This window comes from Nicotiana tabacum, chromosome 18 (assembly GCF_000715075.1).
Source record: "Nicotiana tabacum cultivar K326 chromosome 18, ASM71507v2, whole genome shotgun sequence".
In the NCBI taxonomy this organism is placed as follows: domain Eukaryota; kingdom Viridiplantae; phylum Streptophyta; class Magnoliopsida; order Solanales; family Solanaceae; genus Nicotiana; species Nicotiana tabacum.
In genome coordinates this window covers 140,094,830-140,166,918 of record NC_134097.1, presented here as the reverse complement: position 1 = coordinate 140,166,918, position 72,089 = coordinate 140,094,830, and the positions used below count along the sequence as shown (strand labels likewise).

The 72,089-nt window shown below is 38.8% G+C and overlaps 1 protein-coding gene, 1 long non-coding RNA gene and 1 pseudogene across 3 annotated transcripts; 2 read left to right on the top strand and 1 right to left on the bottom strand.

Moving 5' to 3' along the window:
* Positions 1 to 53,195: 53,195 nt before the first annotated feature.
* On the bottom strand, positions 53,196 to 55,300 carry LOC142172841 (uncharacterized). The gene is made up of 3 exons (XR_012701805.1): positions 54,594 to 55,300; positions 54,424 to 54,491; positions 53,196 to 53,951 (listed from the first exon to the last, which is right to left on the bottom strand). It is a non-coding gene; the product is annotated as an uncharacterized LOC142172841 (long non-coding RNA).
* A 761-nt stretch (positions 55,301 to 56,061) lies between these two features.
* Positions 56,062 to 68,926, top strand: LOC142172734 (putative LRR receptor-like serine/threonine-protein kinase At1g51880; annotated as a pseudogene).
* Positions 65,968 to 71,270, top strand: LOC107823095 (uncharacterized). 2 transcript variants are annotated; one of them, XM_075236512.1, is made up of 6 exons: positions 65,968 to 66,205; positions 67,748 to 67,867; positions 68,876 to 68,971; positions 69,493 to 69,573; positions 69,657 to 69,738; positions 70,362 to 71,270. In XM_075236512.1, exons 4-6 carry the CDS (start codon positions 69,536 to 69,538, stop codon positions 70,671 to 70,673), a joined length of 432 nt encoding a protein of 143 aa, XP_075092613.1. In that variant the 5' UTR covers positions 65,968 to 66,205; positions 67,748 to 67,867; positions 68,876 to 68,971; positions 69,493 to 69,535; the 3' UTR covers positions 70,674 to 71,270. The 2 variants fall into 2 exon arrangements, with proteins under 2 accessions (XP_075092613.1, XP_075092614.1); XM_075236513.1 differs by having other exon boundaries at positions 68,876 to 69,573.
* The last annotated feature ends 819 nt before the right edge of the window (positions 71,271 to 72,089 follow it).

The following is a 72,089-nucleotide window of genomic DNA, read 5'->3' as shown; positions in this document are numbered from 1 at the left end:
TGAAAGAAGTATGTCAACAGTTTAAGACTACACACCGTAATTCCACACCATATCGTCCCAAGGCGAATGGAGCAGTTGAAGCAGCCAACAAGAACATCAAGAAGATACTGAGGAAAATGGTAGAAGGATCCAGACAATGGCATGAAAAATTACCATTTGCGTTGTTGGGTTATCGCACTACCGTCCGGACTTCAGTAGGTGCAACCCCTTATTTGTTGGTATATGGAACCGAAGTAGTAATACCTGCGGAAGTTGAAATTCCATCCCTTCGGATTGTCGCTGAGGCTAAGATTGATGATGAAGAGTGGATCAAAACCCGATTGGAGCAGTTGAACCTGATTGATGAAAAAAGATTGGCAGTTGTGTGTCATGGCCAGTTATATCAAAGGAGAATGGCGAGAGCCTACAACAAGAAGGTGCGCCCCAGAAAATTTGAGGTGGGACAGCAGGTGTTGAAACGAATCCTGCCACATCAGGCCGAAGCAAAAGGCAAGTTCGCCCCAAATTGGCAAGGACCGTTCATTATAACCAGAGTATTGTCCAATGGCGCTTTATGTTTAACAGATATCGATGGGAAATGCGTCGACATGGCTATCAATTCCGACGTAGTTAAGAGATATTATGTATGATTTCTTTTGATTGTAATTGTTGTTTGTTTGTGGTTGGCATTTATCGGAGAATGAAATGATGGAGGCAATTCTTTCTTATATCCAAACACTTTATCCTTTACTTCCCTTTTTGAGTCTTATTTATTCTTTCATATCCTTCTTTTGGAATCAGTAATTAAAATGAAAAAAGGGAGAAAAATAATGATAATAAAGACAAGAAAAGTCACAAGAAAAACAAAGGAATTGGGAACTACGTTTGACCTGATTCCTCAAAGAAGGATACGTAGGCGCCTCACGGCTCGGTCATGGTGTAAAAAAAATATATACAAAAATCCCCAAGCAAGAAAATTGGGGTAGAAGTTGTGTTTGTAATTTTGGGAAGAAAGTTCGATTCCAAGAGTTGTAATGTTTTACCCATCAAAATGATTTTGAACCCTTTTGATACCCCTTTTCTTTTAGCCATACACAAAAACCCATATTGATGTCCAAAAAAGACCTCCCGATCAGTATCCGAGAAGTGCCAAGTCATGCAAACGAAAGTCGGGAATAACACTCTGATCCCCAGCAGAGAAGAGGATCATAAACTAGAAATGAATTGATAGCCGAAAGAATCCCCAGCGGAGAAAGTCATATCGGCAGCACTCCAATCCCCGGCTGAAAAATAAAATAAAATGAGAGAGTCTTATCGGTGAAAACCTTCACAGGCACCATAAGGCGACGGGAGTTAAGAGAAATGAGAGAGTCTTATTAATGAAAACCCTTCGAAGGGCACTATGAGGCGACAAGGCAAGATTGGCGGGAAGGATCTGCGGTTGGCAAAGAGTTGAGTGTTTTATTTATCCCTAGCAAGATGAAGCTGTCCGAAAGATTGATTGATATGAACAGACTGGGTTGATTAATCCGGAATGCACGACATGATCGTTGGGATCGGTTATATCATTCAGATAAGTTCTTTTCTTTCTTTTTCTCCAGCATTTGTTCAGAAATACTTATTCTTTTTCTATTTTTTGAAATCATCAATTTTTCATTTCTTGGTTTAAAGACTTTACCTCCTCAACAGTTTGTTTTTGAAAAGGATTTTCAGAGCTTACTACCAGTTGCCAAAATGGTGCAAAGCAAAATGCGAATAGAACATGCCAAAGATAAGGCGACAAAGTAAAGAAGTTTGTCGCAAGACCAAATGACGAATGGGTCTAGATCCCGAGAGGACCAAATTTCCTAGGGGAAGTCAGATAAAAACAGAAGGGACAATAGTTGAAAAGTTATGGATTAAATTCCATGAGGATCCCCAGCAGATTTGCGAGATACAGGAACAACTCTGGCAGATTCTCGACCAAGTTCCGCAATGGTCGGACAACACAGAGCGGGGAAGGAAGAGAAAAGAAAAACCATCCCCAGCAGGAGTATCATCCCCAGCAAGGAATATCATCCCCAACAAGTTTTATAGCAAAGCAGGGAAAAGAAAAAGGGAAAAACCATCCCCAGCAGAAGTGGCACAACCACTCACCACGTTTTAAACTAATAAATTTTTCTTTGATTTAAAGCAGGGAAAGGAAATATTATTGACCATAGGAAGACAAGGTCACAAAAAAGATTATTAAACTGGGGCATAAAATTTTCTCTCATTACGAAAATTTTCTTGAAATCAGATAGCCATTTGGGAAAGAGAGAAGATAATACAAGTTTTGAAGAAAATAAAATCCCCAGCAGTATACAAGAAGGGAGATACAAGTTTTAAAAGAAGAGCAATCTTGGAAGAAGCAAGATAACCCAAAGTTGTAAAAGCAATGACCTTTGAATCAATATCATCCCCACCATTGTTAAAAGGAGGAAGATAATTCCCCAGCAGTGTTATTCCCGGCAGGTTTCAGGGAAGTGGAAGCACTAAGCTTTAAAGGAAATAGTCTTTGAAGAAGGAAAATGACATATTTTGTGAGATAAAATATCGGTGTTATTCCCAGCAGTTTTCAGAGGAACAAAACACCAGTTTGGAAGGAAGCAGTTGAAGAAGTCAGGAGCCCGCCTGGAGAATGGAGGTGTTACATTTAAGTTGTTGTTGAAGTCAGGAGCCCGCCTGGAGAATGAAGGCTGATTTATTTTCAAAATTGCTGATAAAGTCAGGAGCCCGCCTGTAGAACGGAGGTTGTTAAATTTTAAGTTGAAGAAGTCAGGAACCCTAGAACGGAGGTTGTTATATTTTTAAGTTGATAAAGTCAGGAGCCCGCCTGTAGAACGGAGGTTGTTAAATTTTAAGTTGAAGAAGTCAGGAGCCTGCCTGTAGAACGGAGGTTGTTAAATTTTAAGTTGAAGAAGTCAGGAGCCTGCCTGTAGAACGGAGGTTGTTAAATTTTAAGTTGAAGAAGTCAGGAGCCCGCCTGGAGAACTGAGGTGTTATTTTTTGAAGTTGTTATTGAAGTCAGGAGCCCGCCTGGAGAATGAAGGCTGAATTATTTTAAGAAGTTATTGAAGTCAGGAGCCTGCCTGGAGAACGGAGGTTGTTAAATTTTAAGTTGAAGAAGTCAGGAGCCCGCCTGTAGAACGGAGGTTGTTAAATTTTAAGTTGAAGAAGTCAGGAGCCCGCCTGTAGAACGGAGGTTGTTAAATTTTAAGTTGAAGAAGTTAGGAGCCCGCCTGTAGAACGGAGGTTGTTAAATTTTACGTTGTTGTTGAAGTCAGGAGCCCGCCTGGAGAATGGAGGTTGAATTATTTTAAGTTGTTGTTGAAGTTAAGAGCCCGCCTGGAGAATGGAGGCTGAATTTATTTTAAGTTGGAGAAGTCAGGAGCCCGCCTGTAAAATGGAGGTTGTTATATTTTAAGTTGAAGAGGTCAGGACCTCGCTTGGAGAATAGAGGTTGCGTCACCTTTCAAAAATCAAGTTGGTGTCAGGAGCGTCCCCGCCTGCAGAATAGAGAAATACATTTCAAGATCAAATCAGAAGTCAGTAATAAGGAGGGTTACAACAAAAATACCCAGCATAGCAAGCTTTAATGTAGGAAGCAGTGTCCCCAGCAGACAGAGCAGAATAATAAAACTTGTGTTCAGAAAGGCAAAAGGCCAGTGTCATCCCCAGCAGTTTTCGAAAGAAAGGCACCAGAGGAAACACAAGCCGACAAGAGACACAAGAGCATGGCTGAAGATCTAGATAAGATTTTGTAATTCATAGACTATAGTTTAGTCTAGCTTCTTGTTTTCTTTCAGCATGGTGTAATAAGGAGGTCGACAAGCAGTAATAACAGCATGTAACAGTAGTAACATTGCAGTCCCATGGTAGTCCCAGCTACCAAAACTTCCCGAACTACATTAACCTGATTCCCTTCTAGCCAGGGATATGTAGGAAACTTTTGAAGCAAAGGTTCGGTTAAATCTTTTTCAAAAAAATGCTTCATACGGAGTACTCGGATGGGCAAAAATCGCTCACTTTATCTTTGTACGAAAACTCTTCGTGTTTTCGGACAAAGAGGGCAGCTGTAAGCACGTGATTTTTTCCTTATATGAGAATTACTCCCAAAAAATTCAAAATAAAACAATTTTCCTTTTGTGTGCAATTTTGAGAATTTCGTGGCATTTTTGGATAATTATTTGTATTTGTCCATGCATGTTTATTTGTTAAATTAATAAAAAATACAAAAATATGTCGCATTTGCATTTAGGATTTAATTCTACAATTAGGAGCAATTAAGTTTGTTTTTACAAGAACAAAAAATCATAAAAATATTGTACGTTGCATTTTTAGCATTTAATGTCCAAATTGTGTGATTTTATCGTAATTGCTATTTGATTGTGTGTTAATTGTTATTGAGAATTACTTTGCACTTTTATAAATTAATTTAGTTCTATATGATAATTTATGATTTTAGAATTTAGTTTTAGTTTAAGAAAAAATAAAAGAAGAAAAAAAAGAAGCAATAAAAGAGGAAGAAAATCGGATTGGGCCACCTTTTAATTTAAATCAACCAGGCCCAAACCAAATAACCCCCACTGGGTCAACCCGATACGGTCCGCCCCATAACCCAAACGAGTTACCCCCCTCTTCCCAATTTTTCTTCATTTTTTCCCAGACCCTAAAACATCCCCCCCCCCTCTCTTTTTCTCCTTCTCCAAACCAACCCCAAGCTCTCATGGCTGCCCCTTCCCCTCCATCCTCACGTCCAAACAGACCCCTCCAGTCGCTGGAAAAACCACACGACCACCACTCCCTCCCCACATCTCCATCTTCAACTAAGAACCCTAGAACCGAAAGCAGCCACGACTGCCACCTATCGTCTTCTCCACCCTCATTCACCAAGAGAGCCCGCAGCTCTTCTTCTTCATAAAACACCTAACAAAGAACACTAGAGAACCCTAGGGTCAGCAGCCATTTCCATCAGAAGAGAAGTGTCACCTTCTTCATAAACACAAACCCTAGAGAAGCACCTAGCCCACCCACCAGCGAGCCAACCTCCATTCCACCGCCGCTGCCTTCACTACGCCTCCACACGCAGCAGCGCTCTTCACCACCAAACTCACCTGAACCAACGTCCCACTCCTCTCCAAGGCGCTGTTGTTCCTGTCCAAACGACCCTCACCTCGCCGGAAACCACCCAACCAGACCGGCGACCAACCCTAACTCCATCTAGTTCCTCCATTCATGGACTCACCTTCAAAAGAACAACACAACTCCTCCGCCCCTTCTTCCGAAAATTAGTCCAAAACAACACCTGAAAATGGTCTGTCCATTGATAAAATCAGAAAACAGAACAAGGTTTGGGGTCGTAGTTTGTCATTCTGAGTTCGTCGAGTTTAAAAGAGAAGGTGGGTTGTCGTTGAAGTCAAGATCCGTTAGGTCGTTGGCAGTTTTGGTTCGAGTTTGCCATTTCCGTTCGAGTTCGTCGTTGTTCATTTCCGGTTAGTTGGTTTAAGTTTCATTTCTGTCCGTATTTTGTTTGATATTCTCGGATTTGAAATCAGTATATCTTTGATTCTTTTTTTGTTCGTTGTTATCATTTCTTGATTATTTCTTCAGTTTGTTTTATGTTCTTGTTTAGTTTTAATATAGAAGAGTGTTAGTTTAATCGCTTGAATCTGTCATCTTTGTTGCTTAATTTAGATTTAATTCGTGTTCATTTTTTGTTTGAAGTTCGTTTTTAATTCAGTGATTTAATGTGAGCTTATGTTTTGGTTTTTAATTTTTTGATTTAGTTTGAATCATTCATCTTGGTTGTAATGTTGTTGGATTTAGTTTGAAGATTAATTGATTATTGAGTTTAGTAATTTGAATCTGTTTATTTGTTCTGTTTAAGTTTAATTTGAATTTGAGCTCAATGATTTGAATATACTTGTTTGTTATTTTTGTTGAATCTGAAAGTAGGTTTGTTGTTAAAAAAATATTGTTCAGTCAAAATAATTCCAGTTGTTTCTTTGTTGTTCATCATTTAGTTTGAATTTGTTGATTGAATTTGATTATGAATTGGTTATAGCTGCTGTATTTTGGTTAGAATTGATTAGGTGAATTGGTTATACCTGATAGAGTAGAATGGTAAATTGCAGTATTTTCAGGGGTAGAATGGTAATTTCAGTAATTTCAGAGGGCTATTTTTGGAATTGAAAATCTGAACAATTATTTATTTTGAGTGCACTGTCCACTAAGCTAATAATATTAAAATAATGTATAAAATAATATGTAGTGGGGGACAAGACATAATGGTGGGGAATAATGCATTGTTTAATCAATAATGGGGGACAAGACATAATGGTGGGGAATAATGTATTTGTTTAATCAATCATGGGGAACAAGACATAGTAGGATTACGTGGCGCAAGAAAAGTTGATTAAATAAATAATAATTGCATTTTTTTTATGTAGTAGTGGGTTTGGTAAGAAAAAATGGATGGTTTTATTATTTGATTAATTGTTTAAGGGGTCTGTTATGAGACATAAATAGAGCAGACTTGGACAGAATTAGAGAGGGAGAATTGCAGGGGAGAAAAATTCAAAAACAAAAAAGAGAGAAATTTTGGAGAGTTTAAGAGTGAATGAAAGCTGAACTTTGAAGAAAGAGAAAACATTCATAGTTCAAGTAAAAGACCTGCTGGATTTTATCATCAAAATTCAGTAATTTCAGAGTTGAATAGGTTGAATTTTAAACACCTAAAGTTCAGTAATTGGAGAAAGATAAAAGAGAGGGTTGAGAGATAAAATAAAACTGAAAAGTGAAGTCTTTCTTCCACTGTTGAAAAATCAGGACTGTTCCTTGCATCTTTTGCATTTCCGAATACATCCTGGTTCTGTTCTAATTGCTGAATATTTCTGGGGTTTGACTGAGTTTGTAAGTGGTTTCTTGAGCTGTTATTTCCCGGTCTGCACTGTTTTGTATTGGTGCTGTTTCATTGAGTTGTTCCTGGGACTCCACTGTTGGTTTTAAAAGCTGTCACTGGGTTGTTGCTATACTGTTATGTTGCTTTGTATGCTGCTGCTATTTTCTGCACTGACCTTCCTCTTCTTTTCTTTTGCTTCCAATATCAGGTACACAACTGACACGCTGGTTACTGTAAACTGAAACATGAAGCATGAATATGAAATGAAGAGTTGAAGTTCTGAATTATCTTAGTTATATTCTGAATTTTATTTGTATATATACATTATTTAGCTTCCTTTAATCAGAATCATGTAGTTGTTTAATATATATAATGGAACATCTGACAGTAGCTTAGTGGACGAATTGTCTATGTATTGCCTAATAAATAAATAAATAGTGTAGCAACTCTGTCTAGTTAAATCGTTATTGTTGGATGATTATCATGTCTCAAAAATCATGTTAGCTGATTTAGACTATTCTTAAACATTCAACAGTTAGCTCATTAAACGAATAGACCGTTTCGGAACTTGTAGGAATATTGTTTAGCTAAATACTATTGGTTAATTTCAGCATGTAAATGGTTTAGGATTAAAAGTAGATTGCCAAGTTTTTTTAATTTGACAAACTGTGAGCATGCCTAGTATAATGTAACTAGGTAGTAACATGTGAATGAGATGGCCTAGGTCCAGTTTTGTGCCATACACGTTGGGCCTGGGTCCACGTTGGCCAACGGGCTGTCCATATTGTGTTTACATTCTGATTTAACAAATTGCGTTCGGAACCCGACTATAACAACTCGTAAGCATGTAAATAAATTAGGACCTTTTATCTTTCATTTTTAGAGACAAATTTAATAAAAATAATGTAGGTACTTTAAGATTATCCTTTTTAAAAATAAATGAGATGAGCCTCACCCAATAAAACGCACAAGTTGCGGGGCCCTCAATAAATGGTTAATAATTGTATAGACTTCGGGATCGGTCGTTTAGCAAATTTCACGGCCTTACCCAAAATAATGATACGCTAGTCGCTTTAGGCGCGCCTTTAACAATTTATTTTCTTAAACTCGGATGCACATTTATGTGACCCAAATCCAAATCTCAACAGAGTCAAAATATGTCGATAACCACGGGTACATTGATGTGACGTGGTTCGAGATATATTTTCATGATGTTGCAATTCTCTGTTAAAATAATAATGATAAAAGCGGTTGTCACACCTCCTTTTTCTACCTACACCCCCGGAAGAGGGGCGTAAAAGAGTTTTTCCAATTAAAGGACAATCGGAACGGGATTTGATTGTTAATTATTCAGAGTCGCCACTTGGAGATTAATGGTGTCCCAAGTCACCGGTTGAATCCCGAACCGAGGAAAAATATGACTATGTTAACAGTCCGTGTACCAGAAATCCGAATAAGAAATTCTGTTAACCTGAGATAAGGTGTTAGGCATTCCCGGGTTCCGTGGTTCTAGTACGGTCGCTTAACTATTGTATTTGATTTTATCTGATTTTAATACATGCTAACTTATGTGCCTTTTATTCGTAAACCGCTTTTATTGTTATTTATTTTTAAAGAATTGCAACGTTGTGAAAACGCGTTTCGATCCACATCGCAATCAATGCACCCGTGGTTGTCAACACGTTTCGACTTCGTCGAGATTTGGATTTGGGTCGCATCAATGCGCACCCGAGTTTAAGAAGGTACTTTAATTAAAATCGCGCCTAAAGATTCTAACGTAATATTATTTTGGGGAAGACCGTGGAATTTGCTAAATGGCCATCCCAAATTCTAATCATTTTAATAACCAATTGTTGACAGCCCGCATACGTGATTTGTGTTGAGCGAAGTTCATTTCTAACATAAAAAAACCATTTTGAAAGTAACTTATAATTTTCTAATGATCAAATATCCCTAAAAATAGAACTTAATTATATGTAAACTAAATAAAGTTCAGTGGCCCAACTTCTACAATGGACTGGACCACTGATGGGCCTCAGAAATGGCCCAAAATTTGGGTCAGGCAAACGAAAGGGAGGCCCAGGCGACAGACTTCAGCACCTGGGATCGAATCCCTTGATAAGCCCAAACTCATGAAGGCTGTTCGCGTAACAGCCTGAGATGCTTATCGTTGAGCCCAACGAGGCTTTGATTTGCTTACCCCGACAACCCTTTGAAATTATCTCTAAACTATTGCAAGTATTCAATAATCAGCCAAGGGGAAATAGTACATATCTACTTAACTTAGAAGGAAGTTAATCAATTGAATTCCCACTTCATATACAGGCTAATTCATCTAATGACATTCTGGTGAGTTTCTTAGACATCATCAAGGTAAAACCAAGCTATAAACACAATCTCAATAACATAAAGCAAACGAGCTATTTCTGAATCAATTCATGCCAACATTGCTATCAATCTATCATGTAATCAACTAACACTGGTGTTCACTTCATAGTATTCACATGACTCTAAAATATAACAGTTCATATAGTCCATTTAGCACTAAAGCAAGCAAAACTTTAAACAATATCCATGAATTGAACACTGAATACTTAGATCTGGAAGTTAGCTAACTCAGAACTCAGTTCTGCATGTATATTCATTCTTCAAATAATTCATTTCTGCCTATTTGAGCTCACATTCATCAGGGGTACAATTGTGTACCTGGATAAATGAAAATATGAGAAGGAAAGGAGTCAGCTACTTTGAACAGCAACAGCAACAAACTCAACAATATATACCACAGAACATGCCAGGAACTGCTTTTGAAAACCAAAAATACAAACAGCCTCCACAGATCAATTCAACACACACTTCAAATGCACTCCTAGCCCTCACAGCTGAACCTAAGCACCTCTACAATACTGCTAAACCCAAAACCCAACTGAAATCCAAAACTAATAATGAAACTGTAAGATTGTTTTTGATTTCTTCATTTTTTGATGTTTTTTTTTTGAATACTGGAATGGACCTACTAACTGGAATTGAAAGCAGGGAGGAGAGCCTTTTGTAGGGATTTTCGAGCTTAGAGCTGAAGGAAGAAGAAGAAGCCCCTTTCCCAAGGCATTTCATGCCCTTATATAGGCAACCAAAGAGAATAGATCAGATTTTAGGCCTTCTTTTTTAGTCCCTCCCTTATTTCAATTTAGTCCCTCTATTCTTGACTTGCTAAACAAGTAAACACCCCTATTGTGCTGAAATATGCACTAAAATCCTATTCTAGAAGGCCCTAGGGTATTCTTCTACCCATACAATACCTATACTGCCCTTTCATATGCTTTGAAATTACTATTCCTATCAGAACTACCCTTTTCCATACCCAGACTACCCCTGAAGGCTTCTCTAAGTTACTGATCCTACCCTCATCCTTAACAGCTATAACCAATCCCCTAATTTAATCTAAAACTAACTGAAATTGATTAATTAGCACTCAGAAATCAACTAATTAAACTAACCAATCCCAATTGCTCAAATACACCCACTTAATCAAACTAAGACAAACCAGAAACTAGGATCAATCAAAGCAGGGCTTGAGCTAACATGATCAACGTTAAATGAAATTAAACTAATTCTTAACCAATAAACTCACAATCGACCATTCAAATATCAAACTCAGAACTAACAGTAATTGACAGAACTATACTAATACAAATAAATCATAAAATTAACAGAACAATTAATGAAACAAAAACTGTAACTAAAACTTCAACCATGCGAGTGAAAAGAAACATGAGAAACTCACAGAAGCACGAGGAACTCCGGCCAGTCACTAACGTCTGAATCCTTTCAGATTTTTGACGCGTAACATCCCTAACCATGTGTTCTTACAAGAGAACACATGGTTAAGGATACTACGGTTCGAAATCACAAAGATTTTGGTTTAGGGTTTTGGCCAGAAATTCTTAGATCTAAGATTCGAGCCGTTTCACAGAGATTTGAAGGAAAATAATCACGGATTAGTGTTGAGGGAAGACCGGGGATTGTGTGGTATAACTTTGTGCTGGTTTGGATCAACCTGCGATCTGACCGGAAACTTCAGTCGTAGATTCGACGAGCTCCGGCTTATTCAAGGGGAACCAGTGGGTGGAACGGAAAGAGGTAAGTGAGGAGGACGAGTGGTGTAATTTTGGGCTTGAATGGTGCAGGTGACGTTCACCGCCGGCGAGGGGTTTGATGGCGGCGCGGATTAGGGTTCGTTGAGGATAGGTAGGGTGAGGAAGATGAGGCAAATGGGGTAGGGGAGAGTTTTCGGACATTTATATACAAACAACCTAGTTAGATCCGGACCGTTGGATTCATGAGATCCAACGTTCGTGGTTGAATGCTGGGGAAACGACGTCATTTCAACACTTGGGAGGAGGACCGGGTTGGGGACTTGGGCTGGGCTGATTTGGAACGAATTTAAGGCGTTTGGGCCTGAAAAATCCAACAAATTGGCCCAAATTTGGGTCTTCTATTAAGACCAAATTTCTATTCTTATTTTCTTTTCTTACTTTTACAATTTTTTATAATTTTCTAATTTTTATGGAGATGTAAAACTAACATGAAATCCTAGTTATTTCAAAACAAAGACTAATTAATTCCTAAAATTGTTCAAAAGCTATTTCATGACAAATTCACAATAAAAATCATTAAAATGCAAAAGTGAGCTAATTTTGTGATTTTTCATGCTTTGTTCTAAACCAATTATCCCTTAATTGATACTAAATATGAAAATTAAAACCTAAATGCAAATGCATATTCCGTATTTTATAAGAATTAACATGCGCAAATAGAATGCAACAATCATTAGAAAATGACACCAAAATTCACAACAATTGTAAAAATAAAAAAAAAATTATTTTGTTTGGGATTTTGGGAATAACATATTTAGGGCAAAAATCACGTGCTCACAGCTGCCTCTCTTTGCTTGAAAACATGAAATGTTTTCGGGCAAAGATAAGTGAGCGAATACGAGCGATTTTTGCCCGTTTGAAAATTCCGTGTGAAGCATTTTTGAAAAGTTTGACCGCGTCCTGCTTCAGAGGTTGCCTACATATCCTGGGCTAAACAGGAATCAGGTCAGTGTAGTTTGGGAATGTCTGGTAGCTGGGACTACTAGGAACTGTGATTGCACTGCGTTTGCTGTTGTTACTGCTGCTGTTACTGCTTGCTGGCCTCCCTTATTACACCATATCAAAGATAAAAGAAGCTAAACTAACTATGCTCTATGAATTACAAAAATCTTATCTAAATTCTTCAAACTTACTCTTGTACTTCCTTGCTGCCTTGTTGTCTTGTGTCTCCTTGTTGCCTCATTGTCTTGTTCTTTCTCGATAAAATTCCCTGTTGCTATTCCCCTAGGCGGACTCCCAACTTCTGAAACTTGAACTGTATGTATTCCTCTGTTATCCAGGCGGGCTCCTGACTCTATTCTCCAGGCGGACTCTTGACCTCCAAAACTTGAATTGCATGCCTCTATTCTTCAGGCGGGCTCCTGACTTCAAAATAGACAAAGAGATTGATTGAAAACTAAAATTGAATTATATCACCTCTGTTCTCCAGGAGGGCTCCTGGTTTCGACTGCTTAAAATATTTAACACCTCTATTTTCCAGGCGGGCTCCTGACTGTTGAACTTAAAATTGAAACTACTCCTCTATTATCCAGGCGGGCTCCTGATTGCTAAAATTAAATTGTATGTCTCTATTCTCCAGGCGGACTCCTGATTGCTAAAATTAAATTGTATGTCTCTATTCTCCAGGCGAACTCCTGATTGCTAAAATTAAATTGTATGTCTCTATTCTCCAGGCGGACTCCTGATTGCTAAAATTAAATTGTATGTCTCTATTCTCCAGGCGGACTCCTGATTGCTAAAATTAAATTGTATGTCTCTATTCTCTAGGCGGACTCCTGATTTCTGAATTTGAAATTGAATGTATTCCTCTGTTATCCAGGCGGGCTCCTGACTGCTCCAAACAATTATGAACCTAAGGTGTTACTTCTCACCGCACCAAGGTATCTTACCCGGGTATATGAATTACGTCCTATTATCCAGGAAGGTCCTGACAACTTGCACTTATTCCAATCATGCAAACTTTGCAACCAAATTCCATTCCCCTTATGCATTTCAAGATTATCTTGTATTTAATCAAACCGCACTTTGCGATCAAACCTGATTACTGCTTGTTTTTCCTTCTTGGAGAATTCTTTCTCAACGGCTAACTTTCTGCCCCTGTTACAATCAAAGAAAATTTCTTCAGTTTAAAACGGTGGTTAGTTGATGGCCTTCTTGCTGAAAAATCCTTCCACTGCCTTGCTTTGTGTTGACTGCTTTCCACGCACTGTCCCTGAACCGCTTGACTTTCTGACCAACTTTTAAATTTCCCAACATCCGGCGACCTAAATGTTTTACACCCACGCTGTTATTTCATTTTTCTGGCCTTTTTGTTTAAGCTTTTGCCTTTCCCACGACATTCCCCAATCATTTCACCGATGAAACTTCTGTTAATTCCCTGTATTCCACTTGGCATCAAGTTGTTTTTGACATGCTCTGACCACGTTGTGCTTTACAATTCTAGAAACCGGTAGTGAGCTTTGAAGTCCTTTCTGCTTGCATTGACCAAGACTAGTACTGAAACACCTCAGCTAGATAAAACCCTCAAAAGAAAATGAAATGCGATGGTTTTTAGTCAAGGATAAGAAGAATCCAAAACCAGATGGCTGTTTTAAAAAGAGAAGGAAAAGAAACTTATCTGAGCGAGACAGCTGGTACCAATGGTTTATGACATGCATTTTGGATTGATCGGCCCAATTTGTCCAAATAACCAACTTTCGATTGCCATACTTTGTTGCTCAGAACTTCCATCAATGGTTTGAATTACCCAGACCTTAACCTTGTTTTCCTGCAGTACCACGCAATGGTTTCCATCAACAGACCTTTCTCAGTTTGCCATCCCTCAACTCACTTTCGCCTTGAGGTGCCCGTGAAGGTTTTCACCACTAAGACTCTCTCATTTTATTTTCTCTCAACTCCCGTCGCCTTACGGTGCCCGTGAAGGTTTTCACCAATAAGACTCTCTCATTTTTACTTTTGTTCATTCTTGCTTGAACCAGAGTGTTGCCACTGATACGAATTACCGCTACTGCTCGACCTGGCATTTCTTAGAAATTGATCAAAAGGTCTTTCTTTGGACCGTAATGTAGGCTTTTGGATTGGGTTATAAAGAAAGGTATAAAAGGCTCAAAACAATTCGAATGGGTTTAAATTACAACTTTCGGAATTCAATTTTCACAAAAATCACAACTTCTGCCCCAGTTTCTTGCTTGGGGATTTTTGGATTTCTATTTTGATATGACTGAACCTCGAAGTAAGGTTGCCTACGTACCCTTTCGGGATCAAGTCAAACGTAGTTCACTGTTTCGTAATTAACTTTTGTTGTTGTGTTTTTCTTTCTTTCCTTTTCTTTCTCTTTCTTTTTCTTTTCCTTTTCTTTCTTTTCTTTTTCCTTTGTTGTTTTTTTTCTTTCTTTTCTTTTGCTTTTCTTTCTCTTTCTTTTCCTTTGTTTTTCTCTTATTTCTTTTCCTTTTGTTTTTCTTTTTTTTTTAAAATTCTTTTGTTTTTCTCTTTTTTCTTTTATGTTCGGCACCTGTGTTCCTTGATAGTGCCCTTGATTCCGAAAGAGGGGTATGAAAAATAAGTAAGGCTCAAAGGGGATAACAAGGGATAAGAGTGTTTGGATAGCAGGACAAAACGCCTTCATCATTTCAATCTTTAAGATATGCCAAATACAAACAGATACATTCAGAAATAAAGAAATCATACATAATATCTCTTGACCGCATCGGAATTGATGGCCATTTCTATACATTTTTCTTCCACATCTGTCAAATACAATGCCCCGTTAGACAACACTCTGGTTATTACAAATGGTCCCTGCCAGTTTGGGGCAAAATTTCCTTTTGCTTCAGCCCAATGAGGCAAAATCCGCCTCAGTACTAATTGTCCGACTTCGAATTTCCTTGGACGTACTTTCTTGTTGTATGCTCTTGCCATTCTTCGTTGGTACAGTTGGCCATGACACACTGATGCCAATCTCTTCTCGTTAATCAAACCCAACTACTCAAGATGGCTTTTCACACATTCATCATCATCAATCTCAGCCTCTGCAACGATTCGCAGAGACGGGATTTCCACCTCTGCGGGTATTACTGCCTCGGTACCATATACCAATGAGTAAGGAGTTGCCCCCACCGAGGTACGAACGGTGGTGCGATATCCAAACAATGCAAAAGGCAATTTCTCGTGCCACTGTCTGGATCCTTCAACCATCTTCCGGAGTATTTTCTTTATATTCTTATTGGCTGCTTCAACCGCACCATTTGCCTTGGGACGGTATGGAGTAGAATGCCTATGGGTAATCTTAAACTGCTCACACGTCTCCTTCATCAAATGACTATTAAGATTAGCCCCATTATCTGTGATGATTACCTTTGGAATCCCAAACCGACAGATGATATTTGAATGCATGAAGTCGACTACAGCTTTCTTAGTCACAGACTTGAACGTCTTAGCTTCCACCCATTTGGTAAAATAATCTATAGCTACCAAAATAAACCTATGCCCATTTGACGCCGCTGGATCAATCGGCCCAATAACATCCATGCCCCATGCAATAAAAGGCCATGGTGCGGACATCGTATGTAATTCTGATGGTGGAGAGTGAATCAAATCTCCATGTATTTGGCATTGATGACACTTACGCACAAAACTGATACAATCCCGCTCCATCGTGAGCCAATAATAACCTGCTCGGAGAATCTTTTTTGCTAGAACGTACCCACTCATATGCGGTCCACAAACTCCGGAATGTACCTCAGTCATGATAGATGTGGCCTGTCTTGCATCCATGCATCTCAACAACCCGAGGTCTGGAGTTCTTTTGTACAACACTCCTCCACTAAAGAAAAACCCGCTTGCCAATCGCCGAATCATTCTTTTCTGATCACCGGTGGCCTGTATCGGATATACTCCCGCTCTAATGTACTCTTTGATATCATGGAACCACAGCTCGCCATCAATTTCCTCTTCTATCATATTATAGTAAGCCTGCTGATCACGGACCTGAATCTACAACGGATCAACATAAGCCTTATCTGGATGATGCAACATCGACGCCAAAGTAGCCAAAGCGTCAGCAACCTCATTACGAATCCTTGGAATGTGCCTGAATTCTATGGCCTAAAAACGCTGACAAAGCTCATGCAGACACTGCCGATACGGTATAAGCTTCAAATCTCGCGTTTCCCATTCTCCTTGAATCTGGTGTACCAGTAGGTCCGAGTCACCCATGACCAAGACTTCCCGTACACCCATATCCACAGCTAATCTCAATCCCAAAATACACGCTTCATATTCTGCCATGTTGTTCGTACAGTAGAAACGAAGCCGAGCTGTAACAGGGTAATGCTGACCTGTTTCACAAATAAGTACTGCTCCTACTCCCACGCCTTTCATATTTGCAGCCCCATCAAAGAAAAGTTTCCATCCCGACTTCTCAGCTTGTTCCAATTCATCAATGTGCATCATCTCTTCATCAGGGAAATAGGTTTTCAAAGGCTCATAATCTTCATCGACGGGGTTCTCAGCCAAATGATCGGCTAGTGCTTGTGCTTTCATGGCAGTCCGTGTCACATAGATGATGTCGAACTCTGTAAGCAAGATCTGCCACTTTGCAAGCTTCCCTGTGGGCATGGGTTTCTGAAAAATATACTTTAATGGGTCCAAGCGAGATATAAGGTAAGTAGTGTAAGATGACAAATAATGTTTCAACTTCTGTGCCACCCAAGTTAGGGCGCAACATGTCCTTTCCAAATGAGTATACTTAACCTCGTAAGATGTAACTTCTTGCTGAGATAGTAGATAGCCTGCTCTCTTCTGCTCGTAACATCGTGCTGCCCCAGTACACAGCCGAATGAATTATCCACAACTGTCAGATATAGAATCAAAGGCCTCCCTGGTTCTGGTGGGACCAACATGGGTGGGTTCGACAAATACCCCTTTATCTTATTAAAAGCCTCCTGGCATTCATCTGTCCATTTGACCGCGACATCTTTCTTTAACAACATGAAAATTGGTTCACAAGTTGTCGTGAGCTGAGCAATGAACCTGCTGATATAGTTCAATCTTCCCAATAAACTCATCACCTCGGTTTTGTTTCTTGGAGGTGGCAACTCCTGAATGGCTTTGATCTTCGACGGGTCTAATTCAATACCCCGTCGGCTGACTATAAACCCCAACAACTTCCCAGATGGCACCCCGAAAGCACACTTTGCAGGATTGAGCTTAAGATTGTACCTGCGAAGCCTTTGAAAGAACTTTCTCAGATCTCTGACATGGTCGGATTGCTGTCTAGACTTCACGATCACATCATCCACGTATACCTCGATTTCCTTATGTATCATATCGTGGAAGATGGTTGTCATGGCCCTCATATAAGTTGCCCCAGCATTTTTCAAACCAAACGGCATGACCCGATAAAAATATGTTCCCCACGGCGTGATGAATGCCGTCTTTTCTGCATCTCCCTTGTCTATCAGAATCTGGTGATAACCTGCGTAACAATCCACAAAAGAGCCAATATCATGTTTGGCACAATTGTCAATCAGTATATGGATGTTGGGCAATGGGAAATTATCTTTTGGACTCGCCTTGTTAAGGTCTCGATAATCGACGCATACCCTGGTCTTGCCATCTTTCTTCGGCAAAGGCACGACATTAGCTAACCAAGTGGGGTATCGTGTAACCTGAATGACCTTTGCCTCAAACTGCTTGGTAATCTCCTCTTTGATCTTCACACTTATGTCCGTTTTGAACTTTCTCAACTTCTGCTTGACAGGGGGAAGTGCCGGATCAGTGGGTAATTTATGAACCACCAAATCGGTGCTTAGACCTGGCATATCGTCATATGACCATGCAAAAACATCTTTGTACTCATGCAATACTTTAATTATCTCCTCCTTGAGTTGTGGCTCCAGATGAACACTTACTTTAGTTTCCCGCACATTGTCTTGGTCCCCTAGATTAACTGCTTCTGTGTCATTTAGGTTAGGTTTGGGTTTCTCTTCAAAATGACTTAATTCTTTACTAATTTCCTCATAAGCTTCATCGTTGTTACAATCCATCCCATCATCACACTCGATTTCTTGTATTATTACTTCCGAGCTAGATTGGCTTTTAAAACTGGGCCGAAGATTCCTCATGCATGTCATATCATTGATATCAGCATAAAAAGAACTGTACAAAAGAAAAGAAAAGAAAATGGAAAGAGAATTAGGGACGAAAAAAATTGCATTTCATTAAATATAAAGATAACAAGGTTTTAACTCATCCAAACGGACGGAACGTAGCAACTGGATTACAAACCCTGGAATAATCCAGGTGACAAAAGGAAAACAAAAACCCACTACCATGACTCCCTCCGAATTGGAAGAGGAGTAGCTTCCCAATTGTTGATGTTAGCATGTGGTTCGATGTACTGTATATCTGCTCTGCTTGACCCTTCCCCGGCCTCAACCATGTTTACTTTAGCAAATACTCTCTCGAACACCTTATCCAAATTCCCCTATGCCCCAATCAATGAACCTGACATCTTTGTCAATGACTGTTTCTTGATACCCGGCCTGACGAAGGACCTGGACAAATGTGGAATAGGTTTAGGAAGAACCCAAGCCTTCTTTTTCAATTTACGGGCCCTTCTAACATCTGCCGCTGTTGGTTTGAAACCTAATCCGAAGGTGTCCAGATTTTTGGGCAGGGACACAGGTTGAATAATGCCCTGAAGTTCAACCCCCAGACCTTTCCCTGGCACGAACCCGTTATTCAGCATTTCTGATACTACCATAACGGTCGCAGCTGCCACCCTGGGACACGGCATGCTTTTACCTTCGGGCACTCTGCTCACCGGGACCGTGTCGAAGACCTGATAAACCCATGGTCCCTTATCATCTTCAGCTTCTATAAAGGGCACCATGGCATCATTCATGGCGCATGTGGGATCTTCCCCATGTAACACAATTTCTTGTCTATCCCACTCGAATTTGACCATTTGGTGCAGTGTGGAAGGCACGGCTTTGGCCGCGTGAATCCATGGTCGACCAACAAAAGATTATAGGATACTGCAGCATCCAACACCTGAAATTCCATAGTGAACTCGACTGGGCCAATAGTCAATTCGAGTACAATATCCCCTATTGTGTTTGTTCCCCCTCCGTCGAACCCTCGAACACAAATGCTATTTTTGCGTATTCTATCCTCATCGATCCACAATTTGTTCAATGTGGACAACGTGCAAATATTAGCACTCGACCCGTTATCGATCAGTGCCCGAGTAACCATTGAACCTTCACATTTTACCGTCAAATAGAGAGCATTGTTGTGTTCTGTGCCTTCCACAGGCAATTCATCATCAGAAAATGCTACCCTGTTCACTTCAAAGATCTTGTTGGCAATTGTTTCCAAATGGTTTACTAAAATTTTGTCAGGCACATGAGCCTCATTCAATATCTTCATCAAAGCTCGACAATGCTCGTCAGAGTGAATCAATAACGACAACAACGAGATTTGGGTCGGTGTTTTTCTCAGTTGTTCAACAATGGAATAATCTTGCACTTTCATCTTTTTCAGAAACTCTTCTGCCTCTTCTTCCATCACAGCTTTTTTGACTGGCACTGGATTGTCTTTAGCGCCCTTAGCCTTTCTCAACTCTTCGGGGGCAAAACAACGTCCCGACCGAGTTAGTCCTTGTGCTTCACAACTCTCTTCCTCAATTTCCTTTCCTTTGTATGTCACCACTACCTTGTCATATCTCCACGGTACGGCTTTGCTATCAACCATGGGTAACTGGACTACCGGTTTTATGACAACCGGTTCTACGTAGGCCCCTTTCACAACCACCACGGGTGTAGATGATGACCCTGGTACCACTAACTTGACTGGCTCTGGATTTTTTGCAGCCACGAATGGTCCCTTTCCCATTACCAACACTGGCTTATCTTTTATTGCTTTTAACTGAACCACTGGCCTTGCACTCACTGTCTTTTCTTTGGCTTCCGTAGAACGAATCACCATAACCACCTGCGAAGTTTTTTTAGGCTCTGCCCCCTTATGTATTAGTTCGATCATATTGGCCTCATAATGCGCTGGTAACGGATTTTGGTTGATGTTTGGGGCCTCTGGAGCCTGTACTTCAATACGGCGATTATCAATGAGCTCTTGTATCGCATTTTTCAACTTCCAACATTTTTCAGTATCATGCCCCGACATCCCTGAGCAATACTCGCAGCTAATTGAATGGTCCAGGTTTCTGGGAAGGGGGTTTGGTGCTTTGGATTCAATCGGGCTCAACATTCCCAACTGTTTCAATCTATGGAAGAGAGCAGTGTAAGATTCTCCCAGTGGAGTAAATGTTTTTCTGTTTGGGGCCTTCTCACTTCTAAAAGCTTGGTTTGGGCGGAAGTTGGTTCCTGGTCTGTTTGCCCTGGGAGGTGGATAGGTGTTTTGTGGGGGTGGATGTGTGTTTTGGGGATTCGGTGCACGCCATTGCGAGTGCACCGGGGGCTGAGTGTAGGTCTGGGCGTGGTGGATAGAAAAATGTGGTTCTGGTGGTGGATAATAGTGTTGTAGTGGGCCATATGGGGTATATTGGTAGTTTGGGTCGTTGGGTATGGGTTGGCTGTAGTAGAGTGGAGGGTTATTGGGCCTGGACCAAGCACTAGCTTCAACCGTAGCGACTTCTTCTTTCTTCTTCTTTCCAAGCACACCACCAGTACCGCTCTGGATGGCCTGGGTGGTTGCTTTCAACGCCGAATAGCTCAAGATCTTGTTAGATTTCAATCCTTCTTCAATCATGGCCCCCATCTTTACCACCTCATTAAACGATTTTCCGACGGACGTCACCAGATGACCAAAATAGCTAGGCTCCGATGTTTACAAGAAGTAATCTACCATCTCACTCTCCCTTATTGGAGGATCAACCCTTGCAGCTTGTTCCCTCCAGCGGAAACCAAACTCTCTAAAACTCTCCCCAGGCTTCTTTTCCAGTTTCAACAATGACAAACGGTCGGGGACTATCTCAAGGTTATATTGAAAATGGCCAATGAATGACTGTGCCAAATCATCCCATGTATACCATCGGCCGGGGTCTTGCCTCGTGTACCATTCTAGCGCTGACCCGCTCAGGCTTTGACCGAAATATGCTATCAACAATTCATCCTTTCCCCCAGTACCTCTCATTTTGCTACAAAAGCCACGCAGATGAGCTACTGGGTCACCGTGCCCCTCATACAAGTCAAACTTCGGCATTTTAAACCCCGCAGGCAACTGAACATCAGGAAAAGGGCACAAATCTTTGTATGCGATACTGACTTGGTTACCTAAACCATGCATGTTCCTGAAGGATTGCTCCAGGATTTTGACTTTACGAATCACTTCCTCCTGTTCTGTATTCTTAACCGGTTTCTCAACCTCTCCCGGGATTTCAAAATGGGGAGAATAGGTATATGGCTCAGGCGCTTTGAAAGTGGGTTCGGGAGGGTAATATTGGGTGTCGTGAGCTTGGAATAGCGGCTCACTGGACGATCTATGTAGTGGGGCTGGGGGAGGTGCCAGAAAGACTGGAACCATGGGTGGTGGAGGGTTCTGTTTGGGGGGTGGAGCTGGGGGAGCGTATGAAGTGGTACCATAATCCTGGGCATGATAGGGGAAAGCTGAAGATGCGTGGGGAGTGGTGGGCTCTTGAGCTTGGGCCAAGGGTGGGATGTAAGATGGATTAGCGGGATATAGTGGTGCCGAATGTCCCTAAGACCATGCCCGATGCATTTCAGCCATTTGTGCTTTTAACTTCCTCATTTCTTCTTTCATAGCACCCACATCTGTTACCTCAACCTCATTTGAAGGGTCTACGATGCTGATTTCCGAATCATGCCCTGTCATTTTTACTTGATCCTTCGATCGGGTGGTGTATGGGTGAGTTTCCAGAATTACCAATCAACTAACCACCTGCCTGGACTCACATATTTAGACAACCACTTTGTTAGCGATTAGGTTTTAATAGATTTAACAACCGCACGTTGGCATGAATGCATTTATACAATTAATCATTTCTATTATGCATTTGCCTGATCGCATGCGTCATCCCGGCACTTCGTCTTTCGTTTCTTTTTACCCTTCTTTCAAATTTCATCACCTCATCCCTTTCTTGTGCTCTTCTCTTTCTTTTGTTTCTTTCTCTTTTGTGTTCCCGCTCATTTCTCTTTTATTTTTCCGCTCTTTTCTCTCTTTCTCTCTTTTCCTTGTTTTTCTTTCTTACGATTACGGTCGAATCCTATAGGGATTGCCTACGTATCGTGATCCCGCACGAATCAGACCAAGCGTAGTTCATGAAAATAAATGCAAAAATAAAGGGTGGAAATAAAATTTTCAACTTTCATTACTAAAACAAACTCTTACAAACTCAACACTTCTCTCCTTTTTTTTTTGGAAAGAAACTAACAGATGCAACTTAAAAGCAAACCACAGACTCTAAGACTGCAAACATATTTGACCCGGCAAAATAACGGACATACGAAAGACTGACTCAAAATGGTAGAAAATTACAGACACGGACTATGCATATTCTAGTGCTTCAAACTTAGGTGTCCGCGGGGCGTCGTTCGGCCTCGCCGCGGGCCTAGGATCCAAATCCCTTTCAAGATGCTCTAACTCATTCATGGTTCGCTTCACATAGATCATCACTGCTGAGACAAAAGTAGTATGGGTCATGTCTTCACAAACCCGGCATCTCCTGAAAATGGCATGAGAAATGGCTCTAATCCTGTCTTTTGTTTGCTTCTTTTCTATTAGCAAGCGTCTTATCTGATCGCTGCACGTCTTTAAAGCTCGAAAGTCCTACAGGTGTTGGTCTTGCAGCCGCTGCACTTCTACCTCCATTCGGGCCAACAAGTCGTAACAATGTCCACTTTCAATTTCAAAATCTCTAGCCTGCCTAACCGCTTTACCCTCAAGGGCAACCACTTTTCTCTTTAAATTGGCAACAATTTTCTCATGGTCCCTTTTCAACTGATTCAAGTACTGACGACGTTCCTCTGTTCTTGTAGCCCATTGTGCTTTAAGTTCTGCCATGACATTCTCAGATTTTTCTAATTCATCTCGCCATTCCCTGACTTCGTTTTCCAATCTTTTTATCAATTGCTCATCGGATCGGCTCCTCGGTTGCTTATCGATGGTTATCTTCAACTGCCGGATTTGGGCCCTAAGTGCTTCATTTTCTCGAGCCAGTCTATTCTTTTCACCTTGATCCGCGGCAACCTGTACACTGTTCTCGAATTTCAGACTCTCAACTTGCTGCTTTAGTTTACCAATCTCAACTCGATAGCCTTCTTCCTTTGCTAACCAATCCCACTGCTCTTGGGACGACTTGGCGAAATCTTCGAGATGAGGTCTTTTAGCCAGTCTCCCACATGCCACGTCACCTCTGAACCAATCGTGATACCCTGGGGAAACTTCCCCTTTGACCCTATCTGACACACAAGTGTTTGCCATCAGATGTTGACACTCACTCCAGATTTGGCGAACCTCTTCCTCGGGGAACCGACCGTCAGGACTAATTTCGACCACTTGGGTACTCAGATCTTCATCTCTCGGTACTACTTGATACCTCCCAAGTTGCCTCAGAACCCGATATGGTGCATAGGGCTGGATGCTTTTGAGTCCCATCAACAGAAAATGTGGTCGGGCTGCTGGCATATATATGACTTCCTCGACAGGCAACCATCCAAGCACCCACTGTATCTGACTGGCATTGAGGTTCCGAAATAATGATGTCCAGGCCGTGACTCCTTCAGGTAGACAAGCCCCTTTGATTCTTGTGTAAAATTCACCTATACAAGTTTTCTCAACCGAACCATAACTCAATAACTGAGAGCGAGGTCACAAATGCTCAGTCATCCACATTTGTAACAGCAAGTTACATCCCTCAAAGAATTCGCCCCCAGCTTTGCACGCAGTGAGAGCTCGAAAGATATCAGCCACGATCATAGGTGCTAAAGTGCTTTTCCCCATGGTTTGCAAGGTACTGACGACCCCTGCTACTTTCAAATCAATATTACCATCTTTCCTTGGGAATATTATGAGGCCCAAGAAGGCTATCATAAAAGCCACCCGTCTGTGTTCCTCCCATTTTTGTCGGTTATTTCTACTGCATAGCTTAAAAGCTGGATTGTTGAACCCACCCACATGGCCATATCTATCATACATGAAGCGGAAACTGCAGAAACCCTTTGCAAAATCTGGATGATGAACTGTTCGGGGTATTTCAAGGAATCCAAGAACCGGTGTATGGTAATGGCCCTAGGAGCAATCAAGTATTTAAACCTCAATGGAGCTTGATCACTTCCAATATACCCCGCTATTTCTTCCAACGTCGGGGTGAGCTCAAAGTCTGAGAAATGAAATACATTATGTGCCGAATCCCAATGGGCGACCAATGCCCTGATAATATCCCCCCGAGGCTGAATGTTTAATAAATCTGGAAGGTCTTTCAAATATTTTTTCACTTCGTCTTGCCCTTCTTTGCCTAAATCATTCCACCATAATTGCAGCTCAAAAGGGATTTTGGTCATTATTGAAAAGACTCATTTTTCATCGTGCTCATCCTGCACATTTATTAGAGCGTTTAAGCAAAAGAAAACTTTTATTTGAAAAAAAACTATCTATATTTCGACTCAAGATTACCTATATATTTTCAAGCGAAGCACTTGACTCTCAAACATGGCCCTTCAGCATTTTGGGAACAAAGATTTTAAGGCTATTTATGACAAGACGGCTCTACTTAGTTTATTCACAATTCTTACTTCTCTTTTTTAGTTTAAGATGAAAATACCCAGTATTGCAACACGGCCTTTCAACGCCTCAAGGACGGAAACTTAAGGCTATGTGGATTGAAAAAAAAACATGACCACATGTGGCTATCTATGCAAGGTCAGCCTTCCGGCATTCCGTTTGGGAACATTTGGCTATTTTTGACAAAACGACATCACCTGGTTTATTTATGACAAAATTAAAATTTTGATATTTTCTGGTTATTTTTGAAAAAAGAAGGTTGGACCCGATGAGGGTTGCCTACGTATCTCACGCCCTGTGAGAATCAAACCATGCGTAGTTCGGGCAAATTGACCGAACTATTTTAAAACATGACTCTTTTCCATTTTTGTTTTTAGCATAAGCGAATAACAACTATTTTAAAAACAAAACTCTTTTTCTTTTTTTTCGACAAATAAAATAGCCTATTTCCAAGCTAAAAATAACAGACTCTTTTTCTTTCCTTTTTCAACAAAATAATGAAACAACTTATGTTTTTCAAACTAAAACAAAGACTCTTTTTCTATAAACATTTTCCCTTTTTTTTTCATTTTCTCAAAAATTTCGGCAGAGTTTCGCCAGTAATTGGTCATTGATTTCTTATTTCTAAAATAATCAATTAGCTCCCTAACTGATATTTTTTTCTTTTCTCTCTCTTTTTTTTCTCTTCGATTTTCCAACATTCCCGAGATTCAGAAACCGGTCAACATGCAAGCTTGAAACAAATATATGTACAGAGCAAGTAGGATGCATCAGGATGGTCTTTTCATTTCAGGTTGCTAGTCCTAGACGGACTCAACCCCTGTGTTGAGTCCCTTAAGTCAAATGCAACGTGATGCAAATAAGCGTTCCTACTAGGGATCCGGCATGAAGTCACGTTATTCTACATTCAAAACCTGGGTCGGTGTTCTAGACTGTGTACCCGAGCGGACAACTCGAGTCGATGAGGGGGCAACTTACCGGGAACCAAAAGGCCATCCGGCTTCATAACTTGTCCGGCCTCTTTCTTATTTCAAGGTATGACACTAACAGAATAGGGAGTCTCAACCAGTAAGCACATCCCCTGAGGTGAAGAGAGAAGGGTGTCGGCACAATTTATATACAGTTCAGATAATATCAAAGCGGTAGCATTTAGCACACTCAGCATAAAACATGTAGGAAACCAGATACAATTAAATACAACAATTTATCTAAGCTCGAATTCTGAACCCTGAACCAGAGATTCTGGGTTTCGATCCCCAGTAGAGTCGCCAGAGCTGTCACACCTCCTTTTTCTACCTATACCCCCGGAAGAGGGGCGTAAAGGAGTTTTTCCAATTAAAGGACAATCGGAACGGGATTTGATTATTAATTATTCAGAGTCGCCACTTGGGAGATTAATGGTGTCCCAAGTCACCGGTTGAATCCCGAACCGAGGAAAAATATGACTCTGTTAACAGTCCGCGTACCAGAAATCCGAATAAGGAATTCTGTTAACCTGGGAGAAGGTGTTAGGCATTCCCGGGTTCCGTGGTTCTAGCACGGTCGCTTAACTGTTGTATTTGATTTTATCTGATTTTAATACATGCTAACTTATGTGCCTTTTATTCGTAAACCGCTTTTATTGTTATTTATTTTAAAAGAATTGCAACGTCGTGAAAACGCGTTTCGATCTACGTCGCAATCAATGCACCCGTGGTTGTCAACACGTTTCGACTTCGTCGAGATTTGGATTTGGGTCGCATCAATGCGCACCCGAGTTTAAGAAGGTGATTTAATTAAAATCGCGCCTAAAGATTCTAACGTAATATTATTTTGGGGAAGACCGTGGAATTTGCTAAATGGCCATCCCAAATTCTAATCATTTTAATAACCAATTGTTGACAGCCCGCATACGTGATTTGTGTTGAGCGAAGTTCATTTCTAACATAAAAAAAACAATTTTGAAAGTAACTTATAATTTTCTAATGATTAAATATCCCTAAAAATAGAACTTAATTATACATAAACTAAATAAAGTTCAGTGGCCCAACTTCTACAATGGACTGGACCACTGATGGGCCTCAGAAATGGCCCAAAATTTGGGTCAGGCAAACGAAAGGGAGGCCCAGGCGACAGACTTCAGCACCTGGGATCGAATCCCTTGAGAAGCCCAAACTCATGAAGGTTGTTCGCGTAACAGCCTGAGATGGCTTATCGTTGAGCCCAGCGAGGCTTTGATTTGCTTACCCCGACAACCCTTTGAAATTATCTCTAAACTATTGCAAGTATTCAATAATCAGCCAAGGGGAAATAGTACATATCTACTTAACTTAGAAGGAAGTTAATCAATTGAATTCCCACTTCATATACAGGCTAATTCATCTAATGACATTCTGGTGAGTTTCTTAGACATCATCAAGGTAAAACCAAGCTATAAACACAATCTCAATAACATAAAGCAAACGAGCTATTTCTGAATCAATTCATGCCAACATTGCTATCAATCTATCATGTAATCAACTAACACTGGTGTTCACTTCATAGTATTCACATGACTCTAAAATATAACAGTTCATATAGTCCATTTAGCACTAAAGCAAGCAAAACTTTAAACAATATCCATAAATTGAACACTGAATACTTAGATCTGGAAGTTAGCTAACTCAGAACTCAGTTTTGCATGTACATTCATTCTTCAAATAATTCATTTCTGCCTATTTGAGCTCACATTCATCAGGGGTACAATTGTGTACCTGGATAAATGAAAATATGAGAAGGAAAGGAGTCAGCTACTTTGAACAGCAACAGCAACAAACTCAACAATATATACCACAGAACATGCCAGGAACTGCTTTTGAAAACCAGAAATACAAACAGCCTCCACAGATCAATTCAACACACACTTCAAATGCACTCCTAGCCCTCACAGCTGAACCTAAGCACCTCTGCAATACTGCTAAACCCAAAACCCAACTGAAATCCAAAACTAATAATGAAACTGTAAGATTGTTTTTGATTTCTTCATTTTTTGATGTTTTTTTTTTGAATACTGGAATGGACCTACTAACTGGAATTGAAAGCAGGGAGGAGAGCCTTTTGTGGGGATTTTCGAGCTTAGAGCTGAAGGAAGAAGAAGAAGCCCCTTTCCCAAGGCATTTCATGCCCTTATATAGGCAACCAAAGAGAGTAGATCAGATTTTAGGCCTTCTTTTTTAGTCCCTCCCTTATTTCAATTTAGTCCCTTTATTCTTGACTTGCTAAACAAGTAAACACCCATGAAGGCTTCTCTAAGTTACTGATCCTACCCTCATCCTTAACAGCTATAACCAATCCCCTAATTTAATCTAAAACTAACTGAAATTGATTAATTAGCACTCAGAAATCAACTAATTAAACTAACCAATCCCAATTGCTCAAATACACCCACTTAATCAAACTAAGACAAACCAGAAACTAGGATCAATCAAAGCAGGGCTTGAGCTAACATGATCAACGTTAAATGAAATTAAACTAATTCTTAACCAATAAACTCACAATCGACCATTCAAATATCAAACTCAGAACTAACAGTAATTGACAGAACTATACTAATACAAATAAATCATAAAATTAACAGAACAATTAATGAAACAAAAACTGTAACTAAAACTTCAACCATGCGAGTGAAAAGAAACAGGAAAAACTCACAGAAGCACGAGGAACTCCGGCCAGTCACTAACGTCTGAATCCTTTCAGATTTTTGACGCGTAACATCCCTAACCATGTGTTCTTACAAGAGAACACATGGTTAAGGATACTACGGTTCGAAATCACAAAGATTTTGGTTTAGGGTTTTGGCCAGAAATTCTTAGATCTAAGATTCGAGCCGTTTCACAGAGATTTGAAGGAAAATAATCACGGATTAGTGTTGAGGGAAGACCGGGGATTGTGTGGTATGACTTTGGGCTGGTTTGGATCAACCTGCGATCTGACCGGAAACTTCAGTCGAAGATTCGATGAGCTCCGGCCTTATTCGAGGGGAACCAGTGGGTGGAACAGAAAGAGGGAAGTGAGGCGGACGAGTGGTGCAATTTTGGGCTTGAATGGTGCAGGTGACGTTCACCGCCGGCGAGGGGTTTGATGGCGGCGCGGATTAGGGTTCGTTAAGGATAGGTAGGGTGAGGAAGATGAGGCAAATGGGGTAGGGGGAGTTTTCGGACATTTATATACAAACAACCTAGTTAGATCCGGACCGTTGGATTGATGAGATCCAACGGTCGTGGTTGAATGCTGGGGAAACGACGTCGTTTCAACACCTGGAAGGAGGACCGGGTTGGGGACTTGGGCTGTGCTGATTTGGAACGGATTTAAGGCGTTTGGGCCTGAAAAATCCAACAAATTTGCCCAAATTTGGGTCTTCTATTAAGACAAAATTTCTATTCTTATTTTCTTTTTATTTTCTTTTCTTACTTTTACAATTTTTTATAATTTTCTAATTTTTATGGAGATGTAAAACTAACATGAAATCCTAGTTATTTCAAAACAAAGACTAATTAATTCCTAAAATTGTTCAAAAGCTATTTCATGACAAATTCACAATAAAAATCATTAAAATGCAAAAGTGAGCTAATTTTGTGATTTTTCATGCTTTGTTCTAAACCAATTATCCCTTAATTGATACTAAATATGAAAATTAAAACCTAAATGCAAATGCATATTCCGTATTTTATAAGAATTAACATGCGCAAATAGAATGCAACAATCATCAGAAAATGACACCAAAATGCACAACAATTGTAAAAATAAATAAATAAAATTATTTTGTTTGGGATTTTGGGAATAATCATATTTAGGGCAAAAATCACGTGCTCACAGCGGTTAAAAGTTAAAATTCGCACATATGGTCACCATGTATTATATCAGATAATCAAGCCGAATATGACAGTTGAGCGACCGTGCTAGAACCACGGAACTCGGGAATGCCTAACACCTTCTCCCGGATTAACAAAATTCCTTATCCAGATTTCTGGCGCGCAGACTGTTAAACAGAGTCAATAATTTCCTCGATTCGGGATTCAACCGGTGACTTGGGACACCATAAATCTCCCAAGTGGCGACTCTGAAATAAATAAATAAATCCCATTTCGATTGTCTTTTAATTGGAAAAAACTCCCTTCCGCGTCTCTGTTGCGGGTGGCGCGGGCGAAAAAGGAGGTGTGACACTCATGATCTTCCTGACTCCGGGAGTATACTAGAATATTATCAATAAAAAAAATGACGAACGAATCAAGATGTGGCCAGATCACACTGTGCATCAAATGCATGAAGGTTGTTGGGGCATTGGTCAGTCCAAATGACATAACAAGGAACTCGTAATGACCATACCGAATCCTGAAAGCAATCTTCGGGATATCTGGCTCCTGAATCTTCAACTGATGGTAACCTGAGCACAAGTCAATCTTAGAAAACACTCATGCACACTCAAACAAATTATCAATATGGGGCAAATGATAACGGTTCTTCACTGTAACCTTGTTCAACTGGTGATAATCAATACACATGCGCATAGAACCATCCTTTTTATTCACAAACAAGACAGGAGCACCCAAAGGCGATACGTTGGGCCGAATAAAACCCTTATCAAGAAATTCATGTAACTAATCCTTCAACTCATTCAACTCAGAAGGATCCATACGATACGGAGGGATAGAAATGGGCTGAGTGCCCGGCAATAGATCAATGCCAAAATCAATATCTCTATCGGGCGGCATGCCTAGAAGATAAGTTGTAAACACATCAAAGAAATCTTATACTATTGGGACTGAATCAACTGTAGGGGTATCAATACTGACATCTCTCACATAAGCTAGATACGCATCACACCCCTTCAACCATTCCCTGAACGTTAAGGAAAGAAATAACTCTAGTAGGAGTGTGATCTAAAGAACCCCTCCACTCAAATCGTTGTACACCTAGCATAGCCAACGTTACGATTTTGGCATGACAATCATGAATAGAATAATGGGGTGACAACCAGTCCATGCCCAAGATAACATCAAAATCTACCATGTTAAGCAACAATAAATCGACTCTGGTCTCAAAACCACTAAGAGCAACCAAACACGACCGATAAACGCGGTCCACAATAAAAGAATCTCCCACGGAAGTAGAAACATAAACATGGGAACTCAAGGAATCCCGAGATACACCCAAATGTGGGGCAAAATAAGAAGACACATAGGAATAGGTGGAGCCTGGATTGAATAAAATCGATGCATCTCTATGACAAACCAGGACAATACCTATAATAACAGAATCAAAGGCGATAGCCTCGGTATGGGCAGGAAGGGCATAATATCTGGCTTGTCCTCCCCTTCTAGGGAAACCTCTACCTCGCTGACCTCTACCTCTAGCTGGATGAGCAAGTGGGGTAGCAACTGGTGCTGCAATCATAGCTTGTGAACTCTACGAGGCATGCTGTGGCTGAGAAGTCTGTTGAGTGCACCCCTCCTAAGTCTAGGGTAATCCCTCACCATATGGAGTGTTTCACCACACTCAAAACAAGATCTAGGAGGAAGTGGAAGTTGTGACTAGCTCGGGCCAGGTATGCTGGACTGGCCGCTGAAACCACCCCGTGCAGGAGGCGCACTAGATACTGGAGGTGCATAATAAGGCTCCTGAGGCCTAAGAGGAGCTAGAATACCACTGGCTGCTAGAAGAGCTAAATGAACGGGGCGACTCATATAACCTCTACCATGACGAACTGTAGCAGGAGCACGGGCACCAGAATAATGTCCCGACTCTCGAGACCTCTTGGACTCCCTTTCCTCTCTATCCCGAGCATGCATACCCTCCACTCTCCTAGCAATTCTCACCACCTGCTGATAAAAAATATCCATCTCCAACTTACGAGCCATGGTAGACCTGATGCTGAGAATGTGCCCCTCAATAAACTTGTGAACCATATCGCGAACAGTAAAAACCAAAGTTGGTGCATGTCTAGCCAAGCTAGTGTAATAGACAGCATACTCCGAGACAATCATAGTACCCTGGCGCAAATGCTTAAACTGAGTCCAGGAACATATCTAAAAACTGAGTCCAAGTCAGGGAAGCTGCCTCATCCGGACTGTCTAACTCATAAGTATGCCACCACCCATAGGCGACTCCTCAAAGCTGGAAAGTAGTGAAGAAAACCCTGCTCGATCGATATACCCATGGTACGGAGAATACGGTAGCACTCATTTAGAAATCCTAGAGCATCATCTGATGCTAGACCACTAAATACAGGAAGCTTGTACTTCTTGAACCTCTCAAGCCTCCGCTGCTCATCCTCGGAAGCTGCTGCCCTATCCTCGGTCTAATCTGGGGCTACGGGCTGTACATGAATAATCTCTGGGACCTGATCAACATGCACTAGCTGCTCAAGAGTGCGGGCGGCGGGAGTCTTTGCTCCTACTCCGGCCTAGGATGTGGCTGTAGCAAGGAGAAGCAACACTGCCTGAGCCAGAGTAGTGTACATGCTCATGAACTGTGCAAGGGTCTCATGAAGTGCTGGAGTATTAGTAGCAGTAGGCATATCAGGTGTCTGGGCTCTAGCGGGAGCTGCTGGTGGCTCCTCTGTGGTACCTCGCACGGGTGCTCTGGCTGCACTGTATGCGCGTCCTCGGCCTCTACCCCGACCTCGACCTCTAAGGTCTCTAGTAGGGGGCGTGGGTTCCTGATCATCTCTGGTAGCACGTGTCCTCACCATCTGTGAGAGAATAGAAGACAGAAGTTTAGAATTGTGATATCAAAAATCTCGCACGACAAGGAAATCAAATGAAGTGGAATTTTCCTAACAATTACATAGCCTCTCGTAGATAAGTACAGATATCTCCGTACCGATACGCGAGACTCTAATAAACCGTCTTGTGATTCATGACTCCTATTAACCTAGAGTTGTGATACCAACTTGTCACAATGCCAGTTCCCCCTCCGTGAACTATCGTGACGGCACCTAGTCTCTACGACTAGGTAAGCCAAACAATTGCAGAAAAAGGGGAAAACAATAGATAAAACAAATAAAAATTGCGGAATGACAAAATGAAGGTTTAAGATGCCACTCGACATATACAAATATAACTCTCAAACTGAACAACTTCCCAAAACCCGGAATCTTACGAAATCACAAGATATGGATACTACATTGTGTTCTAATTCTAGAATGTCTAAATCAAAATAAGTACAGAAGGGCTAAAACTATAAGAGAGAATGGAAAGGGACTCCTCGGTCTGCGGACGCGACAGATATACCTTGAAGTCTCTAGAGAATCGCCTCGCCTCAAGGGTAGTAGGGTTGAGTAGCAGTACCTGGATATGCATACGAAAAACATGTGCAGAAAAGGGCATGAGTACACCACAACTATACCTAGTAAGTGACAAGCCTAACCTCGGTCGACTAGTGGCGAGGAAAGTCAGGGCCCAACCGGTCATATATAATAATATATATAAGGAAAAGAAGCAGTATTAAAGTAACATAGGGTAATAAGAGTAGCAACAACTACAAAAGAGACAAAATAATCACAGAAGGAAAATACAGCTCAACACAGAGATAACAACCGGGGATCTCCCAAGATACCGTCATGTAGTCCCAAATATAAATATCCATTGGATCTCCCGGGTGTCGTCCTGTAGTCCAACTCATAGTGCGTGGAGATATATCAGAATCCCCATCCATAGTCCCAAATGTAAATACCAAGTACTGGGGGAATCTACCGGGTGCAGTCCCATCGTTCCAATATAAAAGTGTAGGAGGATCTACCGGAATGCAAATCCGTAATCCCAAAGTAAACATGCAGGGGGATCTCCTAGGATATCGTCCTGTAGTCCCAAAGTAAATACACAACAACAATACGAAGAATATTCAATTCAGTCCAAATTCCATAACAAGGTAAACACGTATCTCTAACCTAGCATGCTGCACATAATTCAAATAAAGCAATTTGAGAAAGTAAAGCAATTAAGTCAATTAGACATGCTTCCCTAAGTTAACAGTAGGATTAAATTGCAGGTAGCATAAACAGGAAGGAAAACTCAGTTATAGTTACTTAATAAAAACATGATTTTCAACAATTAGTGCATGTACGCACTCGTCCCCTCACGTACACGGCATTTCATATATCAACAATATCAAATCCTAAGGGGAGTTCCCCCACGCAATGTTAGGTAAGCCACTTACCTCGAACCCGCTCAATAAACTTAATTCCACGTTCTTGCCACGAGTATCCGACTCTGAATGGCCCAAATCTATTCAAAGTAATTGCATAATGTAAATATAACTTCAAGTAACTAATTAATTCAAAGCTAATATGCGAAATTAGGAAAATTGCCCAAAAAGTCCCTCGGGCCCACGTGTCGGAATCGGGTAAAATTTAGAAATTCGGGATCCTCACACTCTTACGAGTTCATATATACAGAAGTTACTGCAATCCGACATCAAAATCTTGATCAAAACTTCAAAATTAGGCCTAAGAACTTTCCCACTTTTTATCCAAATTTTCACCCCAATTTTGAATTTAAATGATGAATTAAGCATAGATTCTTGGAAATTAATCAAAACCGAGTAAGAATTACTTACCCAAAACACCCATGTGAAAATCTCTCTCAAAATTTCCAATTCCAAGCTCCCAAATTAATTTTCCAAGTTTTGAGACTAAACCCTCGTTCTGCCCCTTTTTCTAAACAGTGGAACCGCATTTGTGGCTCTGGGACCGGACCTGCAATCCTTCTTTTGCGGAACTCAAGTCGCATCTGCGACATTTCATTAAATATCAATTTTTGCACCTGCGACTCCCTTACCACACCTGCGATCTCGCAGGTGCGTTCGCCTTCTCGCACCTGCGGTTTCTAGAGCCTGGACAAATCCCGCTTCTGCGGTCACCCAGCTGCTTCTACGGCGCCGCACCTGCAGTCCCATTCATGCAGGTGCGGTTATGACAGGTTCAACCAACATCAAATTTTCCCAAGTCCAACTCAACTTCCGTTAAGCACCCGAAACTCACCTGAGGCCCTCGGGACTTCAACCAAACCTGCCAACCATTCCTAAAACATCATACAAACTTATTCCAACACTCGAATCATATCAAACAATGCTAAAACTACAAATCACTCTCCAATCCAAGCCTAAGGATTTCAAAAACTTCAAATTTCCGCTTTCTATCAAAAAGTTTATCAAACCTCACCCCAATGACCTGAAATTTTGCACACACGTCACATTCAATACTACGAATCTACTCTAACTCTCGGAATTCCATTATGTCCCCTAGATCAAAATCTCACTATCGAATAGGAAACTTCAAAAATTCAACTTTCGGCATTTCAAGCCTAAATAAGCTACGGACCTCCTAAACACAATCCGAACACTCCCCAAAGCCCGAAATCACCCAACGGAGCTAACGAAACCAAAGAAATTTCATCCCGAGGACGTCTTCACACTGCTCCGACTACGGTCCAAATTCTAAAACTTAAACTCTCATTTAGGGACTAAGTGTCCCAAAACTCTCCGAAACTCCAAATAAATCCTCCCGGCAACTCACAATAGCGGAAACACGCATGAGGAATGTAGTTAATAAGGGATCGGCGTGTACATTGTTAAAAAGACCTGCCAGGTCATTACATGGGCATCAGAGTCGGCGTTCTTTTTTATCATTTGTTCAAACATCATCTCGATCCTTCCCATCTCATTGTTTTGACGAGCTAGGACCTTGGGATGGAAATGGAGGCGGGTTGTTTGGTTGTTGATACACCGGAGGTCTTTGAAAGCCTTGCCCCCGATTCCCTTGATTGTCATTATTCCAACCTCCTTGGTTGTTGTCCCTCCCCAATAGTTGTTGTTGTCACTGTAGTTGCCCTGGTTGTTTTGGTTGCCCTAATTCTGATTGTTATTCCCCCAGTTGCTATTTCCTTGTTGGTTTTGATTCCCCCAATTTCCTTGGGATCTCCACTATTGTTGTTGGTTAGGAGCATTGCCCATTTGTCCTTGATAATTGTTCACGTACTACAGTTCTTCACTTTGCTTATCATACCCATCATCTTGGTTGAAACCACCACTACCTTGCTCATATTGATCCGGGCTACCTTGACCTTGTTGACCTCTTTGTCGCCTATTGTTGACCAACATGTTGACACCGTCCATAGCATTTACTTGTCTCGATGCTTGAACTTGTTTTAATTGAGCTTTTGCCAACTGGTGAATTGTTGTAGTTAACTCTTCTATTGCCTGGCCATGGTCATGGAGCTCTTTGTGCAGGTGAATGACTGTGGGATCACCTTGTGGCACATTAGCTCGACTTTGCAAGCTGAGGAAGTATCTGTCATCTCATCCAAAATCTCATGTGCCTCAGCATAAGGCGTGTTCATAAAATTTCCCCCTGCTAGTTGGTTCATTACACACTGATTTGTCGTGTTAATGCCACAGTAGAAAGTCTGTTGGATCATTTCTTCGGTCATGTTATTGTTCGGACATTCTTTCACCATTGTCAGATATCTTTCCCAGATTTCATGAAGTGGTTCATTAGGTTCCTGTTTGAAGGCCAAAATCTCATTTCTCAATGTTGCCATATGCCTCAGTGAGAAAAACTTATCTATAAACTTGTCCGCCAACTCATCCCACGTAGTGATGGAATGGTTAGGAAGCCTTTCAAGACAATCCAAAGCTAACTCTAAGTGAGAAAGGGAACAATCTCAACCTCAATGAATCCTCTGACGCATTCATTTACTTGCTTCCACAACAGGTATCCACAAAACCTTTAAGATGTTTATATGCATTCTGATGGGGAGCGCGTGTGAAATACCATCGCTGCTCCAATAAAGTCAGCATCACGTTTGTGATTTGGAAATTGCTCACTCGGATCTTGGGTGGGACAATTGCACTGGCATAGCCCTGATTTGGAAGCACCCGAGGAACCACACTTGGAGGTACCGGGGGAGGTTCTGGAGTGTTGTCATTGGTCTGGCGACCTCGTCTTTTACCTTGAGGTACTAGAGGTACCTCATCTTTACCATTATCATCGACTCTTCCCCCGGTAGAACATTTCCAAGAGGATCATTGTTTGTCATGTTGTACTTGAATTTCCAAGAGGATCTAGGGTTGTTGTGGGCCCTCGACTCTATTCTCTTTAACAATCCAACAACTTGTGAGGTGAGAGAAACCACTCGATGATTGTTTTAGTCAACACAAGAGTCTAAAGGTCACGACTAGAGCTATTCTTTGCCAATCAACTTGTTTCTAACCATAAGGTTGAAGGTAAATGTGTTAGGCCCAAGTGAAGCCTGCCTGAGACACTTTTATTCATTATTACTACATATCAAAGTAAAAAGAAAACAGACTCAATCCCTTAAGAAGGTTGTCACACTATCCATCATCGGGAAGAGCCACCCGGTGCACACAACATCCACCTTTGAAAAAAATCATTGCATTAAGAAAATCAAAGGCTTATTGTTCACATAAAATGTAAAAAGAAGCTAACAACTTAAAAAGAAACTACTAAAGGAAGTAAGAAGCTATGAAGTAAAATTACGAAAGACGTTATGAAGTAAACTACAGAAATCAAACTGAATATATGCAAACTTGAAGTAAAGCGAATATATACATAAATGAAAATAAATATACACATCAAATAGTAAAAATATATACATACCAAAGGTGAAAGTAACGAATATATACATACCAAAAGTGAAAATAAAGAGAAGTAAATATAAAGAAAAATAGTATCATAGTGATTACATGTCAATGTCATTAAATATCACCAAATCAAAATGGACCACCCCCAAATAAAAGATAGCATTGTCCTCAATGCTAATATCAAAATAAGATCAGGGAAAGGATTAGAGAGTAAAGAAAAACTCCATATGTGGTCTCTATTTGCATCGGGTTAGGCACATGAGTGAGGTCCTCGGACTGAATAGGATCATCAACTCCCTCCAGGTCCTCTAACTGGATATCCAAATCCTCTGACTGGGGGACACGGGGTTGCGGAGCATCTGGATCATCTCATCAGCAATATGTGTAGTGGCAGCATGTTCTTCAGACTGGCCAACTACTGGTGCTGGTGCCTCATGCTCTGCTGCTGGGGCTTGCCTCTCCATGAGCAAGTCTAGTGGGATCTCTCCAGCATATGTATACTTCTCTACCTCATTCTTCAGCAGCTCCACTGAATCCTTTGAGGCTTGAGTCTTCTTCAACTTCTTCACTTGCTTGCCCAGCTCTTCGATAACCTTTCTATGTGTATCCAAAGTCTGTAGGATCTTCTTCAGGTTGTCCAGGAGCTTCCTCTGGTTGTCTAGAAGCTCCTTCAATGAATCCTGCATTGATGGAGGTATCTGAAGTTGTGATGGGGCTGACTGTGATGCTACTGCACTGATAAGACAGACAACTTTGATGTAGCTGTCTGCATCCAGTTGTTGATGCTGGATAATGTCTCAGAAACCCGTAGTACAGTCTGTGGGTAAGTGGAAGATGAGGGCACAGATAATGGAATGATGATGGATGGCTCGGATGAAGGAGAAGGAATGACAGCTGAAGATCCCACTACCGTGGAAGGCTCTGACCCGGTGGCCACTACCCTTGGCTCTTTAGACTGGCCAGTGGAGGTAGTGGCGTTACCCTTCGCTTTAGGGTTGTCCGGTCCTTGGAGGCTAAACCAGGAGAAAGGCTTTTTTGGATTCACCTTTGTGTCATAGTGCTTCTTCTTGACTCCTTGGTCCTCGAGATAATAGTGATGAAGTTAGGGTAGAGATAAGATCTTTCTTCTTTTCCATATGCCTTGGAGATATGGTAATACATGAGGTTCCCTACATTGATTGGATACCCCGCCATGATGGAAGCAATAAAGATCGGCCGGGAGAGTGGGAGGACATTATCATGCCGGCACGGGTCCAGCCGGCTGCATACAAATATGGGCCACCCGTTGGCTTCAAAGCTGAGGGTGTTTCTGGCTATTGGGACTCCAGCTGTGAACCATGTCGGTGTCGTCCCTAGAATGGATAATATCTCTGCTAGACATGGATGGTCTGCGTCATCTAGGGATAGCTTTTCCAAGTATTTCACAACTTCCACATCCTCAAAACCATCATAGTTTTTCAAAGTGTGGCCATCAAACAGGACCTTCAAGTTCTGGACCTTTGTCATAGTGATGCCCTTTTTTATGTGGGCAACATTTGCGTAGAACTCTTTGACAATGTACTTATTTGCATCCACCACTTTGCTGGTAAAGTACTTCCATCATATTCTCTCCTCAAACTATTTCTTGACATTTGGATTGTGGGGAAGGAGGTCTCTTTCTATGAATTGTCGCTCCAGGGTGAGCGACCTTTGGGGCCACCATTCTCGGAATTTCAAATATACTTTCTCTCTCAGGAATCTATCAGCCCATACCTCGGGCTTTCTTGACCTGTCCATCCCCCCCACACGTACATACACACACACACATTAGTATCACCCCTTCTCCCATTATCTGGGACCTCGTCATCATCATCAACATTAATAAGGGTAGTTATTGAGGCTGATGTTGTAGCAGGTGAGAAAGATGGTGTCGAAAACTCACTACCTCCCTTTGATCCATCATACAATTCAGAAGAAGAGGTAGATTCATCAACTAAATGAAGTCTCCCGGGGAATTGTGTGGGGATATGTGTTGGCGCGGAATCTCCTTCCGAAGCTTCCCGGGATAGGACATACTCACTGGACTCAGAATGGTCTGCAGCTTTATCCGCAACTTTAATGGAGGAGGTAGCTTACTCTTGCCTTTACCCTTGCCTTGCGAGGGTTTTGCCCTCCTTTTGGACGTATCACCTCTACCTCGAGAATGTAACATCGTCTACAACATACAAGCAGTGAAAGATAGTTAGAAAAGGGCTTCAAGCATACGTTAAAATAGTACAAATGAAATGCAAACCCTGCTTCTCATAATAGGGCACCACGGACCGCATAAAAGTAAGCACAGTCGGAAAATGCCCACAGCGGACCGTGTAAAAGTGAACGCGGCCGCAACGAGGTCAAGCTCAGACTACTCACTCTTTGAACTTGATAAAACGCTGACCGCATAAAATAAAATGTGGCCGTGAATGACCCATCGCGTACCGCATAAAAGTAAACGCGGCCGCAAAAGCAAATGATAAACTCTCTGAAGTTTAAAAGCGCAAATCGTGAAAACATGGACGTGGATGCGAAGGACCAACCACAGACCACGGAAAAGTGATCGGGACTGCAAAAGCTAAACAACTCTCAGTGCTATGAAGTTAGGGTCTCGCGGATCGAGGAGTTTTGGACGCAGCCTCATACCCTATCGTGGACCGCGGTCGCTAATTTCAAATGAAATTGGACTGAAGAAACTAACACTAGGGTTTTCACTAATTTATGCAAAAATTGTAGCAATTAACCATGCAAAGTTACTAACCCCAGCCCCTATTAGGCATACAAACACTACCCACATGTATTTAACCAACAATTAAGCATTAATTTGACATTATGACATGCATCTAACTAAAAAGAAAAATTATAACAAAGAGAAAAGAAAAAAACAAGATAAAATCAAATCATTGAAATGAACATACCAGTTGTATAATGTGGTAGGAAATCTACACTTGATGAGAATGAGATGAATTTGAAACCAAGTAGAGATGCACAGTGTTTTAGATGAGTTTGAACAGTTAGGGTTTGTAAAGTATGGAATGAATCAAGAACTTCTATTTATACTCAAATCCAATGGACCCACCGCCTTACCTGAGAGCGACCGCAAAATTTTGTCGTGGCCCTACTGTGTTACCTTTTGTAGATCTGCTTCAAACACAATACCACGGACCACGAAATATTGGCTGCGGCCGTAGAATTTCTGCACTCTGCAAAAGTTTGAACGTGACCGCGAACTCTGAAGGAATTTTGACAGGACAACTTCAGAGAGTTGACATTTTTCTCAATTCAACTATGCAACAGCGCACAAAATTGTGCGGCCGCGAAGTGCTCACGCGGTTCACGAAATTTTGGGCGCGGTCCGCGAACTTTTGTCACTTAGCCAAATTTCTTCCTTGTCAATTTCTTGCATTGCACAACCAATTCCTGCATACACTTCACAACAAGTTAGTCCAAAATAATGCCTAATCTAAGAAGAAAATCAAAAGAAAGAAAAACACATGGGTTGCCTCCCAAGAAGCAGTTGATTTAATGTCGCAGAACAATGCATGTTACCATTATTCACTTGAAATAGATCAATGCTACAACACGGCCTTCATCAACCTTACCAAGGTAGTGCTTCACTCGATGCCCATTGACTCGAAAGATCTCACCATTCTTGTTTTTCAAATCTAGAGCACCAAAAGGAGTTACATGCACCACTTCAAAAGGACCGCTCCATTTTGACTTTAGCTTTCCCGAAAACATTCGTAACTGAGAGTTGAATAAGAGAACAAGGTTACCTTCTTTGAATTCTTTATTCCGATATACTTATCATGTAGGTACTTCATCTTGTCCTTATACAAGGACGAACTGGAGTAAGCATGGAACTGAAACTCATCAAGTTCATTAATTGCCCCACCCAAAGATTGGCAGTTGCATCCCACTCTAGGTTCAACTTCTTCAACACCCACATGGCCTTATGCCCTAATTCCACAAGGAGGTGACATGCTTTCCCAAAACACCAACTGACGGATATATACCAATTGGAGTCTTGTAAGTTGTTCTATAGGCCCATAAAGCATCGTCAAGTTTCCTTGACCAATCAGCCTGGTTTGCATTGATAGTCTTTGATAGAATACTCTTGATCTCCCTGTTGGAGACCTCAACCTGTCCACTTGTCTGGGGTGATAGGGGGTTGACACCTTGTGAGTGACACCATACATGGAGAGTAAAGTGTCAAAGGCTTTGTTGCAAAAATGAGAACCTCAATCACTAATGATGGCCCTTGGGGTGTCGAACCTTGTGAATATGTTTTTCTTCAAGAAAGCCACCACACTTTGTGCTTCATTGTTAGGCAAAGCCACAACTTCAACCTATTTGGAACTTAATCCACATCAACAAAAATATAGGTGTTCCCATATGAACTCAAGGATGATGGTGAGAGGCATCTCATTCTTCTTGGAAATCCCACCTGCTCTTTGGCAATCATCACACCGCTTAACAAGTTCGCTAGAGTATTTGTACAAGGTAGGACAATAGAATCCACAGCTTAGGACCTTTGTAGTGGTTCTCGCCCCACCATGGTGACCACCATAAGGTGAGGAGTGACAAGATTCAAGAATACCCAACTGCTCTTCTTCTGAAACACATCTTTGGATAACACCATTGGTGCAAATTTTGAAAAGATATGGCTCGTCCCAATAATAATCCAAGCAGTCTCGTTTGAGCTTCTTCATTTGGTTTGAAGAGAACTCATTCGGGACAATTTTTCTCACAAGATAGTTAGCCACATCGGCAAACCATGGCATCTCGGTCAAAGAAATGGAAAGGAGTTGTTCATCCGGAAATGAATCATTAATTTTAAGGCCATCAGGGGGCCTCCCCTCCTCTTCCAAACAGGACAAGTGGTCCACCATTTGATTCTCACTCCTTTTTTGGTCTATAATTTCAATATCAAACTCTTGTAGAAGAAGTACCCACCTCATCAATCTAGCCTTTGAGTCCTTCTTACTCATCAAATAACGAATTGATGCATGATCGGTGTGAACAATCACTTTGGTACCCATGAGGTATCGGGCGTAGCTTTTCCATAGAAAAGACAATGGCTAAGAGTTATTTCTTGGTCACCATATAGTTTACTTGGGCATCGTTCATGGTCTTACTAGCATAGTAAACTGGATGGAATATCTTGTTGATTCTTTGCCCCAATAGCGCTCCTACCTCCACTTCGCTAGCATCACGCATGGGCTCAAATGGTAAGCTCTAACTTGGTGCAGTAATGATGGGAGTGGTAGTAAACCTATACTTGAGTAGCTCAAAATCCTTCATACAATCATCATTGAAAACAAATTTTGCATCTTTTTCTAACAACTTGCACAAGGGGTTCACCACCTTTGAGAGATCCTTGATGAACCGATGGTAAAACCCCGCATGACCTAGAAAGCTCCTCACTCCTTTTACGGAAGTAGGAGGAGGGAGTTTTGATATCACTTCAATTTTTGCTTTATCTACTTTAATACCATTCTTGGAGATCTTATGGCCGAGGACAATGCTCTCCTCAACCATAAAGTGACACTTCTCCTAATTAAGCACCAAGTTGGTCTCTTCACAATGTGCCAAAACTTTATCAAGATTATCCAAACACTCATAAAAAGAATCCCCCACAATAGAGAAATCATCCATGAAAACATCGAGGAAGTCCTACACCATATCCGTGAATATTGCCATCATAAATCGCTGAAAAGTAGTCGGTGCATTACATAAACCAAACGGCATCCTTGAGAATGCAAATGTGCCATATGGACAAGTGAATGTGGTCTTATCTTGGTTTTCAGGTGCAATAAGAATTTGGTTATACCCGGAATACCCACCCAAGATGCAATAATAAGCATGTCTAGCTAACCTATCCAATATTTGATCAAGAAATGGAAGCGAAAAATGGTCTTTCCGAGTCACTTTGTTGAGTTTCCTATAATCCATGCATACCCTTCAACCGGTGACATATCTTGTGGGAATCAACTCATTATTGTCATTTGTAATCACAGTCATGCGCCCCCTTCTTTAGGAAACATTGAACCGGTAAAGTCCATGAACTATCAGAAATGGGATAGACAACTCAAGCATCCAACCACTTGATGACCTCTTTCATGACAACCTCTAGCATGGCCGCATTCAACCTTCTTTGATGTTCCACGAAGGTTTTGGAATCCTCCCCCAATATGATTTTATGCATGCAAAAAGAGGGGCTTATGCCCTGAATATCCGACCATACAAAGTGTTACACCCCGTAAGTTTAACAACCTTGATATATATATATATATATATATATATATATATATATATATATATATATATATATATATATATATATATATATATTTGATATGGTATTTTGAGTGGAATATTTTTATAAAAAAATAGTTTAAAAAATATAATTTTATATAGTTATTAGTATTACTACTTTCGAATATGTTTTAAATTATACACATAAAATGAGAAAAGTTTATCAGATATTCTTTATCGTAAAGATATGAATTATTTTTTTCACAAGAAATTAAGGTTTTTTTTAAAACCATTTTAAGAATTAAGTGTACGAAATTTTGTACTCTTTATATGAGATTAGAAAAATTAGAAGTTGAGAAAATATGTGCATTTTTTTAAATGGACGTTTTAATGAAATAATAGTGTATGTATTTATTTTGTTTGGTACCACATGACCATAATAGTAAAGTATATTATAGTATGATATATAAATTGTATTAAAAGTAAGTAGTATTTTAAGTATAAGATAATTCCCTAATTGTGTGGGCACTAATGTAACTAGAAAGACTAATCACTACATAGTTGACGTTGCTACACCTAAAGGAGGGGCTATTCTTATGATTAGCTAGCTGGAGGCTTGATAACTCATTTGATAAAAAACGTAACACATGTTTGATCAAAGAAAATACCACGTAACAATATTACTTTTGGAGACAAAAGTGAAGCTACTTCCATTCCTCTACTACTACTATAATATTAGCAGGATTCATTGAACTGAAAGGGATGAGGCTTAACAATTTCTTGAGAAGCAAAGCAAAGTAACGGCATTATGCAAAAAAATCATATGAAATTATATTGCGTAATAGTAACGGGATTTTGAAATTCTAAGGGAGTACGGTGCAATTTTTGTCAAAGATAATATACGGATTTTGCTTTCCACTTCGATCTACTCGTTACGTGTTTTGTTGCGATTGACATGTGTTGAAGGGATTTTCTAGCGAATCGGCTCAAGTATGTTAAGGTCGTCCCTTCTTTCTTTTGGCATGATCCATAATACAAACTATATGAGTTTTTTTAAAATCACCTTTGCCATATTGCCCACGGTTGGAGGTGGATTTTCATTTAAAAGATTGTATATAAGCTACTGCAAAGTTTTACAATTTTAATAGAAGACGTTTGGGTGTTTAACAATCAAAAGCCACTGAAATGCAAACTGTAATTATAAAATATTGTATAAAATTTTTCTTTTTCGTGGTTGTTCATAGTTTTTGGACAGCCACCTCTGTAGCAAACCATGCTCTTTAATTCTCTGTTTTACCCAATCTTTCACTATAACACCAGTTTTTCAAGTCTTTGGTTATGTAACATCTTCTTGGAAACCAAATAGTACACTTGAGGGAATGCAGCCGCTTGCATGGCTAAGTCATCACAACTAATATACATAGGAAATCAGCTTGCCAAGAACTAATTCTAATGTATGCATAGCCTCTATAAATGACTCTATTCATAGAAATATTAGAGGTGCCTTTGTTCTTGAATTCCCATATGTCTTATTATTCTATCGTGCGTTCATGGGTCTCAGAAAATACGTAAATTGATAAAATTTATTTCATGATAATAATCAGAGGCATAATGGTCTTATGACGTTTTGAGAGATTTTATTGACGTACTACTCATGCATTGCATTCATTTATACATGTACATTGACACATGACCAGACGGCGTTATATACGCGTATATATGTATGTATATATATATATATATGTATATGGGATATGGGAAAAGGTTACGATGTTATATACGTACCACCACCTGATCAGCTGGTATACATTGATGATTTGCACACAGTGGCCGAGATGATACGCTGTTAGGCTGCCTCATTGACTTGCAAACATGGAACACAACCTTTTCATCGCCCACCCGGAAGGAGAGTTCTCCTGCTTCCACATCAACTAAGGCCTTCCTTGTAGCTAGAAAAGGTCTCCCCAATATGATTGGCACCTCATAGTCAACCTCACAGTCAAGTATCACAAAATCCGCAAGGAGTATGAACTTGTCGACCTGAACTAGCACATCATCAATTATCCCCAATGGCCTCTTTATTGTTCTATCCGCCATTTGCAACCTCATGGATGTGGGACTTAGTTGCCCGATCCCCAATGTCTTGAACACAGAGTATGCCATCAAGTTAATGCTTTCCCTCAAGTCACACGAAGCTTTGGCAAAATCGGCACTACCAATAGTGCATGGGATTGTAAAGGCACCAGGTTCTTTAACTTTGGAGCCATAGAGTGCACAATGGCACTCACTTGATGTGTCATTTTGATTATTTCACAGTTCATTGATCTTTTCTTTGTTATCAAGTCCTTCATGAACTTGGCATATCCCGGCATTTGCTCTAGAGTTTCAACCAAAGGCACATTCGTGGACAAACTTTTCATCATATCAATAAATTTCTTGAACTGATTCTCATTGTTTTGCTTTGCGATCCTTTGAGGATATGATGGAGGAGTCTTTGGAAAAGGAGCCTTGGCTTCGGGTGCTATCATTTTCGGTATGTCTATCACGTGTTCCCTAAACGGGTTCACATCATTTTGTTTCTTCTCCACATTGTCATAAATGTCTATCCTCACTTTATCATTCACATTCTCATCACTCACTTGCACATTATTGCGTGTCTCATCATCATCTTGCACCAACACATCTTCACTCACAGTCTTTCTTTGATTAGAGGTACTAGCAACTCCACCTCTACCATTTCTCGTAGTCACCACCATAGCATGACCCGTATTGTTCCTACCCTTTAGCTTTACTACCGTATCACTTGGCAGTTCTCCCTTAGGGTGAGTATTCAAAGATTGAGAAATTTAGCCAAGTTGGACTTCTAAGTTACGGATAGAAGTGTTGTGGGAAGCTAATTGAGCATCGGAGTCGGCATTTTTCTTCATCATTTGCTCAAACATTATCTCAATCCGTCCCATCTCATTGTTGGAAGATCTAGGACCTTGTGATGAATATGGAGGCAAGTTGTTTGGTTGTTGATACATCGGAGGCCTTTGAAAGCCCGACCCTCGATTCCCCTGATTATTGTTTTTCCAACCCCCTTGATTGTTATTGCCTCCCCAATTACTATTATTGTTGCCACCCTAATTTTCTTGATTTCCTTGATTACCTTAATTTCCTTATGTATCTCCATTGTTGTTGATTTGGAGCATTGACCCGTTGACCCTGATACTTGTTCGGATATTGAACCTCTTCACTTTGATCATCATATGAATCATCTTAATTGTAACCACTACCACTTTGCTCAAATTGGTCTGGATTGTTTTGAACTTGTTGACCTAGTTGTCATCTCTTGTTGATCATCATATTCACTTATTCCATGACATTCACTTGTTTTGGCCCTTGAACTTGTTGCAACTGAGCCTTGGCCAGTTGGTTCATAGTAGTAGTCAACTCGGTTATAGCTTGGTCGTGGTCATGGAGCTCCTTATGCAGGTGAATAACATTAGGATCACCTTGTGGCACATTAGCTTGACTTTGCCACGCCAAAGAGGTATCCTCCATCTCGTAAAGTATTTCACACGTTTCGGCATATGGCGTGTTCATAAAGTTCCCCCAGGCGAGTTGGTTAACTACGCATTGGTTTGTAGTGTTGATCCCCCTGTAGAAGGTCTGTTGGATCATGGCCTCAGTCATATCGTTGTTTGGGCACTCCTTTACCATTGTCCGGTATCTCTCCCAAATCTTATGTAATGGTTCATTTGGCTCTTGTTTAAAAGCAAGTATCTCATCTCTTAGCGTCGCCATATGTCCCAGAGAAAAGAATTTTGCGATGAACTTCTCGTCCCACTCATCCCAAGTGGTGATGTAATGGTTGGGTAATTAACCTTTCTAGCCAATCCAAAGGCCCCTTAGAGAAAATGGAAAAAGCCTTAACCTCAATGCGTCCTCAAAGACATTAGTTTGCTTGCTCCCCCAACATGTGTCAACAAAACCTTTGAGATGCTTGTAGGCGCTTTAGTGTGGAGCTCCGGGTGAAGAAACCCCTTTGTTCCAAGAGTGTAAGCATGACATTGGTTATTTGAAAGTTGCTTGCCCTAATCTGGGGCGGGATTATTGTACTTACATAGCCTTCGTTGGGCAACACCTGGTGTGTTGCCCTTGGAGGAGGTGGGGGAGGGTTTGGAATATTACCATGAGGCGATCGGCCGCTCCTTTGTACTTGAGGTTCGGGTTGAATATCATCCACGTGATCATCATCTACCTCATCCCCAATGGTAAATTTTCGAGGGCTTCATTGTTAAGAGCCATTTGGTACCTAAAAGCAATTTACACACAAATTATAAAAACGAAAGGAAAGAAGAACGAAACACACAAATACTCAGATATATAGCTAAAACCGTCTAACTCTCCGGCAACGGCATTGATCGTGTCCAAGCCTGCACTGCCATTGAGTAGCGAGGATGGTCGATGCAGTTTTACCCAACTAGGTCGGGATCATCCACAGGGAGTTAATTTGTTTGAAATTAGATTTATATCCAAGTCTAGGTGCGGGTTTTGCTCTTAATTACACTTCCACAAATGTTTGGTTTGTTTTCTACTTCTACTTCTATTTATAGTATGCAATATTATAATATTTGTGTTGTTGATTTTCAAGTGTTAAAGGAACTACGGTAGTGACTTCTACCTAGGTGGATATCTAACGGGTAGCAAGAATCTAGGGCAATCATGTGATTAATTGGGGTCGTAATATGACTATCACACCCGGGTACTCACTCTATACCTCTCGGTAGTTTGAGTAATTTTGCCCAATTTGGCTTTCTCAAGTCCAAATGGGTATTTATGCAATTCAAGTGATGTTAGCTCAAGTCGGGTGTTACTATCTTTAGGTTTAACCCTTTAATTGGGGCTATCAATTTCTTGAGTTCACCCAAATTCCTTGTTACCCTAGCTTTCCTAGACTTATTCCTTTTTTCTCAAGTAGAGACTAAGTTATAAAGACAGGAATCAGTATTTGCAACCACTAATTCCATAGTTCTAGCAAGAACTATGTTAAATATCACTAACTCATACACATTCAAGCACTAAAATGCAATACCCATCAAATATCCACACTAGGATTTGGTCACAACCCTAGCTATGGGTTTAGCTACTCATGGAAATAGCAGAAATTGAGATGAAATAAAGATAAAATTCATAATACTAGATTAAAAGATGAAAATCTAATGTTAAGAGATAATTCTAGTACAAAATTGCCCAAACAGAATTTTCAGCCGTCTCACGTGCTCAGCTAAAACATAACTTAAACTAAAAATGTCAAAAATATCTATTTATACTAAGTTGAAATTTTCGGACAAAAATATCCCTGCGGAAGTTTCGTGGCCGTGTAATTTTCATCGCGGTCGCACTCTCGCTTTCGTGGCTGCGTAATTCTGACTGTGGTCCGCGTTTTTAAATTTTGGATCTGGGTTGAGCATGGTTTCGAGGGCCGCGTAATTTTCATAGCGGCCGTGTACTTCTGACGCGGACCACACTTCCTTCTTTTGCTTAAGTTGTGAGCTCTCTGAACTTCATGCACCGCGGTCCGCATTGTTGACATCCAATTTTGTCCCTCCTTTTTTCTACTTAATTTCCTTGTGCTTCCTAGTCATTAATGCTCTAATATGTATTATTATTTTTTTATGGTTATTATTACCATTATTATAATTATATTACTTGTAGGATTAATATCACTGTTAATAATATTATTACTAATTATTATTATTATTATTACTAGTAGCGGTAGTTACTATTAATACCATAATTATTATTATTATTGATATTGTCATTAGTATTAAAATATTATATTTTAATTATATAAACTAACTACATATTTTGAATAATCTATATGTCTATCATATTATTATATTATGTCCAAATTAGCAAGACAAAGGAAGCTCAAAGAAATTAATAAGAAGAAAGAAAATGCCATCAAATTAGGCTCAAAGGATAACCCATTTTTATAGATGAGCCCAAAGTCTGCCAAAATGGTTAGCCCATGTAATAAAATTTCTTTTGAAGACTAATGAGCGCAAATATAATTTATTAGATTTTCATTTAAGCCCAACTGAAACCCAATCTACCTAACCCATCTAAAAGAATCCTCCAGGAGCTCTTATCTCGGCCGTAGGATTAAAATTAGAATGATCCAATGATCCTCCTTTCTTAAGATTTAAACCTAATAGTATTCAGACTTGCTAGGGTTTTGAAATCTCAATCTCTGCCTAAACTATAAGATAAGTAAGCCTCTCCAGACCATACAAGTGCGCGTCGAGCCCTTGCGAAGGGTTTGGTTAAGATATGCCAGATTCCACCAAGTATACAAATGGAACCTAACCATACATGTCCTCCGATTATATCTTCTAAATCGTCCACACTAACAATCCATCCTTCCCCTCCAAAAGGGGATTTTAGTAAATAACCAAATATGATACTCGGGCTAAGGGTCAAGTTGGTAATTTTTCTTACATCTCCCCCTCCCGGAGCCCAGGTATCATATACGCCCCCAAAATAAAGAGCCTTGAATACTAGAAGAAAAGCACCTAGACCTAACAAGATTAAGTGAATACCTAAAATTGTGGTCATTTTATTTCGATCTTTCCGGACATAACCAAAGAAGGGAAAAGATTCTTCAAGTGTCTCAGGTCCCAGAAGTGCATGATAAATGCCGCCAAAGCCCAATACTGCAGAAGAAATTAAATGAAGTACTCCAGATACAAAGTATGGAAATGTGTCTATAACTTCTCCCCCAGGGCTATGCAGCCGCCCACCCCTTTCCTCTCTTGGACAAAATTCCAACTCGCTTTCACCATGAAATCAGAATGGTTTCACCATTTTCATCAAAGTTTTCATTCTCTCTCTTACATATTCAATGAAAAGCTGAAAACTTTGGTATCAAAGTTGACCAAATCGTTGTTTCTCTGAAGCAAGAGGACGATTTTGTTGATCTTCTTTCTGTCACAGGTTGGACGGATCTTGAACGAGCAATTTTGAATTTCAAACGGATCTTTCAATTCCCGCTTTCAAAACCCTAGTTTTCTCCTATAAATACTCCTCAACTCTCAAGCCGAAAGATCATCTGGGAATCCTCGAAAAATAGTTAGAACACGGCAAAATCGAGTCAACAAGTAATTCTTTTCTTTTCTGTAATCTCTGTCCCTATTTAGTTCGCTAAAACAGAGTTCGATCTTGTTACGTGGAGGGAGTAGATCTGAAATCTCAAAGTTTTAGTTCACTGCCTCCAAAAAGGTTAGCTCTAAACCGAATTTCTATTACTTCGTTCGTTTAAAAAAATTGCTTTGTTTGAAATGGTTAATTTTTTTAGTCAGGATTTAGAGATACATGTGTAGCCTTGTGATGTTAAGATTTGCCTAAATTCGTTCACTATGTTTTCTAAATGTAATTTGACAACTTTAGTGATTTCGAGCTTATAAAAATCCTTTTTCTTCCGTATCTCTTTTTATAAGTTTTCTAGAAATTTTATTGTCTTGTTAATGCTTTATTCTCACATAGGAGTAGATTATAAATGTATTGATGGTTAATATGTTGTATACCGAATTTATGATCTAGTAAAGTGTTTTCTCACATATTTGCCGAATTCTTGTTAAACTAAATGAATAATTCTATCATTTGCCTAAGTATTTTTAAAACACCAGGTTTGAACTTTAGGTTTCTTACTTTTGTCAAGTCATATATCATAAATTAGCGATTAAGTTAAAGGAAATTGGGTTAAGTCTTCTCTCTGGTTCCCTTTAGTTGCAATATAAATTTGTACGCTCTCATAAATTAATGATGTTAATTTGTGCTTAGATATCATGATGTTAGGAATTATTTTATTCAGGTCTATTGAAAAACGGTATGCTCATAATCTCAAAGTTAAATACTGTTGCCTTGATTTCAAGTGTAAAATGGCTACTATTTCTTTCCTTTACATTTAGATTATGTCTCTCACATACTATCTGCTTGTGATTCAAGTACGAGTACCTCTTTCTTTCATTAAACAGCTTATATGATTTTATCCTATGAGAATTTCCTTCATACTAGACTGCTAAGTATGAGTGTTTCTAACCTATCCCTTTACTTTATTTTCTTTGTTTCGCATGAACACCGCACCAACCATGGAGTCAACATCCGTCTCACATTCTCATTACGCCGCAAGAAAATTATCCCTTTGGGATGCTGGCGGAAGAGCCAGTCAATTGCTCTTTTGAATTTTCATATTGCTCCTTCCCCTTAGCTTTTCTTTGTATTTCCTGATTTTTCCTCTACATATATGGTTGTGTTGGACTTTATTTGATATGTGATACTTTATAATAAGTAAGTATATATATCTACTTTTATCATATAGGAATATAGCAAAGTAAGAAAACTTTAAATCAACAATCTCATTATTTCTTCACTTTTTTTACCTATTTGCTACTATAGCTTAGCCTGATGACTTAGAACAATAATTTGGTTTGAAATAGTTGGTTGGGGAGTATTTGATAATGTTGTCAGAATAGGCCATTTCAAATAATTCGGTAGTCGATCACGAAGAGACTCAAATCTTTTAAACATTGTTTTAAACTAATAGAGCCTGACACTTTTTTTTGTTAAGCTTAGTTTAACTATAAAAAAAATGGTTTTTGCTCTTCAATATCCTAATACGTTGAGGTTCAATTGTTTGACAAATGAGTCGGTCCATGTAGGGTGGGCATCGGTCGGTTCGGTTTTGTAGAATTTCGGTTCGATCAATTCGGCTTTCGGTTTGTGATTTTAGTAACCAAAACCGAACCATAATAGCTTCAGTTCGGTTCGGTTTATTCATGTTCCGTTTGGTTTAATCGGTTCGATTTTCGGTTTCAAGCCATGGCAAAAATAGTACGAAACAACGAAACAATATATTACTAAAAAAAGGAATTTGAGTAAGAAACAATACTAAAGTATATAGTGTTAAACTTATTAGTATAATAATTTTGTGGTATAAAAATATATTACTATATAGATAAAATATTAATATTAATATTAAACTGCGAAGTTAAAAGTAGACAATTCGAAACATAAATTGCGCACTTTAAGATTCTGCACCATATAATATTATAATGAGTAAAAAAAACTACGCATGAAATTATGGAGTATCAGCATATCAATGGAAAGCTAATTAGTTAATTAGTCAAAGTACAGGATCCTTCAAAAAATTAAACATCTAGACCATATTATTAAAAAAATGATGAAGCTAGTCCTGTACTTTTCAGTTTTAACGGAAGAAACTTGTATTTATCTCTTAGATATGAACATATATACGTCATGCATATATATACACGTCATGCATGAAACCAGTTAATGTTAATGTTACCATACGAGATTAAATTGATACTATATGTATAGACACACACATAAGCACATGCATTTTTCTTTTGGGTTTCTCACCGTCAGGCGTAGCTACTTATTGCAGAGGTCCGAAATTTGGTTTTTCGGTTTAACCGAAAATCGAACTATTAAAACCGACCACCGAATCGAACATCGAATTTTTTAAAATTATAAACCGCAAATCGACCGAATAAACCGAAATCGAATAAATCAAATTTTTCGGTTCGACCGATTTTTTCGATTCGGTCGGTATTATGCTCACCCCTAATTTCATGATAACTTTTTCTCTGAATCAAGTTACTTTTGTATTAATTTAATCAATTATTTCATAGCTATACACTCGTCCTTAATTGACTTTGGTTCGATCGGTAAACCATTTAAACATGGATCTTAAAGAGTGCCTCACGCTTTCTCTTTAAGATTAATTAAACCCTTACCTTAGAATCTCTAATGTTTAGTAGACCTTACAGAGTTAATAACTGATAATTTTAGGTGCCTTAACTCGCCCTTTAATATAGTTAGGTGGCAACTCTTTAATTAATAATTAATTCAATAATTACCAATACGTTGTACTCTATTTGACCTATGTTAAAATGGGGTATAACACTCATAATTTCCTTCGCGGCCACGGTGAGACTTTCACGGCCGTACATTTCTGGCGCGAATCTCGCTTAACATTTGGCCTGAAAATGCACTCTCTGATTCTTCATTTCACATACCTCGAAATAGTGTTCGCGGCCGCGTTGATACTTTTGCGGCCGCACAATCTTGGCGTGGTTCGCGTTTCTCATCTATTGGCACAGTCTTGGTTATTGTTCCAGTTTTGACTCCTTTATGAGTTGAGTATGTCTCCTTTGGCTCATTTTGAACAATACCTACAAGCAAGCATATTAAGTTAGTTTTCGGGTTTACCTTCACGCATTTTTGGTCCAAAACACAAGTAAAAGAGAGCAAATAATAGGCTAAAATCCCCACTTATCACTTATTAACTAAATTTCCCATTTAAATTATTTGTATATAAAATCAATAAAAAAAAAGTATTTGCAATAAAAATGGCATCTCAAACAAACACAAAGTTCACATAAAGGTCAAGTGGCAATCACACCAAATTATCATATAAAAACAATATCGTCAAACAAGGAATGTGGCATGACAAACAAGTGATTTAATAAGTTCCAACAATTTTTCAATTTAATACATAAGGGTTTCTACGAATTTTAACCGATATAATTTGCACATATAAACCAAGTACGTACTCGATTACAAGATTTTCAATCACACAATTTTCACATAAGACTCAATGACTAAGGGGAAATTCTCCCACACAAGGTTAGACAAGATACTTACCTCAAATCACGCTATCTCAATCACATAGTAGAACTTTTTTTTGATTATCCAACTCTGAAGGTTCGAATCTAGCCAAAATAATTCAATACAGTCAACACAAATTATAGGAATCAATCCCATATGAAAATACTAAATTTTCCAATAAAATCTAAAATTAACTCAAAAATCACCTGTGGGGGCCACGTCTCGGAATTCGACGAAACTTACAAAATATGAATGCCCATTCAACCACGAGGTTGTATGATGTTGCTTGAGGCCTTAAGTTACGAAATAGAGTCATAATACATATTACGAAGTTGCTTGAGGCCTTAAGTCTCTGAACGGAACGTAAATTCTTAAAATGACAAGTTGGGTTGTTACATTTTCATGACTCTGATGGTAAGTGGCTTGGAAATTTTTCAGTCAAAAATAGGGACGGCACATCCTTTTAGAGTTGAGCTGTAGGGAGTTCTCAATAGTTTTCAACTAGCCTGTAACATGGGGTAGCGTCGAATTACTTTACAAATTGATAATTCTAGTGCAGGATAATGTATTGCGGTCTGGAGGGTCTCTGACTCATCAACATGGTGATGTTGTCAACCTTATTCGTTACCTTTTGGTTGGGAATTGGGTGGTCTCTATTGCTCGTGTGTTTATAGGGAGACTAATCCCGTAGTTGATGGATTGAATGACATGCACTTGTATCTTCTGGCATTTTTTGGCGTGACTCGGTAATCTTACTCCCAGGCCAATACACTTGACAATTGTAATAAGATATATATACTTCTAACATTTTTTGGCTCCCTTTCTTTCGCACGAAGTCGGCAACAACCAATAAACGTATGGTGCTAATGAAGCATCTTTGGTGACATACCTCACAAAAGCCATTGTCGTCTGCATTTTCTACGCGGAAGAAATGCAGGAAGTTGGTACATAATCCAAAATGGAGAGATAGATCGACAGATCATGATACATTCATTCACTATGTACAAATTCTGCAGTTTACTTTGACAAGTTCAAAGTCTTTAATCCCTTTTATATCATCTCGCATATTAGTTGGCTTCCTAGATTAACTCCTTAGTCAAGTCAAAGTCAACGTAGTAAAAATAAGTCAACGCAATAAAGTTTACCATTTTATACCCTAATTAGCATTGGTCGTGTAAAATTCTTCGATTCTTACTAAAACTGTTCAGTTAAATTAGTTATACTACCAGAGTAGCAGACCATTTGTTTCTCTCCATTTAATTCATTTTTTTGATATATAAAGTGTGGAAATTTATGAGTTTGATGAATCCATAGCCGGTAAGCTACATTTGCCCCTATTATACATGTAAAGTGATCAATCTTTTTACGTTATGCCTTATTTGGGGCTTTCATGCATACAGATTTCCAAAGGTATTACTATCTAATAAAATATCTGTTAGTTCGTTGATGCAGGAATAAATACCCTATTATTTCGATAAAAATATATTACATCATAAAAGCTAGTAAACGAGTGAAAAGGGGGAATATACACCAAACACAAGGTCAACTTTTGCAAATTCATTGGTTTAAAATAGACACTAAACCATCACTATCTAACAATTAATTATATATAACAAATTGTCCGTATGTATAATGCAGCCCCAAGTTTCATTATCTATTATTCTATACTTCAGCATGGCTAGCAGCCACTTTCTCCTACTTGTTTTAGTTCTCTGTGTTTTCTCTTCAGTTTCTGCTGATGGTAAAAGCTTATATAGCTTAATTAATTATACCTTCTGAAAACCATATTCTATTTAATATATCTTGCTAATTAATTTCTGTTCTTTTCTATTTTTTCCCTTTATTTGCAGTGTTTGTGAGCTTGATTGTGGATCATCAGAAACGTACACAGACGAAAATTCAATAGTCTGATTAGGAGATGAAGATTATATTACCAATGGAAAATCCTACGTTGTACAATCCAGCAACTCATTATCCCACGTAATGGACACTCTTAGAGTGTTCACAAGCAGAAACAAGAATTGCTACCTCATTAAAGTCGAAAAAGGCGTTCGTTTTAATTCGAGCGAGCTTTAACTATGGAAATTATGATGGAAAATCTTCACCTCCATCATTTTCACTTCAATTTGATGGGAATAATTGGGCCAATGTCAAAACTAGTGACCAACTTGTTTATTACGAGACAATTTATGTTGTTAAAGGGGATTACCTTAGTGTCTGTCTTGCTCAAACAGTGGCTGATCAGTTTCCTTTTATCTCAGCACTTGTAGTTTGGATTCTAATATGTATAGTCATGTAGATCCAAATTATGCTTTGTTCTTGAACAGAAGAGTTGCTTATGGTTCCAACCAAACTATCAGGTATAAAAACTATCTCAATATTATCTTGCTTCTCTTTGTGTTAGTCTTCGATCCAATGTCAGTAGTGGAGTCAGAAATTCGAATAAAGGATGTCAGTTGTATTTAGACTTGCTACATAAAGCAATTATTGAGTCACATTTACCATCATAATAGAAGTTTCACTTAGGTTAAAAAGATCCCACAATTTATCTACATACAAAGAATTTATTTATTATAACAACTCAGCCTACTAGTGATATTGTCTGTTTTGGACTTAAGCCCGCATAACTTTAAAACTTGTCATTAGGGCCTAAGACTTGTTTACTTATATACCCAGATTCTCTCCTGTGTTTTGTCGATGTGGAATTCACCTAGGGTGCCACATATACACCCCCTCAGGGACTCAGCCTAAACACAGTTGACCGTTGAGGTTTGTCCTACCATCGTTTAAGGTTGCACGTGGAGTGACTTTGATACCATATGTAACCCGGTTCCTTGGGCTTAGGTCCGCACGACTTTAATCACTAGGGTCTAAGACTTATTTACTTATATACTCAGTATTATTCCCGTGTTTTGTCGATGTGGAATTCTTCTGAAATGTCACATTTATATACTTTATTTGCACAGTATATGAAACTTTCCGCCAAATGAGATTCAATTGAACTTCCTTCTAACCATCTAGCTCCGTTCCTGCAGGTGCTGCTGTGGACAAAAATATGTCTATATATTTTGGTTTTATGTTGTCATATTAGATTGATTTTATACTTTCTGTGTTAGAGAAATTAATCTTTTTGTAATATTATATTGAGAGCGGGCATATATGAAGCAACATGATATGAATAGTGAAAATTTATATAATCGACCTTAATTTGTCTGAAATTATTGAAGCATAGTCATTACGGTTGTTGTTGATACATAATTACTTATTTTTTTCATTAATAAATTTCTTTTTATTAAAATCAACAGGTACATAGATAATCCCTATGACAGAATATGGGTGCCAGGAATTCCTGGAAATGGATTAATATCAGTCTCAAACGATGCCATAAACATTGATACAACTCAAGTAGATCATCCTCCACAAGTGCTACAAAATACTATTTCTACAATCAATTCATCCAATTTCATAACTTTAAACAGAAATTTCTTCCCTTTGAAGTTCCAATTTATATGAACATGTATTTTTCTGAAGTGACTCAACTTGACTCAAACCAAACAAGATCCTTCAGAATTTTGAAAGATATTGAGCCTTTTTCAGACCCTATTTTACCACCATATGGAAATTTTACTCAATTGTTTGTTAGTAATCTTACTGTTACACCAAACACTACTTTTTCTCTTGTCCCTACTCCTGATTCAACACTTCCTCCTCTTATCAATGCCTTGGAATTATTCATCACTAGAGAATTTGACGCGCTTCGTGCGGTTACAAATAACAGAAATCTATATTTAGAATTAATTTTTATTATAAATTTTGTTGAGATAAAGACAATTTTATAAGTATATATGCATAAAAATCAATTATATATGGTGCATTACAAATTTCTATTTTAGTTCTCGATCCTCCACAGAATTCCAAAAGTTTTGTTTCTTTCTATTTTAATATTCCTTGAACTCGTCTTATAAATAGAATGTTTCTACCGTGCTTCTTATATAGGAGAAAAAGGTAATTCCATAACTTACTGAAATAAGGACAAACAAAGCATTTCAAGTTGGTCTTCTTGCCTACAGCAAGTTCTCTTTTTTTCCATGATACCAATTTAGTCGTGTTACCCTTCAAGCATCAAGAATTTAAAGTTAAAAACTTTTAACCAACACTCAGCTTTTGCATTCACATAAGAAGAAGAAAGGAGCATCAAAAATCTAAAGTTAAATTTTTTTAACTATTTCAGAGACGGTGAAACATCCCCAATAACCAACAAAACTAAGATTTGTAGAGTCTCATAAAAGGAAATAAATCTAAAGTTCAAAACTTCAAACTATTTCAGTAACGGAACAATAGAAGAGTAACAGTCATTGCGTCTCTTAGTAACGGAACAGAACCATTTCTTGAAAAGGCTTTCTTCCCTCAAGATTATATTGTGCCGCTGCTGAATTTAATGTCCAACTTAGAAAGTTCATCTTCAGCCTCTAACCAAAAGTGGAGGACAACTTTTATGTTTTTTGCATCTTTGTCACTTATTACTATCATGCCTTCTGATAAGAATTGTAGTCAAAATATGGAAGCCATACACTGAAAAGCTGATTTGACACAAGTGAATGGTGGATACTGTAAAGAAACTCGATCGAACTCAAGAGCCATTGTTAATCCACATAGACCCACTGGTACACAGTTTAAAGAAGAACAAAATAGAGTGAGAGTCTGAGTTGTAAAAATATTCGCACACACGTATTGCTCAAGTGACAGACAATGAAAGTGTGGCCATGATTTCTCTACAATTCAACAAATTTGAGTTTCGAACTCCGAATAAGTTGGACTGAAATAAAAAGAAAGAGACATACTTCACGTGGGCATATAGCATCACTAGAGAAAACTTTCAATATCAGGAGTTTAACCATGTCTTGGAGTACATACCTAAGATTGCGAGGATGTGAAAACAAACCGATCGAGCTAGGGAAAGATTCAAGAAGGGAAGATGTTTTCTCACTTTTTTAAGGCAAATAGTTCTGAAACCCGTAACATAAAAAGACATTTTTCCAAGTATTCAGAGGAAAAAAAAACTTAGTTCAGTTCTCACCAAAGCCGAGATGGCTCTGCTAGCAATTCTTCCACCTATATTCAGACATATCCACTCTTTCTTAGTAGATTAATTTAACCACAACAGACATAGGGTATAACAAATGAATGTATTCAGATAAACTCACAAATTCATTAGACAACAAATATCATATGTATAAACAATGATAAAATAAATACTAATAAAATTTCTAAGAAATTAATGAAATTCAATGTGGGTATCAGAATTGCTAACCTGTAGAGGAGAGAGTGGAAAAATCAAATACGGTTTCTTCTGTTGCTTTTATAGATTGTTAATAAGAAGCAGCGTTTCAATATGGTGACTTTTTGATTTTCAGATACGGATTTTGTGCTTGAAACGGTATGAAGAGAATTTTGAAACCGGCGCTTTATCTGTTTCCTCCTTATTAGGGGCTGTAATTGAGCCTAATTTTTTAATAATTGATTTGTTGAGTTAAAGTGAGTAGGAAAATTTTGAAAATCTGAGAAATTAGATATCGATATTCGGGATGGACTTCCCAGGGCATGGACTTGCCTTACTTACTGCTTATATATATATATATATATATATATATATATATATATATATATATATATATATATATATATATATATATATATATAGATTAGTGTGCGTTAACTGATGGAACAAACAGTCAAGATGGTACGTACTACGTACCCTACTATTTAATCAAAGTTAAGTCATGCACAATAACACCGTAAAGAATATGTATAACGTGATATTTTATTTTACTAATCATCATATCATACTATGTTGGATTACAACCTATTGTTTATCCCATCTTAATTCAAGCGAACTTTTGGGGACAATGACCCATTTAATGAGTCAGCCAATCTTGACCGGCCAAAATACCAACCCAAACGACCCATTTTTCACGCATATATTATAATAATTACGTAATATCGAGAGTTACCTGTTGTTGTACGTCAATTCAACCTGGTAGTCTAAAGTTCTTTACATTATTGGTGCGTGGAAGATAAATTCATTCATCTATGAGTTTAAATTTTTATGTATTGATAGTGTATAAATTCTTTTGCACAATTAGGTTAAGTTGATCACCTACAACAAAGAGTAACTCTTTCGTAGCAATCTGAAAAAATGAGTAATAAATTTTTTTATAGATGATAAAAGTGCACGATAATGTAAAATTCTTTATGTTATCAGTGTATATAACTTAAATCTTTTATTTATTGATGGTTTTAATGTTATTGAATTATATATGGAATATTATATTTAATTAAGTAGTATATGATATTTTTTATATAGTGGAGAGCTTAGTATCACTGCAAGATGAATTTGAAGTATTACAAGAATGGAATGGTGATCCTTGTCTTCCAACATCCTTTACTTGGGATTGGGCTAATTGTAGCAGTGATGATCCACCTCGCATAACAGCACTGTAAGCACCATCTTATTTATTAATATAATTGATAAGATAATACATGCTTTTATATTAATTCTAAAATTTTGTTGAAATAATTAATTTACAGGTACTTAAGTGGCTTCAACCTATCAGGATTACTTCCTGATCTTAGTTCCATGGATGCTCTTCAGACAATGTATTTCTTATTCTTTTTCTTTTTTCCTCATTAATTTGATTTAAATACACAAATTATTCCTAGCAAATGGGGTGTTTTAATTTCTTACTCTTTTTTTATTATTTTGCAGTGATTTGAGTGACAACAATTTGGATGGACCTATTCCTGATTTCCTTGGCACCTTACCGAATCTTAAAGAACTGTTAGTATAAATACGTTATATTCTGATTGATTTAAGTTATATACACTGACAGTATAATGTTTACATGATACATGATCTCATTATGTAAATATTTTTAGATTGTCGGTGCGTAAAACTTAAACTTTATTATTATGATAAATATGCTAAATTTTTCCATCTTAATATGACAAATAGTGACAATTGATTTTGATTTGTTCCAGGAATTTGTCAAATAACCAGTTCAGTGGATCAATACCTGCCTCATTGTCAAACAAAAATGGACTAAACATAGAGTAAGAAAAGCAACTAGCAAAATTTTTACATGTTCTATTTCTTGGACTTGTAATGTGCTAAACACTAATTTGACTCAATTTTTCTACTATATATTTAGTATTTCAGGCATTTCAGATTTGTGCAGTCAATCTGATGAGTCTTGCCAGACCACTGATTCATCGTCAGGAGGAAATCAGCCAACAACTCGATCCGCCAAATCGCCAAAGAAGAAGAAGAAGAAAAACAATTTGCCTATAATTCTTGGCACTACAATTCCAGCTTACTTCCTCATTTGGGCTATTGTGGGCGTCATTGCTATTTTAAACTATAATAGTAAAAAGGCTACTTGTGACGACCCGGCCAGTCGTCTCATGAGCTACCGCTCCGTTTCTCCCATTTATGCTTCTTATTGCTTCGTTATCCGTGTTTTGTGGTATCGAGTTGGTCGGATCGAGTCCGGAATGATTTTTGGTAAGGTTTGAGACACTTAGTCTCTTTTAAGGAAGCTTAAGTTGGAGTCAACCGGATGTTGACTTATATGTTAGAGGGCTCGGATGTGAGTTTTGATGGTTCGGCTAGCTTCGGGAGGTGATTTGTAATTTAGGAGCGTGATCGGAATAGGTTTTGGAGGTCCGGAGTAGATTTAGGCTTGAATTGGCGAAGTTGATATTTTGGCGATTTCCGGTTGTTAGGCGAAATTTTGATCCAGGGGTCGGAATGGAATTCCGAGAGTTGCAGTAGCTTCGTTATATCATTTGGGATGTGTGTGTAAAATTCCAGGTCATTTGGACGCGGTTTAGTCGGGTTTTTTATCAAAAGCGTATTTCGGAAGATTTTTTATGATTGGAACAAGTTTGAAAAAGGTTTTAGGATGTGGTGGTACCTTTGGTTGAGGTCCCGGGGGGCCTCGAGATGATTTTGGGTGGTTAACGGGGAAATCGAAGTGTAATTGCAGCTGCTGAAGTTTTGTTGCTTCGGGTGTTTTCGCACCTGCGGTTTGGGGACCGCAGGTGCGGCGCCGCATATGCGTTGGATTGGCCGCAGAAGCGGACGAGGAGGAGTTTGTCAGGGACCGCAGAAGCGGTCAGGTTAGCCGCATCCGCGGAGTCGCAGATGGGGAGGGTGTTTCGCAGAAGCGGGACCTGGTCCCTTAAGTGAATTTCGCAGAAGCGGATGGTAGACCGCAAATGCGGTACCGCAGAAGCGGCTATGGTGTCACAGATGCGAAAAGGACTGGGCAGAGCATATATGTTATTTCCCTTCGCGAGTTTGAGCTATTCCACCATTTTTAACTTCGGCTTGAGAGCTTTTGGACGATTTGGAAGGAAGATTTCAAGGGAACTTCGTTAAGGTAAGGATTTTGGACCTAAAACACAATTCTATGGTAGATTTTCATGGACTTAGGGTTGTAATTAAAGGAATTTAAAGGCTAAAATGGAGGATTAGGGCTTGAGTTTAAGAAAGCTTAAAATGAAAATTTGAGGGGTGATTTGGACTCCGATTTTTGTGTTCTTGATATGTATGAACTCGTGGGAAGACGAGGAATCTAATGATGTGAAAATTTTTGAGTTTTGAGTAGTGGGACCGGGGCTCGGGTTTTGCTAAATTCAGGATTTTTAGTATTTTTCGACTGTTTTCGCTTGGTCTTTGTTCCCTTAGTATATTTTGACGTATCCGTTCCAATTTTGGATAGATTCGACGCGCGTGGAGGCCGATTCGAGGGGCAAAGGCGTCGCAAGATAGAGATTTAGCTGGTTCGAGGTGAGTAATGATTGTAAATGATGCTCTGAGGGTTTGAAACCCCGGATTTATACATCGTAGTGCTATATTGAGGTGAGATACGCGTTTGATGACGAGCGCGGGGTCGTATACTATTGGGGATTGTGATTTGGTCTGTCCCGATTGATGATTTTACTGCATATTTGACTGAAAGTTATTTGTTATCACCATGACTTGGGCTGAACGCCATGTTTGGGCTTCGTGCCAACTACTTGAACCCTTCGGGGATTTTTATTACTGTTTCCTCACTGTTTTGACTTATTACTTGAACTCGGTCCTGGTAATTCCTACTATTTTACTATTAAGCCATTCTTTCTAAGATTTAAGACTTAAATGATATTTTTAAATAATGTTTGGGCTGAAAACACTGTCTATTTATTGCTCGAGGGGCTTGTGATGATTTTCGGACTGAGTAAGGCCGAGGGCCTATATTGTGAGGAACACTGATACTGATTTGAGGCCGAGGGCCTGAGTTACATATATGCCATGAGGTGCCCCTCCAGGAGTTTGGGGCCCCTCCAGGAGTTTGGGGTCCCTTCAGGAGTTTGTACACCCCTAGTGAGCGCAGGTACCCATTTGTGATATGAGATTGAGCCCGAGGGGCTGGCTTTGTACTGAGATATAGCCCGAGGGGCAGGTTTGTGGATACTGAGCCCGAGGGGCACTTCTCGCTTATCATGATTCAAAATTTTCAATTTTGACCACGAATTTGAACATATAATCTCTAATTTTTTGAAATAAAATTTACATTTTTGGAAACTACGTAAAAAGTACTATAAGTTGCAATAATTAATACAAACAACATATACAAGTGGAGTTTGGGGAGGGTAGTGTCCACACAACCTTACCCCTAACCTGGAGCAGGTAGAGAGACTGTTTTGGGTCGGCCCTACACTCAAGGCATGCATAATCACAACAATCAGTTAAAGAAATATAGTAGTAAAAGCGTCATGAAAAGAAGCACTAACACCTCTAAGATAGCAACAGAACCAATGCAAAAGCAACATCAGGTAGTAATCAAAACCTAAGAATAAGTCACAATAATTAATAGTCTAAATTATTTAAAAGGCATATGAAATAATCACAGTCAAAGAAGGATTCATTTGACTCTCAAAATCCGAATACCTTCATATAAATTAGGACTGGAGGAGTATATTTTTACACAAGAATCTATATTTTAAATACTTAATAATAAATATAATTTAATACTTCTTATGTACACATATAATTGGCACACGTTAGATTTTTGCATGTTCTTTTGAAAGTAGTTTATTTAAAAATTAACTTTAAACAATATCTAGCTATGTAACTACGCTTGTGCAACCATCCGTGACACTAGATATTAGCATTGTGGGAAACAAACAACTCTTCGTAATTACTATACTATGTAATTAATAGGCTGTATAATTACTAATAGTAATTACACATTGGTTTTTAAACATGCCCTAATTTTATTTTTATAACTTGCATTTATTGAATAGTATTTATTTAGTTTTCTTAAAGTTATCATTGATACGTATCCACTTGCAACACGTGTGCCAAGAGACTAGTTTGGTAAAATGAAAAGTAAAACTTTATTGGATGCTTCAAATTAGTAATTACACTTTATTTGTCAGGTGAGAGCATCACTCCGAGAACTTTTTCGCCTGTTTAGTTTAACCGATGAAGAGGTACTATCAATTGCATGCTGGGTACTTGCTTGTCTTACTCATAGCACATACTGCAAAACTCAAGTCATCATTGGTGATGGTGTTTGTCAACGGCTAGTTGGACTCCTCGAGTGAGTGGAATGTTACAGTTTCCTCATTTAAGGAACTTTTCCATATCTAACTTATGATTTTTCCTGATATATATGTCAATTGATGTTTCAGACATCAGTCCCCTTCAGTAGTCATCCCTTCCCTCCGTACGCTTGGACATATTGTTTTCAGAGACGGCATCCAGTCTCAGGTATTTGGGTCTCAAGTAGCTTTTAGAAGCTTTCATGGTTCGATCCAAACTGTTCGATGGATGGACCAATGAAGAAAGGAATGAGATGAGATAAAATAAAATGATTGAAAGGTGGAAACATCTTAAACAATATGTATTGAGAAGATAATTCGGCATGTTCATGAATCAACTTTAAAATATCATCTTCTTATCCGTTTATTTTTTTGACTCTACAACATTGTGCCAGAAGTGTAGGTAGCTTGTAGAAGGGGGTTTCAATTGAGTCATCTTTACTGAAAAATTACACGGTAATAGGATAAAAACTAGTATTTTTGGTTTTATAAGCTGGTGAAACCCCTTAGAATAAGTAATATTCTGGAAAAGTGGCAAAGGGGGTTACTTACTTTAAGTCACATGTTCAAATACCATAATATGTGACATTTTTGAATTCCCTTATATAAAATCATGTCTCTGCCACTGCATTGTGCTTCATTCATTACTGGATTTGGTCGGTTCCTCTATACAGCTGCGCCACCTTAGCATGTTACATTTGGTATGTAGTTTTTGTTATTTCCTACGGAGCTACTCTTAGTTTAGAGATTTGTGGATAAGATTAATTTACTTTTATTTAGTATTGTAATAGTAGTCAATAGCATAATTAAATGTACATCTATTTAAAGCGGCTATCTTAATGATGGGCTTTTTTATGCAGTAAACATATGGACCGGTATTATTTTATTTTTGCATCTTAAATCAAAATGGTTATCCAATCCTGTGCTTAGAATCGACACACCCCGACTGCTCCTCCCACCTTTTCAGCTTCATGGAACTTCTCCCATCCACTTGTGCCTTTCATATGAAACTCTAGTTGCCTGGTCTTTAACTCTTTATCGGAAAATCAGAGAAGAAATCTTGTATCGCTTCAAGTGCATCTACCATCGTAGCTTCCGCCGCCTTTCTAATGGCCACCCTAGCTTGCACTGCGTTTTCTAATGGCCTACGAAGAACCAACCCATTTTGGTAAAGCTTCCCACCAAACGAGTTTTTAAAGGTTCTTCCTTCTGTAAGTGTGTTCGTCTGAAGGTGTGAAAGCAGGTTCTTTGCCATCTGGACCGCGAGTTTTTGGGTCATCAATTCTTAGTGTCTCTAACTTAGCCTATTTAGATATTGATACGACCATGGGACAAAATATCTATGTATGCAAGTTGGTAATAAGAAACATGGAGTTGTCCTTGAGTTTTAAAAAATAGAATAAGAAAAGAAAAGTACTTGGAGTTGTCTAGATTTAGTCAAGAAAATATCTTCACATGCTTAAAGATTGTGCTTTTACACTCCCAAATGGGGCCTTTACTTTCATAATTCTCTTAAGGAGTCGTTTGGTAGGTTGCATTAGATAAAATAATGCTTGCATTAGCTTTGTGTATTAATAATACCTTGTTTGGTAGACATTTTGAACTTATGCATTAGTTATACCTCCTATTTGGTATTATCCTATGCATAACTAATGCATAGAAAACCATGGTAACTAACTTATGCATTAGTTAGCAATGCAATGGGTTTTAATGCATGCAATGCATTAGCTTAGTTAAAGACAAAATTATCCTTTAAAATTTATGCTTGATTAAAATATGCTAGTTATTATATTAATGCAAGTTTAAAATAATTCAAATAGTGCGAAATAAAATTATATATCTAGTAAATAAAAAAATACTTAGCATATTTCCTTTTTTATATATAAATATTTAGTTCTATATTACAATATAGGTAGACAAATCAAATAATTTTTTTAAACTTTTTCATATAAAAATATTTCTCAACATATGTTTCTTTTAAAAAGTTTTAGAGTGATGGACTGGTTTTGAGGGTATTTTTGTAAACAAGCAATTCTTTTAGAAATTGTGCAATGCTTTAATACATCAAACTAAACAATGGATAAGAAATATGTCAGCATAACTAATACCAGCATAACTAATGCAAGCATAACTAATACCAACATTACTAATACACCATATTCAGCATTATTCTTATGCATCCTACCAAACGACCCCTTAAGATGCTATGGAGAGGTCTGTATCACAAGCTATTTTCTTTTCTATAGGTGTTTTTTGCTGAGTTTATTTTGCAAAATATGAGCTTGAAGTTATGTGATATTGATTGAAATGAGAATACAGTTGGTACTTGCCTTTTCTTGGAAAAATAAAATAAAAAGAGAATTCAGTTGATACTTGAAGAGTTTTCTTTCAAGCAGCTTTCTTGTTGATGGATTGTGCCCCTTGTACACATCTTGCATACCTCAAGTGTGAAAAGGGAAAGAGAGTTTGACTCACCCTTGTTAATTTTACTAGTGTCTTGGGACTAATTGTCTCCTATGCTGTTCTGTTAAGTTACTATAACATCATCCTTCCTTCAATGTGCTAAATTGTTGAGAATGAGCACACTGTGCAAAGACTACACCAGATTTTTTATTTTTGTGTTTTGTTTCGATCTTCTTCTAAAACGTAACTGCGTCAGACATGGATATTGCCTTATTTTTTACTAATGTCAACCATCTTCATAACTCAGCGCATTGCTGACTTTGGCGCTCTTCCTTGCCTGTGGAAGTTGCTAAGCAAGAAGGTCAAGGAAATGAAGGTCTGGAGGACTATAGCAAGTATTACTAAGTGGAACAATAGGCGGATAAAGGTATGTCTTCAAGACTTAAAAGGACAACTTAATAATACGCTCTTGCATCCATTGTTTGCATGCCTTAACAGATTTTGTAAATGTTGAGGTGGTTAAATCGATAAATATGAGAGTAAAATAGATGGGGTAGTAGTTGAAAGTAGGAAAGAAAATTATGAGTTGTGGAGATCTTTTGAAAATAGTTGGTGACCACCCAACTTTGATCAGTTGGCATGAGTTGTAGGGTTCTTTTGAAAATAGTTGGTGACAACACAACATTTATCAGTTGGGATGAGTTGGCTGTTGGTTCTCTACTATTTTCTATCAGCAATCCATTTATCTAGGTAAAATTGTAGTGAAGTGTGGAGAAGTTGCAATTATTTCTTTTATCTTGAAGAAATTGCTTATGTCATTTTACTCGAGAACAAATATTGTGGGTTTTAAAGCCATTTATTTTGGCCATCTTGTTAGTCTACCTTTCTTCATTCGCTAGTCAAAACAATGTGGAGAATTAAAATGATGTAAAGAAAAATATGAAATCATTTGCAGCGTCATTCCATGAAAAGTTTGTATTTCTTTATGAAAAGGAATGGTTTATTCCTTTTTTTTTTTTTGGATCACAAGTTTCTAAAGAGGCATATTTTCCACACGAGTGCCATATCATTCTTCCTTTGAGATGGCAATATATGGTACTTTTCTTCTTTGCAAGCAAGCAGAAAGTTTTATTATCTGTGAGAAATATTTACCAGATAGTAGGCATTGGATTCAAAGCTTTGGTGATTTCTCTACCATTTTGTTATACTCGGGATTTCTCAGGATTTTCCTTCTTTCATCTGGCAATGATGATGATTCAAAGCATTTCGCACGATCCTTCTACCGACAATTGATTAGGACTATTCCTTATGATACTTGATCTCCGCTTATGGAACTAGTCAGCGACTTATACCCGATAGAATGATATTCACTTCTCATCTCGTCGTGCTTGTTCAACATTTTATTCTTTTCGCTTATAGTTCTTGTCCTTTGCAGGCTCAGATCGAGAACACCAAATTCACAGTTTCCTTACTCTGTGTTGCGTGAATGGCTGTAATGGACATCTCATGTTGCGAAAGGATGCATAGATGAGTAAATGACTATCCAATATCTTGCTTTTTCATACCTGCGATGGTGGTTTGGGAAACTTTGAACATTAACCTTCTCTTTGCTTGCTTGGTCGTACTGATTGTAAATGTATCTCATTGATTATCTTATGATTGAGCTTTTAGAATGCTTGATGTTATATCATCGTAAGTTGCAAGATAAAAAGATGGAAGTAAAAGAAAAGCTTGACAAGTATTCCGAACAGAAGCTGTTGACATTCTGCATTGAACTAAATATACCTGTTCACCACTATACAGCAAGGAAGGCGAGTTCATATCTTTTGCTGCATGTTAGGTCTTTTTTATTTGACTCAAGTAGTTCTTTCTTAAATTAGTCAGCTGTAATTTATCTTATGAGTGAATTACATATCAAAAAGAGAAAGGGTCTTAAGAGTGAAGGCATTGTTTTAATCCTCAACTTGGCACTTCATACTACGTGGAGATTTGGCATTTGTATATAATCTTCCTTCCAAGTATCTTAACTAATTAAGAGTTCATATGCATTAGGAGGACATAGTGCCAAAGTTGATGGACTTTTTGGAAGCTCGTCATGGTACGACTGTTGAGTTGCTTGCTGAGAAGGAACAGGTTGACCTCTGAATGTGATAAAAGCATCTGTGATTGTTCTGTTTATTTATAGTGTACTGATGCATCTCTGGTCAAATGATTAGTCAAGTAAAGGAAAGAAGCGCAGAAGAGAGAGCACAAAAAATCCCTCATCAGCATCTGTTAGTTCGAAAGGTTCAGCCAATGGTATGTTTCTTTCTTATCAACGTTTAACTATGTTTTAGTACTGAAATACAAACTGAGAGATGATTTTGGCTTGCAACTGCTAACTTGTATTCTCTGTGGCCTATATGAAATTTCATGGAGAAATTTGATTAACAATAAATTTATTAAATTTCATTTCAAAGCTCCTTGGTTGTACGTTTGCCTGTTCTCAACTTGAATTTCCACATCCACATCCTAAGGTCTCAGAGGGTTAATAAAAAATCATCATATGAGTTAACAGCATAGAAGCTGACAAAATTGTTCGCAAAGTTTCTCTGCTGTTTGAGTTGGCTTTGTCTGGGAAGATATCGTGTTCTAATCCTGATTTTGGAGAGAGTGAGGAACTTTTATCTTTGGGTGTAAAAGAAGTGGAGTACTCAATGAGCTAAATTATGCTGTCTGGATTGCTGCTAATGCTTTAACATTTGTTATGTTTATTACCATAGAGCTTTTTAATTTGAGCTGTTTCTTGTTACATCCTTCCAAATGGAAAAAGAAATAGATGGAAATCGAGAGAAAGGATAGGGGAGAGTTTTGTGCATTCACGCCAGTATTTTCTTTGAGTTCTGTGACCTTTTCACATCATGTCTCTGGTTTATTTACAGAGCCAAAAGAAGACCGAAACGGCATCAGAAAAGGCTGCGAAGAAGAATAATGTAAATGAGTCAGAAGATGAATCTGAGCAGGAAAAAGATGCCGATGAGGAGGAACCTGAAGAGGAATCAACTAGCGGTGTTCCTGATAAATTGAGTCCAAGTGACTCTGAATTTTGTAGTGCTTTCTCTGTTTCTTTTTATCTTCTGGGGATCTCATCATTCGATGTGTTCTTCTCTATAATCCTTTTTGCTACACTATTACGCCATTGCATATTCGAGTTTTCATATATCCAGAGTGGTAATTTCTATTCTCTTGGCTAATGTTTTGGGGTACTAAGAGAAAAAAGATGCTGGGTCTCATTGATTATCTTCTGGTAGTCAAGTTATAGATAAAAAAAACTTGATCTACATTCTCCACAAGGTTGTAGTAGCAAGATATTTTTTGTTCCAAAGGAGCACTCACCTTGTTTCTAACCAGTGCAAGATGATTTTTTTCTTCTGCAGGCAAGCGGTTTGGAACAGATCTCACTCCCAGAAAATCGCATATACGCATTATGATCGGGTATCAGCTTATTCAGGTAGGTGCTGAGGATGATGATAATGAAGACTAAATAAAACTTCAGCCTCAAAAGGGGACTGTCATGTTCAGTGGGTAACTAGCAATCACAATGATGAAATCAGCCTCATGACAATGTACACGCTCGTGATACGATTGTTTGATAATATCATTGTGATTTGCGAGTTTTAAACAAGTGTTGGTTGCTTTCAATGTTCCCACTTTGCTTTTGCTCTGTTTTGCTCTTCCATTTGTAAATAGTGGATCTCTTCTTGTAACTTGGCATGTGCTGTTGCTGAATGGCGGTGCCCAAAATTAGCATGCACACGCCATTGTAATAGATGATACCTCTTTAAACATTTGATGTAGGGGTTACACTTTTATTCACTGTGGATCTTTGTTTGCAAGAAGTACCCACCAGCTAGGGATAAGGGCTCCTGCACACTACCCTCTTCAGATCCCACTCTGTGGGTCTGGGGATGGTAGTATTTACGCCGTCCTTACCCCTACCTTGTGAAGGTAAAGAGATTGTTTCCGAAACTCTCGAGCTTGATATCATGGGTCAATGTACATATATATATATATATATATATATATATATATATATATATATATATATATTCACGCATGTTTAATGTAACATAGTAAGAATTAGGAAGAGAACACATACATGAAAGTTCTGGCTGGAAATTTAGGAATAAGTCCAGTCAGATTATTGATCCAAGATAGAAAGCTGAGGCTGTTGCATAAACTACTTTTAACCTTTGTATAAGCTAAATTGCTAAGGTTGTTTTGGAACTTTGTGAATGATCCCCGAAGGATTTGTTTTACTGACCTATGAATTGGAGATTTTCTAATTCTTTAAACAAATTAAAATGCCCTTTGTTATGTTATTGTTATTTGATGCTCCTACTTGCACACATTTGAACAATCTACTTAAATTCTCCCAATTTAGTATATCTGTTTGGTAAGCACAAACATTATATTCCCTCTGTCTCATATTATCAATCATGATTATTAAAAATAGTTGTCTCAAATTATTTCACTTTAGAAGTTCAAGATAAAATTGAAAACCTTTTTCCTTTTTTCCCTTAATAATAATTATCCTTGAAGACTACAAATACCTCAATTATGGATAACTTTGTTCAAATACCAATGAAAAAAAGATTAAAGATTAATTA

Coding starts and splice junctions, on each gene's coding strand:
- LOC107823095 (XM_075236512.1), top strand. CDS start 69,536: ATGGTACGACTGTTGAGTTGCTTGCTGAGAAGGAACAG. Junction 69,574..69,656: donor TGCTTGCTGAGAAGGAACAG/GTTGACCTCTGA, acceptor TCAAATGATTAG/TCAAGTAAAGGAAAGAAGCG. Junction 69,739..70,361: donor TTCGAAAGGTTCAGCCAATG/GTATGTTTCTTT, acceptor GTTTATTTACAG/AGCCAAAAGAAGACCGAAAC.